The sequence below is a fragment of the Ovis canadensis genome, chromosome 6 (assembly GCF_042477335.2).
Source record: "Ovis canadensis isolate MfBH-ARS-UI-01 breed Bighorn chromosome 6, ARS-UI_OviCan_v2, whole genome shotgun sequence".
Classification (NCBI taxonomy): domain Eukaryota; kingdom Metazoa; phylum Chordata; class Mammalia; order Artiodactyla; family Bovidae; genus Ovis; species Ovis canadensis.
In genome coordinates, this window is record NC_091250.1 from 23,447,289 (window position 1) to 23,519,377 (window position 72,089).

Consider the following 72,089-nt stretch of genomic DNA (forward strand, 5'->3'; position numbering starts at 1 on the left):
AAACATTCAGATGGCCATCAGGTACATGAAAAGATGCTCAACATTACTAGTCATCAGCTCAGTTCAGTTCAGTTCAGTTTCTCAGTCATGTCCTACTCTGCAACCCCATGAATCACAGTGTGTCAGGCCTCACTGTCTATCACTGATTCCCAGAGTCTACCCAAACCCATGTCCATCGAGTCGGTGATACCATCCAGCCATCTCATCCTCAATCATTCCCTTCTTCTCCTGCTCCCAATCCCAGCATTAGGGTCTTTTCTAATGAGTCAACTCTTCACATGAGGTGGCCAAAGTACTGGAGTTTCAGCTTCAACATCAGTCCTTCCAATGATCACCAGGACTCATCTCCTTTAGGATTAGGATAGACTCGTTGGATCTTCTTTCAGTCCAAGGGGCTTCTCCAACACCGCAGTTCAAAAGCATCAATTCTTCGGTGCTCAGCTTTTTCTTCACAGTCCAATTCTTACATCCATACATGACTACTGGAAAAACCATAGCCTTGACTAGACGCACCTTTGTTGGCAAAGTAATGTCTCTAATTTTAAATATGCTATCTAGGTTGGTCATAACTTTCCTTCCAAGGAGTAAGCGTCTTTTAATTTCATGGCTGCAATCACCATCTGCAATGATGTTTGGAGCCCCCCAAAATAAAGTCTGACACTGTTTCCACTGTTTCCCCATCTATTTCCCATGAAGTGATGGGACTGGATGCCATGATCTTTGTTTTCTGAATGCTGAGCTTTAAACCAACATTTTCACTCTCCTTCTCTTTCATCAAGAGGCTTTTTAGTTCCTCTTCACTTTCTGCCATAAGGGTGGTGTCATCTGTATACCTGAGGTTTTTGATATTTCTCCTGGCAATCTTGATTCCAGCTTGTGTTTCATCCAGCCCAGTGTTTCTCATGATGTATTCTGCATATAAGTTAAATAAGCAAGGTGACAATATACAGCCTTGACGTACTCCTTTTCCTATTTGGAACCAGTCTCTTGTTCCATGCCCAGTTCTAACTGTTGCTTCCTGACCTGCATACAGGTTTCTGAAGAGACAGGTCATCATGGAAATGCAAATCAAAATCACAGTGAGGGATCAGTTCACTCCTGTCACAATGGTTATCATCAAAAAGATTACAAATAAATGTTTGTGTAGACTGTAGAAAAGGTAGCTGTCATACCTTCTTGGTGAGAATGTAAATTGGTGCAGCCACTGTGGAAAACAGTATCAGTGTTTCTCAAAAAACTAAAAGCAGCACTGACATAACACAACAGTTCCACTCCTGTGTCAGAAAACAAGAATAACACTAACTCTAAAAGATACATGCACCCCAGTGTTCATACCATTTTTGTTTTTGCTAAGATATAGAGGCGGCCTAACTGTCCAACAGATGAGTGGCTAAAGATGTGGAGTGTGTGTGTGTGTGTGCGCGCGCGCGCACGCATATGTATAGTGAAATACTACTCAGCCATAACAGAGAAAAAAATGTTCCTGTTTGTAGGAACATGGATGGATTTGGAGGGCATTAGGCTAAATGAAATTAGTCAGACAGAGAAACACAAATACTGTACATTGTCACTCATATGTGAAATCTAAAAAATAAATGAATGGTTATGAAAATAAAGTGAGACAGATAAAGTCTACGTAGAAAGAAGAACAGTGTTTTGATATTATGTAAAAACACTCTGACCATAATATTTTTTATTTACCATGATGATAACCATGTAAAGCATACATATAAAATGCTATAAGAGAATATGTAAAAATGAAAAATAGTTGTAATGGTGGGATATGAGATTCTTGCTTCTATTTTCTAGACTTTAAAAAAGTTGCTTTACTCCTCTTATAAATGAAAAGTAAATTTATTAAAATTAGGAAAGCCAAGATATAGAATATATCAGAAAATTATTTGCTAAGAGAATTATTTGCCAAGATATAGAATACATCAGAAAATTATTTGCTAAGAGAATTATTTGCTAAGAAAATTATTTGCTAAGAGAATTATTTGCTAAGAATATATGTGCTCAAACCACAGAAAAGAATATATGTGCTTTTATCTGTACTCACATTTACAATTTACATATTCATAAACAATTTCAGTGAAAATAATTATATTGTTCATAGAAAATTGTAATTTCTATGATCATAAATAATAATAATAAAATGACAATGTACTGTAAGCTTAAGATATTAGGAATTCAATTAAATTTCTTTTGAGCTGCAAAACAACTTTAGGAATATTTTGGTATAATGCTAAGATATGGTTAATGGGGAGATGGTGGATAGAGTTAGTTCAATATAACTTATTAGAGAATTTTAAAACGATGAGAAAACTCCATATTACTTCCAGGCAAAATTTTGAAGATGGTAAAGATCTTTGCAGTTTCCCAGTTCTTACATCCACTCACTGCTCCCCCCTACCCCTTTTGGTATATATTTTAAAAGACATTATTTTCTTTTCTTTTATCTGGGTAATTGTCCCAGTCCTCAGTTCCTCTGGAATGACCCTTTCTATTTTAAGCAGAGATACAGTCTTCCCAGGCAATGATACAGTAAATGAGAATTCAATTTCAGTTCACCCCTTCTAACTCACTTACCTGGACATTAAGACAACCGCTTACCTATCATTCAAAGTTTATCATCATCTTCAGCTTCCTGTTCATTGAAATCACATGTGCTGTTGACTGAGCAAAAATCACATTTTTGGCAATTGACTATGTGCTAGGCTCAGGGCTATCAGCTTTACCAATTGTGTTTCTCAAGACTCTTTCAAATGTAAGCTTAATATTTAACTTAGGCAAAAAATGGAGGAAGTTTATTGGCTTACTAAAGTGCAAAGTCTGTGTATGAATTCAGATAGAGCTGGAGTCAGGAGCTCATACAGTGATACTGGTTCCACTTCTTAATTTTCACTCTATCTTTGTTTTAGTTTCATTTTACAGAAAATCTCCTCTACGATTAGGAAAATGGATGCCTACAGCCACAGATACATATTTTCCCAGTGGCTACCGGTAAATATATAAATAAATAAACACACAAATATTTGTACAAATATATAAATATACATAAATGGGCTTCCCAGGTGGCGCTAGTGGTAAAAAAACCCACCTGGCAATGCAGGAGATCTGAGAGATGTGGGTGTATAACATATGCCTTAATTCATTTGATACTCATAACAACCGTTAAGAGGCAGATGCTACTTTTTTCTCTTCTCTTAGAAGCTTTTTTTTTTTTAGTTTTTAATTTTTTTAATTTTAAAACCTTTAATTCTTACATGCGTTCCCAAATATGAACCCCCTCCCACCTCCCTCCCCATAACATCTCTATGGGTCATCCCCATGCACCAGCCCCAAGCATGCTGTATCCTGCGTCAGACATAGACTGGCGATTCAATTCTTACATGATAGTATACATGTTAGAATGCCATTCTCCCAAATCATCCCACCCTCTCCCTCTCCCTCTGAGTCCAAAAGTCCATTATAAACATCTGTGTCTTTTTTGCTATCTTGCATACAGGGTCGTCATTGCCATCTTTCTAAATTCCATATATATGTGTTAGTATACTGTATTGGTGTTTTTCTTTCTGGCTTACTTCACTTTGTATAATTGGCTCCAGTTTCCTCCATCTCATCAGAACTGATTCAAATGAATTCTTTTTAACGGCTGAGTAATACACCATTGTGTATATGTACCACAGCTTTCTTATCCATTCATCTGCTGATGGACATCTAGGTTGTTTCCATGTCCTGGCTATTATAAACAGTGCTGCAATGAACATTGGGGTACATGTGTCTCTTTCAATTCTGGTTTCCTCGGTGTGTATGCCCAGAAGTGGGATTGCTGGGTCATAAGGTAGCTCTATTTGCAATTTTTTAAGGAATCTCCACACTGTTCTCCATAGTGGCTGTACTAGTTTGCATTCCCACCAACAGTGTAGGAGGGTTCCCTTTTCTCCACACCCTCTCCAGCATTTATTGCTTGCAGATTTTTGGATCGCAGCCATTCTGACTGGTGTGAAGTGGTACCTCATTGTGGTTTTGATTTGCATTTCTCTAATAATGAGTGATGTTGAGCATCTTTTCATGTGTTTGTTAGCCATCCATATGTCTTCTTTGGAGAAATGTCTATTTAGTTCTTTGGCCCATTTTTTGATTGGGTCGTTTATTTTTCTGGAATTGAGCTGCATAAGTTGCTTGTATATTTTTGAGATTAGTTGTTTGTCAGTTGCTTCATTTGCTATTATTTTCTCCCATTCAGAAGGCTGTCTTTTCACCTTGCTTGTATTTTCCTTTGTTGTGCAGAAGCTTTTAATTTTAATTAGATCCCATTTGTTTATTTTTGCTTTTATTTCCAGAATTCTGGGAGGTGGATCATAGAGGATCCTGCTGTGATTTATGTCGGAGAGTGTTTTGCCTATGTTCTCCTGTAGGAGTTTTATAGTTTCTGGTCTTACATTTAGATCTTTAATCCATTTTGAGTTTATTTTTGTGTGGGGTGTTAGAAAGTGATCTAGTTTCATTCTTTTACAAGTGGTTGACCAGTTTTCCCAGCGCCACTTGTTAAAGAGATTGTCTTTACTCCATTGTATATTCTTGCCTCCTTTGTCAAAGATAAGGTGTCCATAGGTGTGTGGATTTATCTCTGGGCTTTCTATTTTGTTCCATTGATCTATATGTCTGTCTTTGTGCCAGTACCATACTGTTTTGATGACTGTGGCTTTGTAGTAGAGCCTGAAGTCAGGCAAGTTGATTCCTCCAGTTCCATTCTTCTTTCTCAAGATTGCTTTGGCAATTCGAGGGTTTTTGTATTTCCATACAAATCTTGAAATTATTTGTTCTAGTTCTGTGAAAAATATGGCTGGTAGCTTGATAGGGATTGCATTGAATTTGTAAATTGCTTTGGGTAGTATACTCATCTTCACTATATTGATTCTTCTGATCCATGAACATGGTATATTTCTCCATCTATTAGTGTCCTCTTTGATTTCTTTCATCAGTGTTTTATAGTTTTCTATATATAGGTCTTTAGTTTCTTTAGGTAGATATATTCCTAAGTATTTTATTCTTTTCGTTGCAATGGTGAATGGAATTGTTTCCTTAATTTCTTTTTCTACTTTCTCATTGTTCGTGTATAGGAATGCAAGGGATTTCTGTGTGTTGATTTTATATCCTGCAACTTTACTATATTCATTGATGAGCTCTAGTAATTTTCTGGTGGAGTCTTTAGGGTTTTCCATGTAGAGGATCATGTCATCTGCAAACAGTGAGAGTTTTACTTCTTCTTTTCCAAATTGGATTCCTTTTATTTCTTTTTCTGTTCTGATTGCTGTGGCCAAAACTTCCAGAACTATGTTGAATAGTAGCGGTGAAAGTGGACACCCTTGTCTTGTTCCTGACTTTAGGGGAAATGCTTTCAATTTTTCACCATTGAGGATAATGTTTGCTGTGGGTTTGTCATATATAGCTTTTATTATGTTGAGGTCTGTTCCTTCTATTCCTGCTTTCTGGAGAGTTTTTATCATAAATGGATGTTGAATTTTGTCAAAGGCCTTCTCTGCATCTATTGAGATAATCATATGGTTTTTATTTTTCAATTTGTTAATGTGGTGAATTACATTGATTGATTTGTGGATATTGAAGAATCCTTGCATCCCTGGGATAAAGCCCACTTGTCATGGTGTATGATCTTTTTAATGTGTTGTTGGATTCTGATTGCTAGAATTTTGTTGAGGATTTTTGCATCTATGTTCATCAGTGATATTGGCCTGTAGTTTTCTTTTTTCATGACATCTTTGTCAGGTTTTGGTATTAGGGTGATGGTGGCCTCATAGAATGAGTTTGGAAGTTTACCTTCCTCTGCAATTTTCTGGAAGAGTTTGAGGAGGATAGGTGTTAGCTCTTCTTGAAATTTTTGGTAGAATTCAGCTGTGAAGCCGTCTGGACCTGGGCTTTTGTTTGCTGGAAGGTTTCTGATTACCGTTTCAATTTCCGTGCTTGTGATGGGTCTGTTAAGATTTTCTATTTCTTCCTGGTTCAGTTTTGGAAAATTGTACTTTTCTAAGAATTTGTCCATTTCTTCCACGTTGTCCATTTTATTGGCATACAACTGCTGATAGTAGTCTCTTATGATCCTTTGTATTTCTGTGTTGTCTGTTGTGATCTCTCCATTTTCATTTCTAATTTTATTGATTTGATTTTTCTCTCTTTGCTTCTTGATGAGTCTGGCTAATGGTTTGTCAATTTTATTTATCCTTTCAAAGAACCAGCTTTTGGCTTTGTTGATTTTTGCTATGGTCTCTTTTGTTTCTTTTGCATTTATTTCTGCCCTAATTTTTAAGATTTCTTTCCTTCTACTAACTCTGGGGTTCTCCAACTCTTCCTTTTCTATTGCTTTAGTTGTAGAGTTAGGTTATTTATTTGACTTTTTTCTTGTTTCTTGAGGTATGCCTGTATTGCTATGAACTTTCCTCTTAGCACTGCTTTTATAGTGTCCCACAGGTTTTGGGTTGTTGTGTTTTCATTTTCATTAGTTTCTATGCATATTTTGATTTCTTTTTTGATTTCTTCTGTGATTTGTTGGTTATTTAGAAGTGTGTTGTTCAACCTCCATATGTTGGAATTTTTAATAGTTTTTCTCCTGTAATTGAGATCTAATCTTAATGCATTATGGTCAGAAAAGATGCTTGGAATGATTTCGATTTTTTTGAATTTATCAAGTTTAGATTTATGGCCCAGGATGTGATCTATCCTGGAGAAGGTTCCATGAGCACTTGAAAAAAAGGTGAAATTCATTGTTTTGGGGTGAAATGTCCTATAGATATCGATTAGGTCTAACTGATCTAATGTATCATTTAAAGTTTGCGTTTCTTTGTTAATTTTCTGTTTAGTTGATCTGTCCATAGGTGTGAGTGGGGTATTAAAGTCTCCCACTATTATTGTGTTATTGTTGATTTCCCCTTTCATACTTGTTAGCCTTTGTCTTACATATTGCGGTGCTCCTATATTGGGTGCATATATATTTGTAATTGTTATATCTTCTTCTTGGATTGTTCCTTTGATCATTATGTAGTGGCCTTCTTTGTCTCTTTTCACAGCCTTTGTTTTAAAGTCTATTTTATCGGATATGAGTATTGCCACTCCTGCTTTCTTTTGGTCTCTATTTGCGTGGTATATCTTTTTCCAGCCCTTCACTTTCAGTCTGCATGTGTCCCTTGTTTTGAGGTGGGTCTCTTGCAAGCAGCATATAGAGGGGTCTTGTTTTTGTATCCATTCGGCCAGTCTTTGCCTTTTGGTTGGGGCGTTCAACCCATTTACATTTAAGGTAATTATTGATAAGTATGATCCCGTTACCATTTACTTGATTGTTTTGGGTTCGGGTTTATACACCCTTTTCGTGTTTCCTGTCTAAAGAATATCCTTTAGAATTTGTTGGAGAGCTGGTTTGGTGGTGTTGAATTCTCTCAGCTTTTGCTTGTCTGTAAAGCTTTTGATTTCTCCTTCGTATTTGAATGAGATCCTTGCTGGGTACAGTAATCTGGGCTGTAGGTTATTGTCTTTCATCACTTTAAGTATGTCTTGCCATTCCCTCCTGGCCTGAAGAGTTTCTATTGAAAGATCAGCTGTTATCCTTATGGGAATCCCCTTGTGTGTTATTTGTTGTTTTTCCCTTGCTGCTTTTAATATTTGTTCTTTGTGTTTGATCTTTGTTAATCTGATTAATATGTGTCTTGGGGTGTTTCACCTTGGGTTTATCCTATTTGGAACTCTCTGTGTTTCTTGGACTTGGGTGATTATTTCCTTCCCCATTTTAGGGAAGTTTTCAACTATTATCTCCTCAAGGATTTTCTCATGATCTTTCTTTTTGTCTTCTTCTTCTGGGACTCCTATAATTCGAATGTTGGAGCATTTCATATTGTCCTGGAGGTCTCTGAGATTGTCCTCATTTCTTTTAATTCGTTTTTCTTGTTTCCTCTCTGATTCATTTATTTCTACCATTCTATCTTCTATTTCACTAATCCTATCTTCTGCCTCCGTTATTCTACTATTTGTTGCCTCCAGAGTGTTTCTGATCTCATTTATTGCATTATTCATTATATTTTGACTCTTTTTTATTTCTTCTAGGTCCTTGTTAAACCTTTCTTGCATGTTCTCAATCCTTGTCTCTAGGCTATTTATCTGTGATTCCATTTTGATTTCAAGATTTTGGATCATTTTCACTATCAATATTCGGAATTCTTCTCAGGTAGATTCCCTACTTCTTCCTCTTTTGTTTGGTTTGGTGGGCAACTCTCCTGTTCCTTTACCTGCTGAGTATTCCTCTGTCTCTTCATCTTGGTTATATTGCTGCGTTTGGGGTGGCCTTTTTATATTCTGGTAATTTGTGGAGTTCTCTTTATTATGGAGCTTCCTCACTGTGGGTGGGGTTGTATCAGTGGCTTGTCAAGGTTTCCTGGTTAGGGAGGCTTGTGTTGGAGTTCTGGTGGGTGGAGCTGGGTTTCTTCTCTCTGGAGTGCAGTGGAATGACCAGTAATGGGTTATGAGACATCAAAGGTTTTGGAATAATTTTGAGCTGCCTGTATATTGAAGCTCAGGGGAGAATTCCTGTGTTGCTGGAGAATTTGAGTGGTATGTCTTGTTTTGGAACTTGTTGGCCCTTGGGTGGAGCTTGGTTTTGGTGTAGGTATGAAGGCATTTGATGAGCTCCTATTGCTTAATGTTCCCTGAATTCAAGAGTTCTCTAATGTTTTCAGGCTTTGGATTTAAGCCTCCTGCTTCTGGTTTTCAGTTTTATTTTTACAGTAGCCTCTAGACTTCTCCATCTATACAGCACTGATGATAAAACATCTAGGTTAAAGATGAAAAGTTTCTCCACATTGAGGGACACTCAGAGAGGTTCACTGAGTTACAAGGAGAAGGTAAGATGGAGGGGGTAGTTAGAGGTAACTGGAGTGAGATGCGGTGAGATCAAAAGAGGAGAGAGCAAGCTAGCCAGTAGTCACTTCCTTATGTGCACTCTATAGTCTGGACCGCTCAGAGGTATTTACGGAGTTATATGGGGAAGAGGAGAGGGAGGAAGTAGACAGAGGTGGCCAGGAGGATAAGAGAGGAATGAGAAGGAGAGAGACAAATCCTGCCAGTAACCAGTTCCTTAGGTATTCTCCACCGTCTGGAACACACAGAGATTCACAGAGTCGGATAGAGAAGAGATGGGGGAGAAAAGAGACAGAGGCCACCTGGTGGAGAAAAAGGAGAGTCCAGAGGAGGAGAGAGTGGTCAAGCCAGTAATCTCGCTCTCAGGTAAACTTGGGTAGTGAAGTTTGGGTTTTTAAATGTACAAAATTGACAACAAAAACCTAAGAGAAAAGATTAAAAATCTAGAGTAGAGGTTGGATTTTCAAAAATACAATATTAAAGAAAAGAAGCAGAAGGAAAAAGGAAGAAAGAAAAAAAAACAAGAATTATTATAAAAAAAAAAATGACAACAAAAAAAAAACCAAACAAAAAACCACCAACAACCATCCAAAGACTATATATGGTTTTTACCTTTAAAAAAAAAAGTCTTTTTTTTAAAAATAGTAATAATAGGTTATAGAAATAAAAATTCGAGGAGAAATAGAAGACTTAATAATTTAAAAAAAGTTAGAAAAAAAAAGAAAAAAGAAAAAAACAAAAAACAAACAAAACAAAACAAAAATAAAAGGAATGATTTTAAAAATAGTAAAAATATAACTGGCCCTTCTCTGATGTTGTGGGCCATGTGGGATCACTTCCAAGGCGGTTCCCTCTGTTTAACTTCTTCTGTTTGCTGGTTTTTTAGGATTACTAGTTCAGTTGCGCTGTGGGGAGGGGGGATGCTGCAAACAAATAGCACTGTCGCGTGCACACAGTGTCTCAGCCCCGCTTGACCTGTCCCTTCTCGCGGCGCACAAACCGCTCCGGCTCTAGGATGCTCAGCCGGGAACCGTCTGGGGCCGGCCCTAGGCTGCGTGCACTTCCCTGGTCCAAGCCGCTCAGGTTCGGCGCTCAGGCAGCCCTCAGAGGCACAGATTCAGCTGGGACTGTGCTTTGTGCCCTTCCCAGGTCCAAGTAGTTCAGGAGTTTGGCGAGCATGATCACCGCGGCTTGTCACCTTTTCTGCCGCTGCTGCTCAGCTTTCTGGGTGGACTGCTGGCGCCCCCCGTGAGGCAGATTGTGACTGTCCAGCACCCCCAGAAGTCTTAGCATAGAAGCCTGCTTGCAGTTAGGTAAGTAGAGTCTCTCCAGGTCTGCAATTGCCCCTTTTGAGTCCTTATGGCTCTGGCTGCCTGTCCCAGGCGGGGGATGGTCTGCAGCCGGCTTTTTCCGTTCCGTCCCTTGTTCTGTGCTCTGTCCTGGAGGTGTCTTATGATCGAGCTTTTCGCGTGGTAGCTATCCCACAGTCTGGTTTGCTAGCCCAAGTTAGATCGTTCTGGTTGTGCGTGGGGCATTCCTGCCCGATTCAAGCCCTGCAGCCCGCGCCTCCCGCGCGTCCCTGCCCTGCCCCCACTTCCCAATGGCGGATGCAGGCATCTGTGCTGCTTTTCCGCTGGGGGAGTTACTGGTGGGCTTGTAATCTCTTGGTTTTAAAATTATTTATCTATTTTTCCCTTCCTGTTATGTTGCCCTCTGTGTTTCCAAGGCTCGCCACAGACTCGGCAGGGAGAGTGTTTCCTGGTGTTTGGAAACCTCTCTTCTTAAATCTCCCTCCCCACCTCCTTTGTCTCCTTTTTCGTCTTTTATATTTTTTCCTACCTGTTTTTGAAGACAATGGTCTGCTTTTCTGGTTGCCTGATGTCCTCTGCCAGCCTACAGAAGTTGTTTTGTGGAGTTTGCTCAGCGTTGAAATGTTCTTTTGAGGAATTTGTGAGGGAGAAAGTGGTCTTCCCGTCCTATTCCTCCACCATCTTTTCAGCAGTCTCAGAAGCTATTTTTTAAATCTCCATTTTGTATGTGAGGGAACTGGAACAGAGAGAAGTTTAAGTAACTTTCTCAAGGTCACATGGCTCCATAGTGGTGGGCCCAGTTTCCCAATGCAAAAAGTCTGATGTTAGTAATCCTGCTCTTCACTACTCCACTGTACTATCTGCCCAGGGTCTAAATAGAAGTACAGAGAAGGTATGTGTTGGCCCGGCATTACTAAGCTGGAATAGATCACTGTATGATTAGATCGTAAAATCATGCCAAGCCAAGCGAAAGACACAAGTAAATAAAGTTTATGGTGGTGATTTTGAAAGAATTTATATTAGTCACATTTATCAAAGTTTAATATTTGAATGTTTATAGTTTACTGTATATGAATTATGCCTCAGTACATTTGTTGAAAAAAAATAAATATGTGTGAGAAAACAGCTGCATTACAAGCAATAGAAAATTAGGAAGAATAACAGTGATAGAAAAAGAATAAACGGTAAAAAAAAAAAGAGAGAGAGAGCAAGAAAACTACCTTGTTCTGATCAGCCATCAAAAAAAGAAGAAAAAAATTGGAAATGAAAAACAGTTCACTTAATATATAGTATAGATCTGTAGAATTTATATAGGATTTTCCATTGTCAATAATTTACAGGCATCTTTTTCTTCTACATTAGCTTAGATATTAATTTGCTTTTTTTTGATAAAAGAATAAAACAACCTGAAAAATTTCTAACTTACTGTTCAAGGCACCAGCATGGGAATGGGTTACTGGAGTTAGTTTATAATAGATGGTTGTGTTCTCTTAGCCTTGTGTAATCATTCACTGGTTCATATTGAGAGGAGTAAATCATAACATAGATAAGACCATGAATCTGGCAGAGAACACAGTAGATCCAGCTCATAAATTTGTGCACATATAAGACAGTATTATAGTTGTAAAATATGTATAGTGGATCCACCTTTTCTCAGATCATGACATATTTACAAATTGTAATTTCCTCTAGAGATGTACTGTAACTAAATTATCATCTGTTTTTGCTCCAGTGCCTCAAGGAAAAAAAAATGCATCTAATTCATCTTGGTTTTGATTGTAGTGAAATATATAAGCCGAGATCTTTCCCTGTGAATTTCATTCCCTGTAAACATCAAAACAAATATGGGAAATTGATTTTTACCAGTATAGTATGCATAATCTGCAAACTTGGAAATGATATTAAATCCAAAACTGAATATTTTATGGAAATCTTTGTGGTGAGGTCACATTTTTCATACACAGGCAAACAAGATTTATACAAATTCCTGTAAACTGGTAAGTTTTGAAATTTCTATAACAGGAAATCAGGAACATACAGCTGTGACTAGCTTCTCATCTTCTGAGGCCTCTGCTGGCTTGCAAATTTATCTACTCAATTAATTGCACACTAGACAGATTAGACACATATGGGGTGTGAATTTATGGAAAATGAACATATCTGGTTTGGAAGAGAACTTCCATATGACTCTCTGCAAAACATCGATTCACAGGATTTTACAAAAGAACTCAGGAGTTTTCTTGTTCACATTCCTCACCCTCCTCTCATTTGCTGCATTTCTGGAATATCTTCTGCAACATGACAAATATATCAATTTATTATCTGAATTAACATTTCCCATGTTGGAGAGCTAATGCAGCTATTTGAATATCTTCCATGTGCCAGATAGGAGTAGATTTTTATGTTCATTAACACTGATAGAGCTTTTACATCAAAGCACTTTATAACTTTGTAATTCATTTACACCTCCAAATACCCATAAAGTTGGTGGTTTTAACACCATTTCAAAAATGATGAAATAGCTACTAATTGTTGGGCACAGATCACAAATGAGATAATCTGTGTCCACTGTCTCTGTTTTTCTTCTGTCCACTATACTGTCTAATATTGTGCTATGTGATTTTACATATATAATTTAATTCATATAATAATATCACACTAACTAGAGACTATTTCATCTAATGTACAGTTGTTCAGTTGCTAAGTCATGTCTGATTCTTTGTGACCCCATGGACTGTAGCACGCCAGGCTCCTCTGCCTCCCCTGTCTCCTGGAGTTTGTTCAAATTCATGTCCATTTAGTTGGTTATGCCATCCAACCATCTCATCTCTGCCTCCCCTTTCTCCTTTTGCCTTCAGTCTTCACCAGAATTGGGGCCTTTTCAATGTACAGACAGCTTATTGTAGTATTATTATTTGAGACATAAGTTTCCTACTTGCTATATGATCTTATACAAATTATTTAATCTCTTTTAGCTTGGTTTTCTTACCTGTCGTATGGGAACAATCACTGCTTTGTCTTTCTTTAAGGGAAGCTGTAAAGATTAAAGAAAACACTTGGTGTTAAACATGATGAGCTTTTGTTTGTTCATTATGAATGTACTAATGTAATGTACTAGTTATAGTGTACTGTACTAGGGTAATATAGCTATACTTATTTCCTACAAGGTAGCCCATGTGAATGATTCTAATTATTCAATTTATTTTTTCTGAACAGAAACTTTCCCCCGGGGGGCCCCATTGAAACTTTATTATTTTATTTGTTAAGGTTTAGGAGCTTTGAAGCCATCACAATTTTGCACTAAAGGTTTCATCCTCTCATTTATATTCTCTGGTTCAAGAAAGATGTCCAGCCTTAAGTGCAATGCTTCAGATAAGGCATGACCAGTACAGAGTATATCAATTTGTTCAATTATCATTTTGTATCAATTATCATATACATATCCGTTGTGCTGGGTCGCATTTCTATTAGTAATTAAACTCCCAGATTTTAAACTTCTTGGCAGTCTCATCTGAAGGACAATGGGTTTTGAACTTGTTGCCAATGGAAAAATAAGATTTCTTTCATATAAACTACTGATGTTGAGGTAAAAGTGAAAATGTTAGTCACTCAGTCGTGTCTGACTCTTTGTGACCCCATGGACTGTAGCCCGCCAGGCTCCTCTGTCCATGGGATTCTCCAGGAAAGAATACTGGAGTGGGTTGCCATGCCCTTCTCCAGGGGATCTTCCCGACCCAGGGATGAACCCGCGTCTCCTGCATTGCAGGCAGATTCTTTGCTTTCTGAGTCACCAGGGAAGCCACCAGGGATGTTAAGCGAGGCATGGTTTTATTCCCCTTACAGATAATGGTTTGGGTGGTAGGACAGTGTAATATGCAGGTGTATCTATGTAAACTCTCAATTTTATTCTGCATAGTTTTTTCTTATTTTTCGGCCATAGGCCCAAATTTAGTCTCAGCATTGTAAATTGTAGAAATCAAAATAGCACCAAATATTCTTTGCATAAACAGTAAGTGGAATAACTGCTTCTTGTCTAGGTTTTCTCCTAATAATGACAGTGGTATTTATATACAGCATCTTCTGCTCTGTTCCAACCAGCAAACCACGAACAGCAGTAAAACACCCTAATTTTATAGCCTGTCCGTTGTGAATTCTTCCATGTATAATGCTTGAACTAGAGTCAAGGGACTAAAAGAGGAAATGCATTCCATTTCTTACAAGGACAGCAGTAAAATTCTTAACGACCATTTAAAAGGCCTGCCTGTGAAGACTGTGCTTAGTGATATACCATTTCACTTTCTTTTCCCCTACTTCTGAAATAATAAACTGCGTTGTCTTTTACAGTTTATTCTTTGCAGGCCTCATGGGGAAATGTTCATTATACTATCATGTGTTTGTGTTGGAAAAAAAAAAATCTTCAGATCTTGCGCTTCATATTTTGGTAAGGTTTGTAAGAATCACTACCCAGTGTATAGAATGACTGACTCAACTAAGTTGAATATTTGGTGAGATTTTAATAATTCACAATAACATTTGACTTTTTGATTTATGCCATTGAAAACATGGCTCATGTGACAGGAAGAGGATATCTGAAGTGGAACCTACGTGTGTGATTTGGCTGCAAGTGAAAGGGAAGGAGTCGGACACCACTGAGCAACACACACACACAGAAAAGGAAAAGTCTTGACTGAGTTATTAAAGGGTGTTTCTCTCGAGAAAGGTAATGATTTACCAAAAATGATAAACTATTGTATTTATAGACATTTGCTGAAGGGACACCCCTGACTGTTCAGTGGTTGAGTCTCTGTGCTCTCATTGGTGGGACTGAGGGTGTGAACTCTGGTCAGGGAACTGAGACTATGCATGCTGGTTAAAGGAAAAATACAAAAGAACACAACCAGTGACAAATAAAAATAAGCTGTTATAAACACTTAATGAAAATGGTGTATACAAAAAGTTTAGAACATTTTAAAAGTCATATATCAGTTCAAAATAGCTATTAGCTCTATTATCAACTGGATGATAACATCAATCATAATTAACTGAAATGATCAGAAAGAAATAGAATTACCTTTGGAGAAAATATGGTCAATCAAAATAAGATGGAAAGTAAAATATGACCATGTATTTAACAGTATAATTCAAAGAAACTAAAGCCTTTTTTTTTTGAAGCTATGATGTGCTGGTAAAACTTAAAGTGAAATTCACTTTTGTGTATGTGGTAGGCAGAATAATGACTCTATGCCACAGTCCCTGAAACTCGGGAAGATGTTACCTTATATGGTGAAAGCACTCTGCAGATGTGATTAAGTTAAATATCTGGGGATGGGCTTCCCTCATAGCTCAGTCAGTAAAGAATCTGCCTGCAATGCAGGAGACTTGGATTTGATTCCTGGGTTGGGAAGATCCCCTGGAGAAGGGAATGGCAATACATTCCAGTATTCTTGCCTGGAGAATCCCCATGGACAGAGGAGCCTGGCAGGCTATTGTCCATAGAGTCACAAGAGTCAGACATGACTTAGCAACTAAACCACTACCACCAGGTTATCCTGGATTATCTGAGTGGGCCCAAGGTGTTCACAAGGATCCTTCTAGGGGAAAGAGGAAGCCAGGATTATCAGAGAAGTTGTGGAAGCAGAGGCTGGAGTGACGGAATTACTGGTTTTGAAAAGGGGGTTCTAGGGGCCAAGGCAGCTAGAAAGGATGGAGCAGATTGTCCCCGAGAAGCTCAGGAAGGAGCCAGCCCTGCACACACCACGTTGGCTGCCCTCTCAGACTCACTGTGAATTTCTGCCTCCAAAACTGTGTGCGAATACATTTGTGTGGTGTTAAGACACAACGTTAGTTAGAGCAACAACAGGGAACTAATATAATGCAACATGTATTTTAGCTCTAGACTATAAATTCTTTGAATACTGAAACAACCTCAGTATTAATTCTTCCACAGTCTTGAATATAATAACTTTAAGTATTTATAAAAGCAAATACTTGGGTATGAGCTATAAGTTTTAGATCCCTTGGAATGTTGAAATTATTCAGTTGAAATTGTTAATTACTAAATTAGATATTAGTTTTGTATATGAGAGCCTCTAACTCAATTTCTTAATAACAGTGGTCTAAATCAGCTTTTTGGATGAGCTAAAACAACTGTGTCAACAATTCTATAGTCAGGAATTTGTAGTCATAATGCAATGTCAGGTATTCTATATGTGTAAATTGCTTCTGCTTAATTTTTTTTTTTTACATTAAACTCTGGTCAAAAGCCATAAAAGACCAGATATCATAGCAATGAGTTAAAATTATTAGAAATTTTAAATTACATGTCTAACCCTGTGAGATTTTACCATAATTTGAAATATTTTACTTTGTATAGACTCATTTAAACATTTTGAACCTATTATTATATCCCATTGCTACTGAGAAGCTTATTAGATATTTAATAAATATCTTGAAGTCCAGTTAACAAGCACATTTCAATGAAGCTATTTCCAGAGAAATGGAATGTAATAGAATTGATTGTACTGCTGAATGTAAATAGCATTCTTGGTTGGAATTAAACCTTCCGTGAAAGATTAAAAACAAGCACCTTGTCAAACTTGGCTATTAGGGATCATATTTTAAAATGTGTTGTGCGTGATTTATTCTACAAGAAAGTGAGTGTTAGCATATTGTAGCAGTGTAAATGACATTTGTTTGTGTACAGAGTAAAAATCAAATCCTTGACTATAAAACTTCCTGGCTTATTAGTATGCATCTGAAACATGTTCTTGTCAATAAATTTTGACATGTAAAATGTTGGTATTAACAACATCTTGTTCATTGATTTATTTTTTAATTTTTACAAGAAACATGCCATACAAAATACCACAATCTTTGGTTGACCAGGTCTATATTTTTAAACAAAATTAGTAAGTAGAATTGCATATAGAATTTTTAGAACTAAATATAATTACAATATTCTTGCCTGGAGAATCGCATTGACAGAGAAACCTGGCAGGCTACCATTCACAGCATTGCAGAATCAGACATGACTGAGTGACTAATACATACACATAATTACATATGTGGTAGTTTTAGTAATAAAATTATTTACCAGTGCAGTGTCTTTAAAACAATTTTGTTTATTTTGTTTATCTGCCATGCTTGGATCTAAAAAGAGTAAGCAAATAGATGACACCTAACATATTACTGAATTTTTACTTAATTTACAAAGCTGGACCATGAACATTTTGAGAATTTAATTTCAGATCTCACAGGTTATTTTAAAATGTGTTTTTGATGAATTGAAAGAAAGCATTTAAAGCAATGTGAAAAGTGTCCTTTTTTTGCTATACATGTGAAAACCAATACCTCCATAGTTTCAGCTTCATTGTGGGTGAGGGGACTGACTTCAAAACCTTAGGAAAGAAGTATGTTTCTGCATCCAGTAATCTATTAGATACTGACATTTGGCTTCTCATTACATTTGGAAGTTCCACAATAGGGAAGAAAATTGGGCATTTCATTATGTGATGGATTTCTCAATAAATACCATTTCCATGATTTTTATTATAATCTCTTTACAGTTTCCAGGGATTGCAGCACAAATGCTACTTCTTGATAAAGTCAAAAGAAATACTAGAAGGAAAAATGTGAAATTATTAATATTTTAATCATGTTAGAAACATTGACCCTAAAGAGCATTGAGTCAAAAGTTAGCAAATCTAGAGAGCTTCTTAGATCACATAAGAACTTTGGTCATGATGTTAGCTGTATATATATAAAAAGTCTTGAAAATTTTCTGAGACATTCTTTTAAGTATTCCTTCAAAAACTAGTTATAGGTACTCTTTGAAGGATAGGAATAACAGTGAAGAGTACAAATGAGAATACCTGTATTTTAGGGGATTATATCCTAAGAAGATAGGATAAAATTTATTGTTTATAAATAAATAAAGTTTACAACATAAATAAGTAGATAGTTATGCTGGAATGTGATAGGTGATGCAGGAAAAAAAAAAAAAAAGAAAAACTGCTAGCTAATATCAGGCTCCTAAGTATGCCTGACTTTGATTGCCCAAACTAGTATTTTAGATTTTTTTTTTAGTGAGTTGGTAATTGTGAAAATAATTCTACAACAATATATAATTGAAAAAATAACTTAAAACATTTCTTTTTACTTATCGGAGCAAAGATATTCTAGAAGAAAAGAAACATCTCCATTAAACTGTGTTTACACTTAAAATTATGTTTTGTTTTTTTCAAAAACTAGGGGAAAACTCTGTCTTTCTTGGCAAATTTGCATGACTCCTCTACTTGTAAACACTGTAATCATGATATATCAAGATAATTTGCTTAAAAATTGGTATATATGCACCTATTTATATACCTTTTATACCAAGCAATAAACATGCTCTGTAGGCATAATAACAGCATTCAGTTAGCTGCATACTCCCAGGTGCCATTGACCGTGAATGGATGTTTGCAAGCTCAAGTTCTGCACAAGCCATTCTGACATGGCTGTTGCCTTGCTCAGTGCTATTTTTGTCTGATCATTTATCTCTGTTGGTGAGGTTTTCCCTGCTGGGGCAAGGGTGGAGGTGGGGTGGGATGTGGAATTTATTGCTAGTTCAGCTCAGTATCTTCTAGCTGGCATCCTTAGCCACCAAGAGAAACAATGGTCTTTATTAATGCCCTCAAAAGTGAATTGAAAGATAGAAAGTGTCTTTTCTCTCCTTATTAGTGATTATACCTCTTTCATTATAACCTTCAGCAAAACCAAAACAGATTCCCCCAAACTCCAAACCCAAACTAAAACAAACAGCAAAACAATAAAATGTCAGAACAGGGAAATTGCTTTAGAAATAAGAATGATATCAGGTCTCAAAGATTGGAGCATCATCTCATTTTGGAAGTTACCTGATTAAAAAAGTAAAAATCTATGATGGGTGAGTGCAAGTGCAAACTATGTGCATTTTAACTAAGAGAAAAAAAAATGTTTTAAGAATGTGATAGAATTTTTAAAGTGCCTGGTGAGAAAGTGAATCAGAAAAATTTCTGTCTCTTGATCATCACTAACAGATCAGTTGCCTCTCCAGGGTTACTAGAGATGTCACAGCTATTTGAAATGTGTCAGTCTGGGTTCTTATCATTTGTTCGAGGAAATAATTGGAGGTATATAGAGATCTCAATCTGAAGACATGTCTTTTGTATATGATCCTTTTATTGAAAGTTTCAATATTAATAAAAGTATTTCATTAGTTATATGAAATATTTTCTTCTAAATAATTGTATAGTTTTCTTTCCACAATTCTCTTAATTTTTTTCATGACAGTTTGTTGTCATGAATTTGATGTCCATAAGTTTGAGTATGCTAGAAACAAATTATTTTTAGTGTACGTCTCTTGCGTTGTGGATTTAAACCTTTAAAGGAATTTTTTTTTAGTTTTTTATTTTTTAAATTTTAAAATCTTTAATTCTTACATGCGTTCCCAAATATGAACCCCCTCCCACCTCTCTCCCCATAACATCTCTCTGGGTCATCCCCATGCACCAGCCCCAAGCATGCTGTATCCTGCGTCAGACATAGACTGGCGATTCAATTCTTACATGATAGTATACATGTTAGAATGCCATTCTCCCAAATCATCCCACCCTTTCCCTCTCCCTCTGAGTCCAAAGGTCCATTATACACATCTGTGTCTTTTTTGCTGTCTTGCATACAGGGTCTTCATTGCCATCTTCCTAAATTTCATATATATGTGTTAGTATACTGTATTGGTGTTTTTCTTTCTGGCTCACTTCACTCTGTATAATTGGCTCCAGTTTCATCCATCTCATCAGAACTGATTCAAATGAATTCTTTTTAACGGCTGAGTAATACTCCATTGTGTATATGTACCACAGCTTTCTTATCCATTCATCTGCTAATTTCTTTCTTATGTTTTCTATTAGGTTTAAAATTAATTTCATTACTTTTTCAGACTTGACAAATGGAAATTTCTGATGTACAACAAACTGAATTAGTCATATATCTCCCTCCTCTTGAGTCTCCCATCCCTCCCCTCACTCCACCCTCTAGGTCATCACGGAGCACTGGGCTAAGCTCCCTGTATTATATGCAGCAGCTTCCCGCTAGCTATATATTTCACACATGGTAGTGTCTATATGTCAATTCTACCGTCCCAGTTCATCTTACCCTTGAACGTATGATATTATCCTTTTTTCGCATCTGCTCAAGTTTTTGACTATGTTTAGAATTGAGTTGTCTCTGATTTACTTATTGAAATTCTTCTTTCTGTTCTGGATTTAAATCCTGATCAGTTCTATATATTGCAAATATTTTCTTCCAGCCGGATTCTTGCCTTTTTACTTTCTAGATAATATTTCTTGATCGGTGAAATATTTTAATTTTGAGATTTAAATGTATTATTTCAGTTGAGTTTTAGTGATCTTTTTGATTGTCGATAGGCAATCATTTAGCCATTATTTTCTCTAGTATTTTTGCCTCTTTTTTCTCTCATCTTTTGATGATGCCTGATTTTACAGCATACTAAATTATGTAATGTTGTCCACAAATCTCTCATATTCTGTTGATTTTATATTGTCATTTTTCTCCACGCTTCACTTGGTGTAAGTTTTACTGCTGCGTAGTTTCCCGATCCTTCCTTCTGCTGCGTCCAGTATGCTGCTAAACTCACCTGCCATATTCTAACTTACATTATTGTGTATGTTTTAGAATGAATTCCTACAGTATTGTAAATGTTCTCAAATATCCAAAATTTCATTCCTGTTTAAATGCTCCATTTCTTTCATGTTGCTAATGGTTAACTTAAGTACTCGTTCTTTAATCCGTACATCTGACTGTGTTTTGCGTCAGCTGACCCTTCTTTCCCTTATGTTCTCTTTGCATATCTTGAAATGTTTTGTGTGTGCTGCACACTGTGTGTAAACAAATCATAAAGCTCATGGAGGATGGCATTTTCTCCTAGAAGGAGCAAGCGTTTCTCTACCAGGAAGCTAGGATGAAGGCCAGATCACTTCAAGCAGGAACTGATTTGAACTGAGACTTAGTTGTAACTTTAACTTAATTGGGTTGACTTTGGGTTTCTAATAACTTGATGTCAAGATTTGTTTTTTTCCTTGGTTCTTTTAAGAACCATGATTGCAACATTGGTCCTGACTGGTTTGCAACATGCAAGGCTTTGGGAGCTAAACACTGAGAGGGTAATATCTGTCTGCTTTTCCATCACACACTGGCACACGCTCAGCCAAAGACCATGGTAGAGAATCAGAGGGCAGGGAGAAAATGTTTTGAGGTTTGGATCTCCAAATCCCTGTTTACCACATCTGACTAGGTGGCCATTCAGTCCCTGCTCGGTTCCATTTACCTCTCAAGAGTTCCTCTACCTACAACAGGACAATTTCCCAGCTATGCTCAGAAACTACCCTGTGGTGGTGAGCAGCTTCCAGTTTCTGCTAGCTTTCTGAGCAACAGGTAGTTTAAAATCATTTTCATGGAAAACTCTCATGTGGCTTTAAAAATTTGATTTGTTTTAATGTATCTTTTCTAGTCTTTTTTGCAGTGAAGTAGTGGCTGCCATGTGTTATATATCCAAACCAGAATCTGAATTCCTAGTATGTATTTTTAATTATTATTCAAATTATTTTTTTTTCAACTTCCTTGTTACATTTGGTATGTAAATTTCATCTCTTTCTAATTTGGAAAAATATAGTCCTATTCCTTACCACAATTATTATAAGCAATAAAACTGAGTTAGGACAAAAATATAATTAATGTGTTTTTGATTAGAAGGAAATCTTTGAAGAGAAGAAAAAAATGCTCTAATCATAAATTACAATGATACCAAGTTGAATATTAATTCAATCTGGATTCAGTTTAAAATCATTCCTTCTGGATCTGCCATTTTATCTCATAGCAGTGCTAATAATTAAAGAGAATATAGAAAAATTAATGTCATATTAGCTTCTTTTCTGTCCAAGCAATATTTATTTACAAACAAAACAGAAGAAGCAACCTTAGTCCACAGCTCTGTGGCAGTGACCAAATCAAACAGACCTGAAACAATTGATTCAGTGTTTTTTCTGCATCAAGGCACCCAGGAGGTGTGCACATGCCCTGCTAAATGAATTTCTGGGCTACAGGGAGATCAAAACCTTTAGGCCCAAACTGGTTTTTGCTGTGATAACATAGATCTGGTTAAGAATAAGAAAGGGCTATTTGGCTTTAGGGTTGATTTTCAGACTGTTAATCACTGAATTGTTTTCTCTTTAGAGCTGTCATATTTATCATCTCTGCACTCAACAGTTATCATTGGGCTGTATCTCTGTGTTGATGAGTTTCTTATTTCTTAGGGGAAGTGATTGATTCAGAAAAATCGTAACCAGCATGCTACTGGCAAAAATACATTTTGTTATTTGCAGAACATTTATGGAGTACCAGTTTCCTGAGGCACAGCCTGTGACATGGGGTAGATACAGCATAATTTAAAAATGTGTTTATTGATTCTTTAGGACCATATTAGCATGCAGTTATTGAAGTGGTGTGGAAATGTCAGAAAGCAACAAATTTGGGACTTGTGGCAATTTATTACAAAGGGAAGATCTGAAAATAAAACGGTTATCTTCATGTTTGATGATGAGTTGTTTAGGAAAGAAGAATTGAGTCCTAAACTTGGTTTTGTTGGAAGCATTTGAGCATGTATAACAGTGAGGTAGAGTTGAGGATGACCACAATTATCAAAATATGCATAACAGTGACATTTTCATAAAGACTGGATCCATCTTAAACACCGAAGTGTTATAAAAGTAGATACTAAACAGATGAAGACCAGTTAAGTAACCCCTAATACTATATTAAAATAATAAATACTATAAACCAAACTATATTCTATTTTTCCCTCTAATCTAGAAGTTTTATAGAAAGGAATTAAGTAGTTAGTTAATAATTATATCCTGTACAATCAATTTTACAGCTAATGGTGCAGATTTCAAGTTGAATGATTATTTATAATCACATAATTTTTAAAATATTTGTACTTTGAAAGGATAAATAATACTGACTGGAAAATACATTGGGAAATAATGAACAGATTAGGAAAAAATGATCAACCAAAGAATGTTCTTAAGAAACTCTGGAGAAGCCCCCATTTTAATATCCTATTACAAACTAATTGAAATATCACAGCCTACCTACTTGATGTCAACAGTTAAACTAATTTCATTTAGTGAGACTCCTCTGTCCATGGAATTCTCCAGGCAAGAATACAGGAGTGGGTTGCCATTCCCTTCTCCAGGGGGTCTTCCTGACCCAGGGATTGAACCTGGGTCTCCTGCGTTACAGGCAGATTCTGTACCATTTGAGCCACCAGGGAGGTCCTTGTAATGCTGCAGAGACTCATTTTTGCAGCCATCAGCATGCTGAGGCCAGCATCTCTGTCGGGATAGAACATAGCCATCTTTCCCTAACTTATCTAATTATACATGTTCCTAAATTCAAACAAAAAACAGCAACCAAGGAAATCTTTTTAAGGAGATGTTTTGGTTCATAAACCAGTTGTGACCTATAGACCAAGTTTTTAAAAAATATAAATTTATTTATATTATATTTTAATATAATTTATTTATTTATTTAAATTAATTTATTAATCTAACTTAATAAATGTATTTAAATTAATATACATTTATTTATTTATATTAAATTTATTTATTTTTAATATAAATTTATTTATTTTAATTGGAGGCTAATTAATATTGTAGTGGTTTTTGCATACAATGACATGGATCCGCCATGGGGGTACATGTGTTCCCCATCCTGAACCCCCATACTTATAACTGCCCATACTTATACTGCTGTTACTATTGTTCCCTAAGTAACAATTTGTCTCTTTTGGATAGTAAATTAGAGACTTTCTGAGTCATTTTATATCTATTAGATATGCCACTGTCAATGTTTATTCCAAATAGGGTCTATTTTATCATTGTGTAGTAACAAAGAGTAGCAGAGGATGTCCCACCAATACAAACACTAGGGTAGAAAAAGCAACTCTTTAGCATAGAATGGCGCTGCGCTTATGATGCGAGACTTATTCACGCAAGCATTCATGTTTACTCTTTTTTCCTATGTTGTTGTTCAGTCACTAAGTCGTGTCTGATGTCTATACCATTTATCAAACAAAATCCCTTTCAGCATTATTATCTTCCAATAGGAGTGTTCATTAATATTTCAACTTTCTCTTTCCTCTGTAGAGAAATAGCATAATCTTTTCCCCAGGGCTTCTGTACTCTTACACCCCATGCTGGTCCTCTTTATTGCTGTGAACCCCCCGAGTCAGGGCTGAGGACATGAGCAGGGAGAGGACGATGCAGCATGCCCAGAGTGCGGTCTTTCTGAGACAGGAGTCTGAACGGGCTATTTTAACGAGCTCAAGCACTGTAAGCCAAGCTCTTAGATCCAACTTCAACATTGTCTGACAGTTTTGACAATGAAGGAGTAACTTGACATTTCTTCTTAGATACATAAGTGCTGTCTCTCATCCCAGGAAGCTAGTGATTTCAAGAGTTGAAACGGAAGTGCTCTGTCTGTGGAACACATCATCAGGTGAGAAAACTAAAGATCAAATAGCGCCAAACAGAAATGGCATTCTTCTGTAAAAGTTTGGAAAAATAAGCAAAGCTATTCTGAACAGGAGTGTATAAGGATGAACTTTGTAAGAATAAACAGCTTTGGAATTTATAAAAATTCAGAAGTTTCAAAGAAATGATTCAAGGGATTCTCACATCTAGTGGGAATGAATAGAGGTTATCTGTAATTTAATTTGCATAACTTTGGATCATTTTTGAGACTGAAAACTTAAGCCTAGGGGCTGGAATTTAAGTCACATTCGAAAGCCTGTGTGTCCAAAATGAATACCCATTTCTAACTGCATGCACTTGTGGTGAGTTGGACAAAGTATTTGACCCCTTTGTATCCCAACTATAAAGTAATATCTGTAGATTAGGAGTGTTTATTATAAAATTACTTTCACAAAATCAATGACATTAGTTACATAAAGAGCTTAAAAAGTATCTGCTGTAAACATCCCATGCATGTTAGCTACTGGTTTTAATATTAACCAAAGCATATTTTGCAATAGCGTGCATGGTTTATATACTTTATACACATTTCAGATTTGCAAGTCAGTGATTGGCAGAAGCTCAGATATTGTGTTTATTTGTTTTAATTTTGAACTTTATGGTTATTTGGACAGAATTTGAGACCTAAGCTTCCCAAATTTCATAGATGCTACAGACTCATAATCATATGAAGTAAAATATACAAAATGCGGTCTGGCAATAATTCCTCCAGTCCCTTTCTATCTATATGTCATTCAAAACATTTTCTATCCTTATTTGGTTTTCAATATAAGATGCATTTTCAGGAATTCAAGAGGTATTAAAAGAAGACAAAATATATATTAGAGCTCAGCCATCTTGTTCTATTTCTAAGATGAAGGAGCACGTGAATGGAAATGGAAAGTTACAGGTAATTCTCAATCATAAATTCTATCATTTCAAAAGAGACACAAAACAAAATCAAAGTGTTCCAAAAGTAAAACAAATGCCTTGAGAAATTATCTTTGCTAAGAGAACACTTCTTTCTTGAACATGGTTACTAACGAGGAAGGTATTTATTAAGTCTTACAAGAACAGAGGCTAAAAGTTATTGATCTCTGCTGGGGTCATAAGGTAGTGTACCATAAATCAAAGATTTCTGATTTCTGATAACACAAATCATGCCTGAGTAAAAGATTCATTCAAGCATGGGGTAACAGTGGAGGATACAGAAGGTCCTTTGGGTGCCACTTGAGAAAGCAGCTGGGCTATATTCTGGTTCTCTCTGAAGTTTCCATTCAGGCAAGCACCAGATGGAATGCACATTAGATACATTTTTGTCTGGAACATTTCCTGATGTCATTGTCCAGAGGTTTTCTTAGGCATCTTTACTATAACACTCTTGAGCTGAAATTTGATAGGAATAGAGAAAAGAGCTTATATATATATATATATATATATATATATATATATATATATATATATATATATAATTTCTATACTGATGCTGGCAGCCCTGCCTTTCTTTTTTTTTTTTTTTAAATGATCTCTTTCATTTACTTTCTTGTGGGAATAGAATACAGAGTATTTAATAGATTGACATTGTGTTTAGAATTTAAATATAGATGGCACTAAAATAACAGCACCAGAAACAGCAGAATATTTATTGCTTGGAAAGTGATGGAGTCAAATGGCATTGATTTCTGGCATAAGATACTATGACCCTCATCCATCTGTTCAGCGCCTGATGCAGAAATCAATACAATCTCTGCCTGGGGAAGCCCAAGGCATTCTCTGCATTTAGACATAGGATTTCCAGATTGCTATGTAATTAAAAAATAATCAAGCCATTCTAGAAGTTTCACTTCCCATCATACTCTAAAAAGTTTTCCCCTAAAAAGAATTCTTTTGGATCAAATTGTGTTATTCAGTATTTCTTTCATTTTTTTTTTTCAATTCAATTATAGTGCAGTTACATTGATTTTATCTCCTGAACCTCCCAGTTGAGTTCAAGTAAAAGTGCATTTGTAGACTGGTTTAAAATCTACTACTAGTAAAATATGACTCCTCTCAAAGTATTAATAAATATTTATGGTAGAATATTTCAAGGTTGTTAGGAAAGTGTGTCTGATCTCAGTGTGGGGCAGCAGGAGGCATTTGTATTGCTTTAAAAATAGGCTAAAATCATACAGATTTTGTTATAAATGTATCAAAATTGCTGACTTTTCCCTTGGACTAAAGACAAAATTGTTAACTTACTAACATACCAAAACAGTATAAAAAGTTTTATTCTGCTAAAATAATTTTATGTTTGCTAGTGCAAAAGCCTGAGAATCTGAAATATGGCTTTTGTTCCAGCAGTTCAATGACAAAGGAAAACTTTTTCACAAATCTGAAAGGACTGTGTAGGCCTGATTCAGAAAAAGTGAAGTTTCATCGAAAGTGAAAGAAAGTGGGGCTTACTCCTTCATATGGTAAGATCATAACAGATTTTACTTTCCTTTCTGACCTAAGTGGATATCCAGTTCAGCTCAGTTCAGTTGCTCAGTCGTGTCCGACTCTTTGTGACACCGTGAACCGCAGCACGCCAGGCCTTCCTGTCCATCACCAACTCCCGGAGTCCACCCAAACCCATGTCCATTGAGTCAGTGATGCCATCCAAATATCTCATCCTCTGTCGTCCCCTTCTCCTCCTGCCCTCAGTATTTCCCAGCATCAAGGTCTTTTCCTATGAGTCAGCTCTTCACATCAGGTGGCCAAAGCATTGGAGTTACAGTTTCAACATCAGTCTTTCTGATGAACACCCAGGACTGATCTCCTTTAGGATGGACTGGTTGGATCTCCTTGTAGACCAAGGGACTCTCAAGAGTCTTCTCCAACACCACAGTTCAAAAGCATCAATTCTTCTGTGCTCAGCTTTCTTTATAGTCCAACACTCACATCCATACATGACCACTGGAAAACCATAGCCGTGATTACGTGGACATTTGTTGACAAAGTAATGTCTTTGCTTTTTAATATGCTGTCTAGGTTGGTCATAACTTTCCTTCAAGGAGTAAGCATCTTTTAATTTCATGGCTACAATCACCATCTGCTGTGATTTTGGAGCCCAGAAAAATAAACTCAGCCACTGTTTCCACTGTTTTTCCATCTATTTGCCATGAAGAGGTGGGACTGGATGTCATGATCTTAGTTTTCTGAATGTTGAGCTTTAAGCCAACTTTTTATTTCCCCTCTTTCACTTTCATCAAGAGGCTTTGGTGGTGTCACCTGCACATCTGAGGTTATTGATATTTCTCCTGGCAATCTTGATTCAGCTTGTGCTTCCTCCAGCCCAGCGTTTCTCATAATGTACTCTGCATATAAGTTAAATAAGTAGGGTGACAATATACAGCCTTGACATACACCTTTTCCTATTTTGAACCAATCGGTTATTCCATGTCCAGTTCTTTTTTTTTTTTAATTTTTATTTTTACTTTTTTTTTACTTTACAATACTGTGTTGGTTTTGCGATACATTGACATGAATCCACCACGGGTGTACATGAGTTCCCAAATATGAATCCCCCTCCCACCTCCCACCCCATATCATCTCTCTGGGTCATCCCCATGCACCAGCCCCAAGCAACCTGTATCCTGCATCGAACATAGACTGGTGATTCATTTCTTACATGATAGTATACATGTTTCAATGCCATTCTCCCAAATCATCCCACCCTCTCCCTCTCTCTCAGAGTCCAAAAGTCCAGTTCTAACTGTTGCTTCCTGACCTGCATGCTGATTTCTCAGGAGGCAGGTCAGGTGGTCTGGTATTCCCATCTCTTTCAGAATTTTCCACAGTTTATTGTGGTCCACACAGTCAAAGGCTTTGGCATAGTCAATAAAGCAGAAATAGATGTTTTTCTGGAACTCTCTTGCTTTTTCGATAATCCAGTGGATGTTGGCCATTTGATCTCTGGTTCCTCTGCCTTTTCTAAAACCAGCTTGAACATCTGGAAGTTCACGGTTCACATATTGCTGAAGCCTAGCTTGGCGAATTTTAAGCATTACTTTACTAGCATGTGAGATGAGGGCAATTGTGTGGTAGTTTGAGCATTCTTTGGAATTGCCTTTCTTTGGGATTGGAATGAAAACTGACCTTTTCCAGTCCTGTGGCCACTGCTGAGTTTTCCAAATTTGCTGGCATATTGAGTTGAGCATTTTCACAGCATCATCATTTAGGAGCTGAAATAGCTCAACTGGATTTCCATCACCTCCACTAGCTTTGTTTGTAATGATGCTTCCTAAGTCCCACTTGACTTCACATTCCAGAATGTCTGGCTCTAGGTGAGTGATCACACCATTGTGATTATCTGGGTCGTGAAAATCTTTTTTTGTACAATTCTTCTGTGTATTCTTGCGACCTCTTCTTAATATCTTCTGCTTCTGTTAGGTCCCTACCATGTTTATCCTTTATTGAGCCCATCTTTGCGTAAAATGTTCCATTGGTTTCTCTAATAAAGTGGATATTAAGAACATGATTTTGTGAATGCTGGAGACAGCAGTTTCTGACAGACAACAGCACTTTTCCTGTTTAGCTGTGTTTCAGGACATGTTCTGTTTGGTGTGGTTTTCGATCTTTATATCAGGGTTTCTAGAAAAGTCATTATGCAAATACATATATTTGAAATAATAAATTATAAACGTGGTCCACTGGAGAAAGGAATGGCAAACCACTTCAGTATTCTTGCCTTGAGAACCCCGTGAACAGTATGAAAAGGCAAAAAGATAGGACAATGAAAGAGGAACTCCCCAGGTTGGTAGGTGCCCAATATGCTACTGGAGATGAGTGGAGAAATAACTCCACAAAGAATCAAGAGACAGAGCCAAAGCAAAAACAACACTCAGTTGTGGATGTGACTGGTGATGGAAGTAAAGTCCGATGAATAGGAACCTGGAATGTTTAGGTTCATGAATCAAGGCAAATTGGAAGTGGTCAAACAGGAGATGGCAAGAGTGAATGTTGACATTTTAGGAATCAGCGAACTAAAATGGACTGGAATGGGTGAATTTAACTCAGATGACTATTATATCTACTACTGTGAGAAAGAATCCCTTAGAATAAATGGAGTAGCCCTAATGGTCGACAAAAGAGTCCAAACTGCAATACTCGGATGCAATCTTAAAAATGACAGAATGATCTCTGTTCATTTCCAAGGCAAACCACTCAAGATCATGGTAATCCAAGTCTATGCCCTGACGAGTAATGTTGAAGAAGCTGAAGCTGAACAGTTCTATGAAGACCTACATGACCTTCTAGAAGTAAAACCCCCAAAAGATGTCCTTTTCATTATAGGGGACTGGAATGCAAATGTAGAAATCAAGGAATACCTGGAATAACAGGCAAATTTGGCCTTGGAGTACAAAATGAAGCAGGGCAAAGGCCAAGAGGTTTGCCAAGAGAACACACTAGTCATAGCAAACACCCTCTTCCAACAACACAAGAGAAGACTCTACACATGGACATCACCAGAGGGTCAATGTCAAAATCAGATTGATGATATTCTTTGCAGCCAAAGATGGAGAAGCTCTATACAGTCAGAAAAAGCAAGACTAGCAGCTGACTATGGCTCAGATCATGAACTCCTTATTGCCAAATTCAGACTTAAATTGAAGAAAGTAGGGAAAACCACTAGATCATTCAAGTATGACTTAAATCAAATTCCTTATGATTATACAGTGGAAGTGACAAATAGATTCAAGGGATTAGGTCTGATAGACAGAGTGACTGATGAACTATGGATGGAGGTTTGAGACATTGTACAGGAGACAGGGATCAAGACCATCCCCAAGAAAAAGAAATGCAAAAAGGCAAGATGGCTGTCTGAGGAGGACTTACAAATAGCTGTGAAAAGAAGAGAAGTGAAAAGCAAAGGAGAAAAGGAAAGATATACCCCTTTGAATGCAGAGTTCCAAAGAATAGCAAGGAAAGATAAGATAGCCTTCCTCAGTGATCAATGCAAAGAAATAGAGGAAAACAACAGAATGGGAAAGACTAGAGATCTCTTCAAAAAATTTAGAGATACCAAGGGAACATTTCATGCAGAGATGGGCTCAATAAAGGACTGAAATGATATGGACCTAACAGAAGCAGAAGATAGTAAGAAGAGGTGGGAAGAATACACAGAACAACTATACAGAAAAGATCTTCATGACCCAGATAATCACCATGGTGTGATCACTAGCCTAGAGCCAGACAACCTGGAGTGTGAAGTCAAGTGGGACTTAAGAAGCATTACTACAAACAAAGCTAGTGGAGGTGATAGAAATCCAGTTGAGATATTTCAACTCTTAAAAGATGATGCTGTGAAAGTGCTGCACTCAATATGCTGGCACATTTGGAAAACTCAGCAGTGGTCACAGATCTGCAAAAGGTCAGTTTTCATCCCAATCCCAAAGAAAGGCAATTCCAAAGAATGTTCAAAGTACCACACAATTGTACTCATCTCACGTGATAGCAAAGTAATGCTCATAATTCTCCAAGCGAGGCTTCAACAGTACGTTAACCATGAACTTCCAGATGTTTAAGCTGGATTTAGAAAAGGCAGAGGAACCAGAGATTAAATGGCCAACATCTGCTGGATCATTGAAAAAGCAAGACAGTTACAGAAAAATATCTGCTTCTGCTTTATTGACTATGCCAAAGCCTTTGACAGTGTGGATCACCACAAACAGTGTAAAATTCTTAAGGAGATGGGAAAACCAGACTACCTGACCTGCCTTCTGAGAAATCAGTATGCGGGTCAGGAAGCAACAGTTAGAACGGGACATGGAACAATGGACTGCTTCCAAATCGGAAAGGAGTATGTCAGTGGTGTATATTGTTACCCTGCTTATTTAACTTATATGCAGAGTACATCATGAGAAATGATGGACTGGATGAAACACAAGCTGGAATCAAGTTTGCCAGAAGAAATATCAATAACCTCAGATAGGCAGAGGACACCACCATTATGGCAGAAAGCGAAGAGGAAGTAAAGAGCTTCTTGATGAAAGTAAAAGAGGAAAGGGAAAAACTGGCTGAAAACTCAACATTCAGAAGACTAAGATCATGGCATCTGGTCCCATCACTTCATGGGAAATAGATGGGGAAACAGTGGAAACAGTGTCAGCCTTTGTGTTTTGGGGCTCCCATATCACTGCAGATGGTGATTGTAGCCATGAAATTAAAAGATGCTTACTCCTTGAAGGAAAGTTATGATCAACCTAGACAGCATATTAAAAAGCAGAGACATTATTTTGCCAACAAAGGTCCCTCTAGTCAAGACTATGATTTTCCAGGAGTCATGTATGGATGTGAGAGTTGGACTATAAAGAAAGCTGAGAGCCAAAGAATTAATGCTTTTGAACTGTGGTGTTGGAGAAGATACTTGAGAGTCTTTGGACTGCAAGGAGATTGATGCAGTCCATCCTAAAGGAGATCAGTCCTGGGTGTTCATTGGAAGGACAGATGCTGAAGGTGAAACTCCATTATTTGGTCCCTGATATGAAGAACTGACCTATTGAAAAAACCCTGATGCTGGGAAAGATTGAAGGCAGGAGGAGAAGGGGATGACAGAGCATGAGATGGTTGGATGGCATCACCGACTCAGTGGTTATGAGTTTGAGTAAACTCTGGGAGTTTGTGATGTACAGAGAGCACTGGCATTCTGAAGTCCATGGGGTCACAAAAAGTGGAACACAACTGAGCAACTGAACTGAACTGAGGAAATAATAATTGATGGAAGTGTCAAATTCTTCATGAATGCATTCACCATAATCTTTGTAAAGTATTTATTGTAGAAACATTTCTTTGAAAAAATGTGGTTATTTAATATTTTACAAATAAATATTTCCTTTCAAAGAAATGAAAACTCAAAAAAATATGCAGAATTGTCCATGATCCAGATGTCTCTGTCTTATATAGATCACTTGTTTGAATCAGCATCCATCTCACTTTACTGTGCATCAACATCACTGTAACTCATTGCATTAAAATGTTTAGGATGTACTTAGATATGATGCCAGTAGTCTGAAAATAGGTGCCATACATTCTCATCACTTGTAGTAGGTAAACTTTATAAAATCACTCTGAACTCTGAATTAATCAATATTGAATTAATTAATTAAGCTCCTGGGCTTCTCTGGTAGCTCAGTGGTAAAGAATCTGCCTGCCAATGCAGGAGACTCCGGTTTGATCCCTGGGGCAAGAAGATCCCCTGGAGGAGGGCATGGCAACCCACTCCAGTATTCTTGCCTAGAGAATTCCATGGACAAAGGAGCCTGGTGGGCTGCAGTCCACGGGGTTGCAAAGAGTCACATACAAGGGAGTGACTAGCACATATGCACACAGGAATTATTGCTCCTAGAAGAAATACAGGGTTTCTTTCCTGCAGCCTCTGCTCACACGATGTTAACCAGCTGATCAATGCATAACCTTGCTTTGTGCATATAAACACTTTATATATATGTGTGTATATATATATGTATATTATTGATTCCCTAACACTGAACTCACAGCCAGCAGCACTATAATTTGTGCCTTATGAAACTTATCCCACACGTGGTCTCTCCCTAATGCAGATCACAGCCTTCCTGAGTTTAGGAACACTAGAGAGTACCTCAGCACTACACCTGGGGGCCAAATGGTGATTTTTTAAATAGAAAAATCATCAATGAAGTCCTCAAAAATGTGAGAAACATGACTTTACATAGACAACGAAAGGATACTTATTTACAATAGAAGAGTTGAAATGCCTGGGCAGACCATTGCCTTGTTTGACCTCAGCCGGGCATGTATGAGTCAGGTGACTTATTTTGTTTTCTGCTCTGTGTGTGTCCAAAAATGATCTGAAAACACCTTGAGTATTAATTTGAGGGTTACAAATACATTTTAGCAAGTAGGTGAATTCCTAATACAGAATTCGACAGTAATGAGGATTGACTGTAATAGGATAAATCTCAATAGTTTTCATCCTCATTATATATTTAAGTCGTTCACAGAATGCTGTCTTTATAGTCGTAATCTGAATTTTACAAACAAAATTTTTTTTTCTAATGCAGCATTTTTCCATGGAAATAGAAAGCAGAGATAACAAAGATCCTTACTTTACCATATTGCATTTTGTTACGGTCCTATTGACAGACCGGAACCTGGGACAGGAGCCAACGAAAAGAAGGCGAAGAAAAGGATGTGGGGGACTCGAGACTCTTGTGGAACAAGGGGGCTTTATTCATGGCAGCGTGAGCTTATATATTGTTATACAAGAAAGCTTTAGGCAGAAAAATAAAGTAGAGCAAAAACACTGAAACCCAATGCATAATGACAGTAACTAGGGGAATAACAATCGTCACAGGGCCAGAAGACAATCCCTGTATTGGAAATAGGAACATGACTAAGTAGTTTCACAGAAAAGTAAAAGGTTACTAAAAGGAGTCCACGTATGCGTTCTGTCTCATGACCTCAGTCCTGAGAACTGCCTGCAGCTCTGCTTGTTCCTGTTTTCCAGGAACTGATAAGGAACAGAAGGTCCCTGAGAAACAGCAAACAACATATAGGATTCCTTAAAATTAAACGTTCCCTGACAGCATTTAGTGATGATACATGATTGAACTCTAGGCAAGTTGTCTACTAAGCTGTTAGAGAAAATTACTTTCTTGCAAAAATTATTTAAATTCATCCATGCTTTCAGATTACTACTCAAAAGTTTTAGTTTTCATTAGGGTAAATATACATTCAAGTCAATGAAAATCTCAGTGGAACATGATATGCTTGTTGAAGTGAAAATTGCCAGATCTATGTAGCTTTCACTAAAAAAAAAAGAAAAATAGTGAATTAACGCACATGAAGCTCAGATGGTAAAGAATCTGCTGCAATGTGGGATACTCAGGTTTGATCCCTAGGTGGAAAGATACCCTGGAGAAGGGCATGACAATCCAATCCAGTACTCTTGCCTGGAGAACTCCATGGACAGAGGAACCTGGTGGGCTATAGTCCATGGGGTCACAAACACTCAGACACGACTAAGTGACTGAAACTTTCACTTTCAATGCACATAAAGAACAAATAACATAGGGGGCTTTAAGACAGAGGTTTTTCACAGTTAAGTTGTTACTGCAAATCTGATTAAATTGGTAATAACTAAAAATTGTTCCCATCTGTTTAGTTAGTTCAGTCCCTCAGTCGTGTCCGACTCTTTGCGAACCCATGAATCGCAGCATGCCAGGCCTCCCTGTCCATCACCAACTCCCGGAGTTTAATCAGACTCACGTCCATCGAGTCGGTGATGCCATCCAGCCATCTCATCCTTTGTCATCCCCTTCTCCTCCTGCCCCCAATCCCTCCCAGCATCAAAGTCTTTTCCAATGAGTCAACTCTTCCCATGAGGTGGCCAAAGTACTGGAGTTTCAGCTTTAGCATCATTCCTCCCAAAGAAATCCCAGGGTTGATCTCTTTCAGAATGGACTGGTTGGATCTCCTTGCAGTCCAAGGGACTCTCAAGAGTCTTCTCCAACGCCACAGTTCAAAAGCATCAATTCTTCAGCACTCAGCCTTCTTCACCGTCCAACTCTCACATCCATACATGACCACTGGGAAAACCATAGCCTTGACTAGACGGACCTTAGTTGGCAAAGTAATGTCTCTGCTTTTGAATATGCTATCTAGGTTGCTCATAACTTTTCTTCCAAGGAGTAAGTGTCTTTTAATTTCATGGCTGCAGTCACCATCTGCAGTGATTTTGGAGCCCCCCCAAAACTGTCAGCTGCTCTTTCCACTGTTTCCCCATCTATTTCCCATGAAGTGATGGGACCAGATGCCATGATCTTAGTTTTTTGAATGTTGAGCTTTAAGCCAACTTTTTCACTCTCCTCTTTCACTTTCATCAAGAGGCTTTTTAGTTCCTCTTCACTTTCTGCCATAACGGTGGTATCATCTGCATATCTGAGGTTATTGATATTTCTCTCAGCAATCTTGTTTCCAGCTTGTGCTTCTTCCAGCCCAGTGTTTCTCATGATGTACTCTTCATATAAGTTTAGTAGCTGATAATTAAGCTGCTGCTGGTATAAAGTCTCTTCCTAGTGGACAGGTGGCAGGGAGTTAAAAGGCTATTTGTGAATAGACCTCCATTGATGCTCACTGCCAGCCTTTAAGTAGCCAAGAGTTGAACAAGAAAAAGATTGATGTTAATTTTTTCAGAGCAAGATGAAAACCTATTGGTGAGCAGGATCTGAATTATTTTCAATCTTCTTACAAATATTATTCATTAGACTAAAATTTTGAGAATGACTTAGAAATATAAATTGTTGACTGTGGACTCAGGCACTGTGCATTGCAAACCTCACTTACTTTTACTAAGCCAAGTATTGTTTATAAACAATCCTCTGAAAAAAAAAAATATAAACAATCCTCTGCTTTGTGGTTGGGGTGAGGAGTGGAGTTTCTATTTAATAATAAATACTTAACAGATTTAGTTAATATGGTTTAAATTGATGATTGCACTGTATAGTCATAATTTGAGTTTCAAAGTTTTGAATGCAAAATTAATATAATAAAAATTACAATACAAACTTACATTTTAAAACAAAAGTATGTAGCAATTGCTTCTATATCTTGCAGTAATTTTCAGGTACAAGAATCAATTTTTATGGATCTTGATTTTACCAGTTAATTAGTTAAAAAATTTCAGTTTTCCAGAGTAATGAATAATTTAAATATGGTTTAGACATGCTATATATAGTAAACATATATAAAGGCTCATCTAAGCTATACTATAAGGAAGAATTCTAGTTTATAAATGCTTTAATAGCAAAACACAAGTAACATATAACAAAAAATAAAATATCAAAAATCTATGACATTGGGGAAGATTAAAAATTAAATTACATAACTCTTTCTTTTCCAGTGGGATAGGATTGGTAATGAAAGTGAAAGTGAAAGTTGCTCAGTTGTGTCTGACTTTTTGCAAACCTGTGGACTATACAGTCTGTGGCATTCTCCAGGCCAGAATACTGTCATGGGTAGCCTTTCCCTTCTTCAGAGGATCTTCCCAACCCAGGATCGAACCCAGATCTCCTGCACTGAAGGCGGATTCTTTACCAGCTGAGCCACCAGGGAAGCAGGATTGGCAATAGCAGTCTGTGTTTGAAGGTCAACTTTCCATTAAGTTTAATTCTGGTGAGATCAGTCATCACAAGTAACCTGACTTAGAATGTCATCCTTGTCACCTGCTACAGATCAGAGCATTTGTCTGTTTATTCCTAGACTGATATCGCTATTTCTGATTGTGAAAGTTAAATCTGAAGGCAACAAGAACTGCTTTCAACATCCCAGTGACACTAAGGTCATGACCAACAAAGTTCCTATTAGTTCTCATTTGGAAAATTACACTAGAACTTCATATCTTCCTCAGTAAAACTCCAGGATTTGGTGAATCAGTGTTTTGCATTTAGCCATTTCATGCCTCACTGAACTAACTAGGGAAATTAAAGATAAAACCTTCTGCATAATTTCTAACTTATCTGCATAGTTTGATCAAATTGAACACTTAAGAAAAAAAGACTTAGAAAAGAAGAAAGACGGAGGGACACAAACCAAAACGAAATGTTTGAGACTTCTAGTTCATTTCTTTGTTCTGACATGAAAAGAAGAAAAAGTAGGGAAAACTGAAAGTCAGGTGTTTTTTGGACCCATCAGAGATCTGATCTTTGGAAAAATGCTCACCCTAAACTCTGGAGAGTCAGACGCAGGAAGAGACAGATAGCTCCTGAGGTTGGCTTACCTGGAGCAGAAACCTTTGGAATTTAAATGATGGTAGGAAAAATTTAGTGGGTATTTTGAAGAATTGCTGGGCCTGAATGTGGGCTAACATCAGAGTGAAAAAAATCCCAGTTGCTGCAGTCAGTAGGTGGGTCTTGCACTTCATCAGTCTTTTGCTGCAGGAACCCACCAAGTTCTCCCAGTGAGCCTTCGAGAAACGTCTCCTCCCGGCCCTGGTTGGAGGAAGGGTATAATAACCATTCTGAAAACTCACTCGGGCTTGTCTCCCTACAAAACCTGGACCCCAGGGGAAATGAATTTGCCAGAGAGCAAATTCTGAAAACTTATCACAGCTCAGGGTAGCAAAGTCACCCAGATTCAACTTTCCTATCTCATCTAGGGAAAAAATAACAGACAAACATAACAACAAAAAATTATTCAAAACAAAATAAAAAATCAAACTAGACATGGAAGAGGGTTTTAAGGAAATATATTGAGAATACTCTAGCAGGGAAGAATATAAGTAAAGAAGGAAACAAATTATATGTCTGGAGGAGGGATAGACATACTTGTGAAGACTACACCCTCAAGACACTGGCTCACTAAAAGACTGAGTCTTAGTTGGAATGTTATTGAATGTGTCCTCTTCCCCATGAGTCATCATCACACCCACAGACCTCTAGTATATGAAGAGTAGATTATAGCTGGAAGAGTTGCAGATGCAGACTGTCTTTGAGCAATAATAAGAAGCCCCGAATCCCAAGTCAGAAAGCAAAAACAACAGTAGAAAAATTTGAAGTCTTTGGTACCTATAGCTGTAACAAACCTTACACACAACTCAGCTCCTAACCATATTAACGTAAATCTTTATACTGAAGTCCTATTTATTTGAGTATCTATTACCTGATACAACATGTTCATCTTTCACCAAAATTTCCAAGGTAAGCTAAAAGGCAATAAACACACATTTTGAGGACCAAAGCAAGCCTCAGGACTACACCAGAAAGGACACAGATGTTGGGACTATCAGACAAAGAATTTAGCATAGCTATGATTATTATATAAATAACCCTAATGGAAAAATTCAATAACATGTGAGACCAGATGGATAATGTCAGCAGAGAGATGGAAACTCTAAGAAAGAACCGAAAGGAAATGCAAGAAAAAAAGAATAGCACAAAAGCCTTTGACGGGTTTATTAGATTTCTCACAGCTGAGGAAATAAGAGTGAATTTGAAGGAAGCTCAGTAGAAACTTCCTAAACTGAAACACAAAGAGGAAACAAAAATAAAAGCAAGATGGATATATCCAGAATGTGTGGGACAGCAATAAAAGGTATACAAAATTGAAATACCAGAAGGAGAAAAAAGAGAGAGAACAAGGCAAAATAAATATTTGAATAATTATAGACTGAGAAGTTTACAAAATTAGTTAGGGATACCAAACTACAGATCCAGGAAGCTCAGGGAACATCAAATAAGATAAGCAGGAAGGAAAGAATGTTGTGATATCAAAACCCTGTTCTATCACTTTTCTCAAAATATGGTAAACACTTTTTTTTTCTTGTGGTACAAATACTTTTTAAAATGAATAATCTTCTAATGGCCCATCTTGGAATTTGATCTGCTATTAGCTGTTTTATCTGTGTGTGTTGTTGCTGTTCTGTCACTAAGTTGTGCCAGACTCTTCGCTACTCCATGGGCTGCAGCATGGCATGGCTTTCCCGTCCTACTCCGTCCCCCAGTGTGCCTGGGGAGTCACCTCAGTCGTGTCGACTCTCTGCGACCCCATGGCCTGTAGCCAGCCAGGCTCCTCAGCCAGGCTACTCTGTCCATGGGATTCTCTAGGCAAGAATCCTGGAGTACGGTGCCATGCCCTCCTCCAGGGGATCTTCCCAACCCAGGGATCAAACCTGTAGCTCTGATGTCTCCTGCATTGGCCAGCATATTCCTTACCACTAGCGCCCCCTGAGAAATCTGCTGTCTCCTGGAGTTTACTCAGATTCACGCTCCTTGATTGGTGATGCTCTCTAATCAACTCATCTTCCGCTGCCCTTCTGCCTTGCCCTGTTTTGTTGAGCTTTGCAGAGAGCATGCTATTTACAAATCGAGGTGTGTGGCAACCGTGTATGGAGCAGGGTGATAGGTGCCGTTTTTCCAAGAGCATTCGCTCACCTGGTTTCTCCGTGTCACATTCTGGTAATTCTCAATGTTTCAAACCCTCCACCAAAAAACACGGCAGCTCCCTGAAGGCTCAGATTATGGTTTATACTACTTTCAAGCAATGAAATATTTTTAATTAAGGTATGTACATTTTTTTTAGACACTGCCATTACACACTTAATAGATTATACTGTAAACATAACTTTAATATGCACTGAGAAACCAAAAATTTTGTGTGACTTGCTTTATAGCAATGCTCACTTTATTGTTGTGATCTGAAACCAAATCCACATTATCTCCAAAGTATTTCTGTATGGGCTCTGAAGGTACCATCTGTACAAACAGGATATATATCACAGTAGTCTCTCTGTTCATTTAAGTAGTACCAATTCTCCAAGCCAGGCTTCAGCAATACGTGAACCGTGAACTTCCAGATGTTCAAGCTGGTTTTAGAAAAGGCAGAGGAACCAGAGATTAAATTGGCAACATCCGCTGGATCATCAAAAAAGCAAGAGAGTTCCAGAAAAACATCTATTTCTGCTTTATTGACCATGCCAAAGCCTTTGATATGTGGATCACAATAAACTGTGGAAAATTCTGAAAGAGATGGGAATACCAGACCACCTGACCTGTCTCTTGAGAAACGTGTATGCAGGTCAGGAAGCAACAGTTAGAACTGGACATAGAACAACAGACTGGATCCAATAGGTAAAGGAGTATGTCAAGGCTGTATATTGTCACCGTGCTGATTTAACTTATATGCAGAGTGCATCATGAGAAATGCTGGGCTAGAAGAAGCACAACCTGGAATCAAGATTGCCAGGAGAAATATCAATAACCTCAGATATGCAGATGACACCACCTTTGTGACAGACAGTGAAGAAGAACTAAAGAGTCTCTTGATGAAAGTGAAAGAGGAGATTGAAAAAGTTGGCTTAAATCTCAACATTCAAAAAATGAAGATCATGGCATTTGGTCCCATCACTTCATGGTATATAGATGGGGAAACAGAGGAAACAGTGGCTGACAATTTTTTGGGGGCTCCAAAATCACTGCAGATGGTGACTGCAGCTATGAAATTAAAAGATGCTTACTCCTCGGAAGGAAAGTTATGACCAGCCTAGACAGCATAGTAAAAAGCACAGACATTACTTTGTCAACAAAGGTCCGTCTAGTCAAGGCTACGGTTTTTCCAGTGGTCATGTATGGATGTGAGAGTTAGACTATAAGGAAAGCTGAGTACTGAAGAACTGATGCTTTTGAACTGTGGTGTTGGAGAAGACTCTTGAGAGTCCCTTGGACTACAAGGAGATCCAACCAGTCCATCCTAAAGGAGATCAGTCCTGGGTGTTCATGGAAGGACTGATGTTGAAGCTGAAACCCCAATACTTTGGCCACCTGATATGAAGAGCTGACTCATTTGAAAAGACCCTGATGCTAGAAAGATTTAGGGCAGGAGGAGAAGGAGATGAAAGAGGATGAGATGATTGAATGGCATCACTGACTTGATGGACATGGGTTTGGTGGACTCCAGGAGTTGGTGATGGACAAGGAGGCCTGGCGTGCTGCAGTCCATTGGGTCACCAAGAGTCGGACATGACTGAGTGACTGAACTGAAAACTGTTGCAGGTTGATTTCTTTCCTTCAAGATTTATTCAAAGACTGCTTAACTTTGACTGGTTTTTACCTCCGAAATCCAACTTATTTTAAAAATCCACTTGGGGAAGTTGGGTTACCATATCACCATAGTCTCAGCTGCATTGTCTCCTCTATGGACAAGAAACTTAACAATAAAAAGGGATTAAAGTACTCTGCGACCAAATCTTATTTAGCAATACAAATGATCTCTGATACTATAAATTAAAATACTATACTATAAATATACTATACTATATACTATACTATATACTATACTATATACTATAAATATACTATACTATAAATTAAAATACTATAAAATACTATTAAAATACTATATCTGTAACTAACACTGTATAAGTATGACCTCATATTATTTTTCAAGGTGAGATTATCATAAACCGTATTAGCACATCTAGTACAGAAGCATATTTATTCTCCTTATATTATTTGCCAAATGCCTTCCTTTCATTCCCACCCAAATGGGATAATTACAAGAAAACTTAAGAAAATTATTAGAACATGCCTGGTATATGTGGGTTTCACATTTTCATACTGTTACATGGTAAAAAGCCATGCTTCTTATTAGAAAGAATTTATAACTATCTTTTTTACCAAAGTGTGAATTGTCAAGAAGAGGTTCTATGTATACATATTCCCCCAAGAGCTTGAATATTTGGAGAATATTTTTTTTAACAGTAATTTTGGGGAATTTTATTTCTAAATGAATGATGATGCCTTCAAAGTAGTTATTTTGAGTTGTATAATTTTAATTTATTCAGGCAATATAAGAAAACCTCATTCTAAAGGTTTGATAGCTTTGTGTAGTAGTTTGCAAGAAACTTTTCTATTCTTTACCTCTAGTTCTACTTTCTAGCAGAAAAAAATGATACTGTAGTAGGTGTCTCTTAATCAGTTCATGGAATCATCAGTCTCAGTGTTGATAGAGACTATAGAAGCAACTTTACGCAGCCTTCTCATTCCTCCATTTAATTGATGAAAAATTGAGGTTCAAAGTAAGGAATTGGCTTCACCAAGTTCAAGAAAATTTTGATATTAGCTAATTAAAACATAATTAATTTGAAATAGAATTTATTTCTGAATTGTTACAAGTAGCAAATCAAGGAAAAAATTTAAAAGAATTTGATGGCCATAAAAATCAGAATTTTATGTGCTTTTTATATTTTATTGGTATATTCTCAGAGTAATACCTTATAGTTCTAAGGAACTATTCTGAGATCTATTTAAAACAACTCATTTATTTTACAAATTAAGATAAATTAAAAAAAAACACACATAGAAGTGATTTAAAACCAAAACTGAATGAGTCATATTTGGAAATATGTAGGGTTTTGTTTTTCTCACAGGTAAATGTTGTTTCTTTTCAACTGAACATGGAGGATGTTTTTAAATAGAATTTTCATCTTATTCCTCACTAATAATTTTAATACTATTCTCAACACTGAAAAAACTTTAAGAAAATACTAACTTTAAAATTCTTCTGACCCCAATATAAAATAAAAATTAAATTAAAAAAAATACAGTTCTTCTGGAGTTAATCCTGAATGAACAATCAGAATGGCACAGGGAGCTCTTAGAAGTTAAAATCAGAATTTCAGAATTTAGAGTTAGGATTTGTATTGTCTATGCAGATATATTCTAAAGGCACATATTATAAACAAATGCTTTATTTGAAGTCAGGCATCAGCTGGATTATCTTACTCCAAAGCTCCCTTGACCTTGAGAGTGTCTCTGCTTTTAGAATTGAGATAAATTAACAGAGCTTGGCAGTTTGTTCCAAAGGAATCCCTCTGTTTGAATTTCCTATCTGACATGTAATCTTACAAGTGTCACAATAAAACAGCTACAAATGTAGCGAACGAAACATTACCAGCAATATCCTACCTTTCTTTCAGTATGTATTTAAATACCCAATGCGAATAATTAAAAGAGAAACTGCTCTAAGATAAAGAACTATTTCAACAAACATGTCTGTAATTATTTCTTCTAGTAGTACAGGAAAAAAAAAAAGCCTCCTAGGTCTTTCCTCCCTTTCTTTCTGTTTTAAAAATAATTAGGTATATTGGATTTGTATAACTTTTTTTTTCTAAAATTCATTTGTACAATGCCTCCTAATTTCTACCCATTTTTACACATTATAAATGAGCTCCACAAAGGAACATTTGAAGAGGAGCACTTCTGTTGTGGCTTTTAGCAGGCAGTGTGAATGAAAATTACAAGAGTAATGTCACTAGATGGTAATCATTTTCTTTTTAAAAATGTGCTCTATCAGAGTGGAGGGTTTGGAGATTATTGTTAGTTTGTCAATAGAGAATATTCTGTCTTCCTGAAAAACACCCTTTTCTGCAATTTAAGAAATAATTTTTTTTTCTTTTATGAAAAGGAATTCAATAAGGAGAACAATTCACTGGTCTTTATAATAGAATTACAGAATAGCAGCTATGGCTGGAGAGACAAGCTGACTACTGTAGTGATTGCTGAAGCTATTTTAGGAATAGCCTCTGTTAACTCCTGTTAAATCTTCGGTGCTGAATGGCAGTACAAGTCTTCTGTCTGACATAGCACTGACTTAAAGGGACCACCGACTGCAAGAACATTGTAAGTTGACCTTTCTGGTTGGTGCATCAACCGGGGTGCTTCTGGCTCTAAATAACAAAATGCCAACACAAACTGACTTAAACAGTAAGGAAATATCAAAAGTTCAAAAGTTGTGTGGGTTCACATTTGGTAGATTCAGCAGCTCAGTTATATCGTTAAGGACTCAGATTTCCTCCATCTCTCCAGTCTACATTGTAGAACGCTCATTTCTTCCCAAGCTCTTTCCCCTGGGATAAAATGACCATGTATTGTCCTAGTCTTAGCCTAAGGAAAACCAGCTTTACCAGTGCTTATAGTTCTTACTGAGGTTGCAAGACACCCTCAGCAGTAACCAGCAGGAAACTGTGGGGGGATAAAAAGAGAAAGGTTTATTACCTACGGGTCCTGGAAATTACATTGCACACCTGAGGCCTAACAGAGAGGTGAAAGGGAAAAGAGAGAGAGAGGGCGCATGCCTGGGGTTCTGCTTTTATTGGGGTCGGGGGTGGAGGCCTAGGATGTCTCAGGCTCCCTCTGTATTGGTGAATAAAACCTAATAAGCAGGAATTTAGAGCATGAGAAAAGAAAAAGCAAGAGCCCAGATGGCCAGTTACCGAAATTAACCAAGAGATGTAAAACAAAGGCTCCTGGGGTGAGAGCGAAGGCAACCTGGCTCTTTCTTTAGTCCTGCAGCTGCAGTGTGGTCATCGGAGAGAGACAGCCATTTTTGAAGGGGATGCTTCTGCAAGCAAAGATTATTTCAGGCACTTGCTTTGCAAAAAGGAAAAATCAGCTGTCAGGGCACAAACTACAGACTGCTGTCAGTCAGTGGACTTCTGTGTCCATATCTCCCGTCTCACATCTATAGAATACATGCACCCATATCTATATATGGAATGTTCTTTTTTTATGTAAAGTTGAAAGATGTTTAAAATTATCTGTTTATTTATCTTTGGCTGTGCTGGGCCTTGGTTGCCACCAGGGCTTACTTGTGTTGCAGAGAGCAGGGGTTTCCCTCTAGTCGTGGTGGGCGGGCTTCTCATTGCTGCGGCTTTCCTTGTGGGGTAGCAGGGCCTCGGGGCACACGGGCTTCAGTCACTGCAGCACGGGGCTCACTAGTTGCCGTTCTAGAACCCTAGAGCACAGGCTCCGTAGTTACGGTGGACCACCTTAGTTGCCCCTCAGCATGTGGGATCTTCCCAGATCAGGGATCGAACCCCTGTCTTCTACATTGACAGGCAGATTCTCTACCTCTTTGCCACCAGAGAAATCTTTCCCCTAATATTTTAATTTAGCACAAGTCACTGGCCTCTTCCTGAGGAAAAACGCTGCCGTGATTGTTCTGGGCTCCTCAACCAGTTACTGGTAATGGAAGTGGGTATTGTGACTGGTTTTACTAATGAGAACCATTCCTGGATCTGGAATCACCTCCCCAAACTGTGTGATTTTATCAGTGAAGAAAGGTTAGAATGAATATTGGAGACTCAAATACAGTTGGAGCATTTACCCTGTTTAACAGTCTCCTCTTATAGATGAACATAAACAAAAGAATTTAAGAAGAGCTATAAAAAGGATAAGCACAGGGCTCTAAACTTCTTTTATTTTTAATAAAAGATATCATTTTGCACATAAACCCCCCTTTTCCCTAATGGGAGACAAACAATAATGATTAAATATGTCATTAAATTCCAGTTTAGAATTTTTTTCCTCAGTCTAAATGAGTGCCTTTTACGTAGTTTATTCAATAAATTCAAAGTTTAACTCCTCATTGCATCTGCCTCTCCAGCCTCCTGGGGTCCTGCCTATTTTCCCCCTCTTCCGAATATTATTTGCATTCAGGGGGAAAGAAATATTTCCTCAAGTTGTGGGCAGGAGGCCTTGTTCGCACAACTTAGTCATGACTGTTACCACTGGGCCCTGGGTTAGAATCTGTTCTCACTGCCTCAGAGCTGGAGATTTTGGTCCGCTCTCTAAGAACACTTGCTCCCAAAAGCTGGGCCGTTGCTCTTTGTTGACCAGGAACCACTCAAGCGCTGGATGAGGCAGATTCTATGCTATCTGGCTGTAACTTTTATTCGGTCCTTGGCTCTGGTGGTTTCTCTTATATCTTCAAATGTTGCATCCCATGGCTCCTTGCTGTTGGGACACTCCTGGTATTTGAACCAGGACTTGCTTGGCATTGTGAATCTTTGGTTAGCCACCAAAGGTCATTTAGGGAGTTCAGAAGACCTTTGGAGCTTTTTGTGGAGGTCTTATGGCCTTAGCATGGGGCTGGATGAGCAAGAGCCAATTTTCTTGGATGAGCTCTTTTAGGACATTAACTCTGGCATGGACCTGGGGGGATTAGCCTAATCCCTGAGAGGGTGACTCATAGAAGCCTGGAGAAAGCGATAGCCCATACTGAGTAACACGAAGTGCTTGAGTTACTGTGGAAGATGGTAAGGATGGGATTAAAGGGCTCAGAGAGACAGGACTGTTGCTTTGCACATATTATGTGAAGCCACAGGATCCACAAGAGTATCTTTAAGAGACGATCCAGAAGAGATATTATTCCTGAAGCACATCAGGAATGTTGCCTGAGAAAGCCATCACCGTCACTAGGAAATCCTGGGGTGGCTTTCTCCACAGGCTAGGACCAGCACTATTGATAGGAAGGGTGATTTCAGGGCTTGCTAAGGGGATGATGAGGCCCTGTAGAGACAGAGGCCAGACCTGGCACTTCACCAGATGCCAGGCATTACAGCTGTTGTAACAAGTTTGGCAACATTGATTTTTTCAAGTCACTGAAATCTTTATGCATGTTGGTTTTAGCACTAGGATTCCCCTAACACAGGAATTTGAGCCTTAAAGGGGCTGCCATAATAGAAAGCTAATACATATTTTGTATTAACTGAGACAGTGGATGCCAGATGGTGAGGAAATGTGAGAACTCTCATTTAGTTAGTAATTCATTTTGGGAAATCAGATTTTTTGTGCAAGAGAGCTAATTAAGATCCTAAATCTTATTTTGTTTAAAGGAAGAACTGAGAAAGAATTATTAAGCCTAATAGAAACACTAAATTAATATTAACCCTAAAACCCCTATCAATTTACTTAAACATAACAAACTTAGTAAAATGCATGTATAGAAATAAAAATTATCTTGCTTAGATGAAAAAGCTTAAAATTATTACTTACTGATAACTAACTGTTTTGCATGTTAAAATGTGTTTAGTTTATGTTCCATTGTTATACAAAATGATCTTCAATATGCTTACATAGAATCCTGACGTTCTATCAGTTATGTTTAAGATGTATCTTGAGATTTACCTGCATTATTTGGATTGTTGTTTAAAATGTTATATTGAGTTTAGGAAACAAAAGTATATATTTTTTCCATTAAAAATATAGGAGGAAAAATGATTTGCTGAGAGATATACCTATTAAGAATGTGTACTGAAAACAAGATGTTTTCTACTGGGGAAACATTTAACTGGAAGATATTTTTCAGGTTATGCCTGTACATTGCACAGGAGGAAAGCTGGAGATACTAGTTATGTATGAAAAGGTGATGAGATCAATCCGATCAGTCAGTTTGGAAAATTTTCAGTCAGGATACAGGACAGAGTAACCTAGAATTGTAAGAGGAAGTGGTCAGAAATGTTTAAACTTGAAAGGATCTCGGTATCACACATTTTCAAACCTGATGGAAACCAATACCAGGTAGTTACTAGTCAAATGAAACGTTTTTTCTGTCCTATAATCACTTTTCACTCACCTTTCTCCAACACTGAAGGCGTCAGCATTCATAAAGGAGGAGTGGATGGAAGCGGGGTGAGAGAGACCATGGCAAGCTCCCAGTCTTCTTTGTTCCAAGCTAGAAAAGTAGAGAAGGTTTAACTGAATAACTTTCCCACATATTCAGAAGTAATTACTTGACACCTTGTCATGCTTTTGTGATTTTTTTTGAACTGTAGTTGATTTACAATACTGTGTTAGTTTCAGGTGTTTAGCAAAGTGATTCCATTCTTTTTTTTTCTGATTGTGTTCCATTTAGGTTATTACAGGATATTGAATGTAGTTCCCTGTGCTATACAGTAAGTCCCTGTTGCTTATCTGTTTTGTGTGTAGTAGTGTGTATCTATTAATTCCGTAATCCTAATTTGTCCCTCCCTCCCTCTCCCCTTTGTTAACCATAAGCTTACTTTCTAAGTCTCTGAGCCTGTTTCTGTTTTGTATAATCATTCATTTGTATTATTTTTAGATCCCACATATAATTGATATCAGGGCCTTTCCTGGTGGCTCAGTGGTAAAGGATCTGCAAATTAGCCTGCAATGCAGGAACCATCGGAGGTGCTGGTTCATTCCCTGGGTTGGGAAAATCTCCTGGAGGAGGGCATGGCAACCCACTCAATACTCCTGCCTGGAGAATCCCCATGGACAGAGGAGCCTGGTGGGCTATAGTTCATAGGGTTGCATAGAGACATGACTGAAGTGGCCTAACACACACAAATGGTATCATGTGAGATTTGCCTTTCTCTGTCTGACTGCAGTCAGTGTAATATCCTCTGGAAGCTCCTCTTCCCTTCCTGTCTGTGCACCCCTCTCCTGCGACTCTGCACATAAGGATGCTGTCAGGTGTCTGGCCTGGAATGGTGCTGCTGTTAGCGCAGGTGCCCGGCAGCTCAGCCCACCCCTGCCCCTCTTGGTTTCCAGTGCCCTCCAGGATGCCTTCGCGCAGGAAACAAGGACGTTTTACCCTTTTTTTTCCTCTTGTTCTTTTTCCTTATTTGCTCAAGATGTTATCGATCTTCCACCCCACCCATCCCCCTCACCTGCCCCATGGAGGCTTTTTCTTAGCCTCTCCATTTATTCCATACTTTCTTTCCCTTTCCTAGTTCTTTTCAGACACATATGACCAAAATATAAGATGCCAATATTTTTCCCACTGAGAAGCAGTATTTCTGCCCTCCATGATGCCGTCATTCACCTCACAGTCCCTTAACCCAGTGTGTTGGGAGCTTCCAAATACATTTATTTCTTTCCTTGCCTTCTTCTCCCCTACCTCCCTCTCCCTGAGGGAAAATTTGGAAAGGTTTATCTCTACCACCTCTTGCCCCAACTCTTAGATTTTAGAACATGCAGAGTACTTATGAGGGTTTCTCTTACAGTAAGTCTTCTTTTGTGCCAGGGTTTTATATTGTTTTCCCAGACTATTCACCCATTAAAATATGACTTAATTTAGACAGATGCACATATTCTGTGTTTGTATGTACATATATTCATTTCCTGATATGGCTCTTTCCATTTTTTATCATCCTCATCAAGTCTGAGTTTAGTTTCTTTTGTTATCTGGATGGTATTTCTTTTTCTTCCAGAGACAATGGGAAGTTTATTACTCACAGCAATAGCAGTGGCCAGAGTTTCATCATTTTTCTTGTAATGTTATCCTCAGACCCCAGGGTGACACAAAGAGGGTGAAGTGTTACACGCATATGTGGGGATGCACTGCAGGGAAGGAACTCTGAACTTAGGGAATACAAATCTTTTAAATGGACAATAAGCCTGCCTGGTCTTTACCATAAGGGGAGGCATTATTTTTATTATAATGGCCAATAAACCCTCTGCCCTTTATTATTTTTATTTTCTAAAGCTATTTGCTATACAAAAATTCTGGAAAAGATGGCCTAGAGCAAAGATAGTCTCCCTAGGAGGCATATTAATTCAAGAGACCTTGGAGGTTGTCTCCAAAGTCCTCCTATGCAATTTTAGGAGTGTTTTCCCCAAACACTCCTCTGTGAAGCTTATACCATCTGATAACCCTTTCTTGTTGCAGTCATCTACAAACCTTAGGTTACTCCCTCTCATTTTCTGAGGATTTCTGGAGAAATATGTGTGTTGATTATTCTTTAAGACCATGGCCTTTTAGTTCCATGACTTCTTCTCCTTCATGATCTTTACCTCTACTATATTTTCTGGCCATTCGTGAAACTAAGTATCATTTAAAATGTTTGCTATCTGATGGATAGTTTTCTCTTTCAGATGCTTTGGATATCCTTCTCTTAATGTTATGTGTATATATACTTGTGGGCTATAATCTAAACTACTAAACTCTTTTACATAGCTATTTTTATTTCTAAACTCTGATTTTGGCTCACATCTGGTTACTAGAGTATTCTTCTAAGGATCCGATAGGAGGTGAAAGGCAAAGAAAGCTTGGCTTTATGGTTAGACATGTAAAGAAATGATCAAGATGTTCTAATGTTCCCCTCAGCTTGACGCACCTTTAGACAGACTACCTCTTAACTATGAACCTCTGCTTTCCCTTTTCTTAAAGCAGTTACTTTAGGCAACTTGTAAATTCTTTTGATGCTTCCATATATGTATGTACATATATATATATATATATATATAAGCTATGTATATAAGCTTATGTGTATATATATACACATAAGCTTATCAGATGATAGAGTGGTAGAGAATAGCCTGCTGATGCAGGAGATGCAAGAGATGTGGGTTTGATCCCAGGGTCAGGAAGATCCCCTGGAGGAGGAAATGGCAATCCATTCTAGTATTCTTGCCTAGGAAATCCCACAGACAGAGGAGCGTGGCAGGCCACAGTCCATGGGGTCTCAAAGAGTCAGACATGACTGAGCACACGCACATGCACACACACACATACACGTGTGTATACATATATTCACTTATTTATATTAAGATATAGTTGATTTACAACAGTATATTAGTTTCAGGTATACAATATAATGATTCAATATTTGTGTATATCATTAAATGATCCTTATTCCCTGACAGGTATACACAATATTCTAAATTCTAAATTGATGTCTGATATCCACTTTCTTTTCTTTTTAAATGATTTATTCTTTCTGTCAAAGAATGTGATATATATATATATATATATATATATATATATATATATATATATATTTATCCTTTAGGTTCAGAATTTTGACATGCTATGACTTAAGCATGTGTAATTTTTCATCAATCACCTGAAAAATAGATGAGCCTTTCTTGTCTGTACACTAATATATTTTTTCACTAAAGTATAATTGATTTGCAATATTTGTTAATTTCTGCTGTACAGCAAAGTGATTCAGTTATAGATGAAAGGTTGTTGCTGAACCATGAAAGATGCCAGGATTCTTGGCCTCTGGAGGAGAAAAATTCAATCTCTGGGGCCAGAGATAAGGCTTGATCACTCAGAGCTTTTGTGTAATAAAGTTTTATTAAAGTATAAAAGAGATAGAGAAAGCTTCTGACATAGACATCAGAAAGGGGCAAAGAGTGCCCCCTTGCTAGTGTTAGCAATGACGTTATATATGTTTTAATTAGTTATTACAATGAATCAAAAGAATGTCTCAAGTTTGCAAAAATTTTACCAGACTCACTCCCACAATTTACATTTTAGTATAATGAGATGAGAATTTAACAATAGAAGGATCCTTCAGACCCACTCCCATAATATACATTCTAAAATATCAAGATTAGTCAGAAGGGTTTCAGGAAGGAGAACCTGTCTTCCAGTCGGATACATTGTTGTTGTATAATCCCTAGTACCAAGCTAAAACTGAGTTGTGTGATCGACTAAGACTAAGGAATGTAGAGGAAACAAAAAAAAAAAGTTTGTCCTTTTCTCCTTGAGAATTCCAGCCGCCCAATCTCCACTTCGAGAGCCCCAGACCCCTTGCTCCTCCTGGGGGACCCTAGCCTTCCTATCAATCTGCCTAGGAGTTGGCTCTCTCATGTATACATTGTTTTTTATATTCTCTTCCATTTTGGTGTATTATAGTATGTTGTGTATTGTTCCCTGTGCTGTATTGCAGGGCCTTGTTATGTATCCACTCTATGTGTAATACTTTCCATCAGCTAGCCCCAGACTCGCCCTCTATCCCTCCCTCCCCGCTCCTCCATTGCAGCCACGTTCATGTTCATTCCCCTTTGTGAGTCTGTTTCTCACATTTTTCTTTTACTTAGGAAGTTTTAGTATTACTATTTGTTTAATTATTGCCACTCTTCCACACCTTCATTTCCCACTCATTTGGACCTGTTGTATTAGCTCTCCTGTTTCTTAGCTTCTCTCATAAACTTTCCATCTTTGTAGGTGTTTGTACAGTGAGATTTTTTAAACCCATATTTTCAGATCAATGAAATGAATCTTAAAGGTAGCAGGCCTTCCTTAAAACGTTTATTGATTTCTTTAGTTTGCGAAGATAAATTTGACTCTAGACAATCTTGTTTTTATGTGATGCATTGACTCTTTTAAAGTGATTTATTATTTGGTAACTTATATATTTGTGGAACTCATACTTTAAGCAATTCAATATCTTTGAATTTTGTGTTCTGAAATTTCTACCTCACCTGTCTCTCTGACTACTTAACTCCTTTACATAGTTATTTTAATCTCTAAACTCTCATTTTGGCTCACATTTTGGCTCACATCTGGTTACTATAGTATTTTTCTAAGGATCCAATAGGAGTGAAAGGCAAAGAAACCTTGGCTTTATGGATAGACATGTAAAGAAATGATCAAGATGGTCTAGTGTTCCCCTCAGCTTAATTCACCTTTAGACAGACTTCCTCTTAACCATGAACCTCTGCTTTCCCTTTTCTTAAAGCATTTACCTTAGGCAACTTGTAAATTCTTTTGATGCTTCTTTCTAAAAGTTTCTTGCCATTTTTATAGCCCAGGGATGTCTCTCTCCAAGTCCTAGGAGCTATTCTTTGAAATGTAACCATCAAGGATGATGGCATCCCTGTCTTTCAGTCTGTGGTGGCCTACATTCAGTCAGTGCCACTCAGCAAACAGATGGCTTAATCACAGAGAAAAAAATTTCAGAACTGCAAGTTAAGAAAACTCCATGTGCTTAACACATCTAATTGATGAACTAGCCCTTATTCTCCAATACTTTCCCACCAGCTCATTTTAGCACTTAAAAGCTCTCCCGGCTTTCTTTTAGCAGAGTGGAGTTCAGTTTCTCTCCTCTACTGCAATAGTCTCAAAAATAAAGTCTTCATTGTCTGTATAAGTTTTTCTTAAACAATTTTCACTTTGATAGAACATAGGAATCTTTCTGATCTGCATTTCTGTCTCCATGGCCAGAAAGACTCAGCTCACCAGTCAATCTCCCTTTGGGCTCTAGAGAGTCAAGGACATTCATTCGCTGGGTAAGGTGTCTCTCTCCCATCATGCGGACCTGAATATCAAGCTTGTTCCTAGATCTGCTGCTTTCCAGTAATCTCCCTAGACTCTGATGCATGTGTTTAGACCATGACCAAACTTATTTGTGCATTAGGCCAAATTACTTCTTGTTCATACCAGCCATATAATCTTTAAATTGTATAAATTGCTAAATGCCTATAAATATTCTAAGTAGTGTATGTATATATATATATATATATCTACTAAGAGAAACTGAAATTTTGTACTCTATGTTTCCTTTGCCCCAGTATGGCTTTGTTCTAAAAATGCAGACTTTTGATTTATTTTGTTTTGTACAAATGTTAGCCATATTTTCCTGTATCTTGTTGTTCTTGTGCCTTGATGTATCTGGATATATTTAATTTCTAAAATCTTTTAATACTGGTACTTTTGAGGTCCTTGCATACCACAGAACCACATTAAATCTTCATAATTTAAAAGCACATATAAAGTTAGGATACATTGCATACATAGTGATTGAATTTCCTGAAGGCAATGGAACTCAGAGACAAGGAAGAAATGTACTTTCCTGGAAGACTATGAATATTCACTTTGAACAAAGATTTCCCTCTTAGGGACTTTGAAATTCCAGTGGTAACACCAGAAAGTATGGAACAATTCTATTAAACTATAGGTGAGTTGGTTTAAAATTGATTGATTTGACAAATTGATCATAATAACAAATTGCTCAATAGAACAAATTGGTAAAAATAAATGAATATTTCTAGACATTGGTTTCAAATTATTGGTGATTTTCTGTACTGTGGAGATGCTTTTGCAATTTTTATGCATCTTTAAATATTTTCATCTTTTTATCAAAAGTTAGGGGGAGGAGCAGTATTTTTTGTGAACTCTGGGAGGGTTTAAAAAATTTGTACATGTTTCTTAGCATTTTGATTCAATTTTCTTCTCTAAACATGTCACTGAATGTTGATTGAGATTACACACATTTCTTTCTATAGCTACAATCTTGAAAGAAGAAATTGTTTGAAATTACAGCAATGTAATGGCATGGAAGGGTAAAAATTATGCTTAAAAATGTTGCTGCAAAACCCTGCATTAGAGTAAAATATATATGCAGTGGGGAAAGAGGACAACATAATAAAAATAACTGAGATAAATTCATTAATAGACTATTATTAGTTTTGAAACACAAAAACTTTATAAAATAGAAAACATTATACAAATGATGTTCAAAGTTATGAAATTTGCCTTTAGACTAATCATCTGGAGCTAGAGATAAAAATTAATGAATACAAACAAAAAAGCATTATGGTAAAAGAGAATAAAAAAAAGGAACAGAAATACAAAAATACATGAATGATGAACATCTCTATGTGCACAAAATTAAAACCTGTGAAAGTAAATGATTAGCATCTGGAAATACATTTGTCATTTCAATGAAATCATTTATTACTTCATCAACTACCTCAAATATTTTGGTATAATTCACTTAGTAATTAGAATGCATGATACCTAACTGTCCACAGTAACCTTAAGTATATTTTCTGTTTTTGTGGAAGTAACAAGATCTCTATAATCCATTAAATAAGGGGGTGTATTAATTCAAATCCCCATAGGAGACATGTTGCTGCCATTTGATATATGATTTGAAAGTGATTAAATATATTTTGTTTGTGGCTTGTGGGTTGAACTTTATCTTCAGGGAAAAAGTTACATAGCCAATAAAAGGAATTAAGTTACATTTTCAGACACTAAAATGAACAGATTTAACTCACATGTACTCTTTGTTTCTTGTCAAGTAATAGCAGAAGCTCTCATTATCTGTCTTTGTGCTCTTGTTTCCTTTCAGCATCTGGAACTGGCAGGGCATCAGAGAGCAGGCACAAGACTAACAGTGGAACCATTCTGGGCATCATTGTCTTAAGAGACACACTACAAATTCCAAAGAATGCCTCTCTTTGAAACAAGGGGGAAAAAACCTGTTTAACTTGAGGGAATGTGAATGGATTCCCTTAAACTGAAAGAAAAATTGTCTTTCCTTAAAAAACCAACTATTTTGAGAAGTCTTTGAATATTTAAATGAGATTCAATTTCTAAAAGGTCATCAGTGAGATGAGAAATGTTTCCTTTCTAAAAAACGTTTTGCTTCCAACAAGCCAGATATAACATAAAATGATGATTGCTGTCATATGAATTATATACTTTTAAATATCTAACATATTTAAACTTGTCCACTCAGTGCGAATAAAATATATCAATAGAAAAGCAGGGCTCTCTTTATGTTGGTCCTTTTGCTTTAGTGCAGTAAGCTGAAATGGCAAAGAAAGCTTTTCATTCTCTAATAAACAAACAGTAACCTAGGAAAACTTTAAGGAATAATGGAACATAGTTCACCAGTGGATCTTGGAATAGTTTCTGTACAATATTGATTATGCCAAAGACTTTGACTGTGTAGATCACAACAGACTGTGGAAAATTCTTCAAGAGATGGGAATACCAAACCACCTTACCTGCCTCCTGAGAAATCTGTATGCAGGTCAAAAAGCAACAGTTAGAACTGGACATGGAAAAACAGACAGGTTCCAAGTTGGAAAAGGAGTACATCAAGGCTGTATATTGTCACCTTGTTTATTTAACTTATATGCAGAGTACATCATGCAAAATGCCACCTGGATGAACCACAAGCTGGAATCAAGATTGCAGGGAGAAATATCAATAACCTCAGCTATGTAGATGACACCACCCTTATGGCAAAAAGTGAAGAGGAACTGAAGAGCCTCTTGATGAAAGTAAAAGAGGGAAATGAAAAAGCTGGCTTAAAACTCAACATTCAAAAAACTAAGATCATGGCATCCGGTCCCGTCACTTCATGGCAAATACATGGGGAAACAGTGGTTGACTTTATTTTCTTGGTCTCCAAAATCACTGCAGGTGGTGACTGCAAACATGAAATTAAAGGATGCTTACTTCTTGGAAGAAAAGCTATGACTAACTTAGACAGCATATCAAAAAGCAGACCTTACTTTGCCAACAAAGGTCCATCTAGTGAAAGCTATGGTTTTTCCAGTAGCCATGTATGAGCGTGAGAGTTGGACTATAAAGAAAGCTGAGTGCTGAAGAATTGATGCTTTTGAACTGTGATGCTGGAGAAGACCCTTGAGAGTCCCTTGGACTGCAAAGAGATCCAACCAGTCCATCCTAAAGGAAATCAGTTCTGGAAGGGCTGATGTTGAAGCTGAAACTCCAATACTTTGCCCACCTGATGTGAAGAACTGACTCATTGGAAAAGACCCTGATGCTGGGAAATATTGAAAGCAGGAGGAGAAGGGGACGACAGAGGATGAGATGGTTGGATGGCATCACCAACTCAATGGACATGAGTTTGAGCAAGCTCTGGGAGTTGGTGATGGACAGGGAAGGCTGGTGTGCTGCAGTCCATGGGGTCTCAAAGAGTTGGACCCGACTAAACTGAACTGATATACTGTCTAAGAATGTAGCTTGTTCCCATTTTCATCTTATTACTATACTCAATTCTGTGGTTCTTATATATCCTCACTCTATTGTAGAAACCATTATAGTTCATCAGTTTGACTTTCTTGAGGAATCAAATAGGAAAGGTTTAATATAGAATAGTCTCTCTCTAAATAAAAAGAAAATGGACAAATTGCAAGAATATTAAAAAAAATGGCCATCTCTGGATTAATCTCAGTTATCTTTGGAGGGTTACTGGTTTGAAAATTTTCTCTGGGCAATAATATCAGCTTGAGAAAAATGAATTATTTTAATTAAAAGAGGAGAGAAAATAAATTAGATTGACATTTAATAACTCTTCATTTAGATTTATTTTTGTGTGTATAATCTGTTATAGGTAGAATGATACATATAATGCTCTCTAACTCCGTAGGGCCTGAAATCTGTTTTGTTTTTTGAAAATGAGAAAATAAAAAGACCTGGGATAATAATAGCTTTTGCCTATTTTAGCAACTTCTCAGGATTATGTAATAGATAACATTAACTTGAATAGCTGCACTGAAAAGCTATATAAGACCAGAACCTAATTTTCCTCACAGGTTTGTTCAGTTTATTAAGTCCATTTGTAAATCTTCAGAAATTTTGCTAGCCTGAACTAGACCCAAATACAAACCCTATTTGAACTCTGGTTTAAATGGGACTCTTCAGTCTGGTTATCATTGTAGAAAGCCATTAGTACACCACTCAAATGAAAGCCTCAATGTGCCTGTTTAAACAATTAATTTACTAGAGTTGTTTATGCACTACCAAAAGTCATTTCTTTAATGTTCAAAATTTGGAACATCCTGGAATACCTTATAATATTAGATTTGATAGTCAATAGTTGGACAGAGGAGCCTAGAGGGTTACAGTCCATGGGGTCACCAAGAGTCAGACATGACTTAGTGACTTAACAATAACAACAAAAGTCAGTAGTACCAAATGATAAATTAATATTTTAAAATAAACACATGACAGGTAAAACTTCTAACTCTATGCTTTTAAAAATTCTAGGAAATATCCCCACCCATATTTTTATTTTCTCTAAGATATCTGTAGTCATTTCAGTGGGGGTTCTAACAAACTCATTGTTGGGTGGAAATATCAACAGACTATTTATAACATAGCTTTGGGAGATGCTAAGGGTGGAAGTAAGTCCTCATCCTGGAAGGCTCACTGGGGTCAGGTCTTTAAATGGGAAGAAAGATCTTAAGCCTGTGTTCTAGCCTGGAGTAAACAAAATAGAGGGCTATGAACAGAGAACGTGTGCTGTATTCTGGACTCTATTTGGGACGCAAACTTATATTCCAATGTGATCCTTCACAGAGAACTAATAAAACTGGAAATCCTATGTACATATTTTCAAAGAACATCAAAAACAAGTTTCATAAATAGACTCAATAGCTTGGTTTGAAGAATTGCTGCTATTTATGATGCCACTTGTTCTTCCTTAAAAGTGTGATTTTTGAAATTTTCTAAATTATGTAGTGTAGTTGTAATGTGACATTTTAGAATAGTTACTAATAATATTCCTCGGTGGTACAACTTCTCCTGAAGAAAGAAATCTTACTTCTATAGCAATCCTTGAAAAGCCCCCAGGTACCGAATTGCAGAAACTGGAGGAGCAACTTCTAACATGACTGCATTCTGTAGATCATTTGGAAAACTTTTTGCTCAAAGGATAGAGAAAACACTGGAAAAACACATTCCAGGATGTACAAAGATTAGAGCAGCCTCTTCTTGATCTGAGGAAGATAACACACCGCACAGTTTTAAGCTTAAAGAATTGCTAATCCTGACATATAAAATGTCACCTTGAGTAACTGCGAAATTTCAAATGAAACAGGATGAAGCCCCCAAATAGCTTAACACTTCACATGATACAGTATCAGATGCTGGCTCAATTTTTGATTTTTACAGGATTGGATGAACAGTGACAAACAGGATGCCACAAGGTAAGTTACCACGTTCGATTTTAATGTAAGAGGGAGAAGATCATGGGTAGGCAGATACTCACATACATTTATGCTTACCTCTGCATAAAAGGTAAGCTGAGATGCGCTGTGGTGTCTTTTGTTGAGTGATCACAGGGTGGAGATGTCTGCACACATGAAGGAAGGCCAGAGGAAGGCTAGAGGCAAAGGTTGAATTTTTATACCAGAAGTCACCATATCGTTAGCTGTGTTTGTCTGCTGGCTGCAGAGTCTGTGGCTTCTGTTTCATAATAACTGATTCGGGAAATCCATAGCGAAGATGGCAGAGGAATAGGATGGGGAGACCACTTTCTCCCCCACAAATTCACTGAAAGAACATTTGAACGCTGAGTAAATTCCACAAAACAACTTCTGAATGCTGGCAGAGGACATCAGGCACCCAGAAAGGCAGCCCATTGTCTTTGAAAGGAGGTAAGAAAAAAGATAAAAAGAGAGACAAAAGAGGTAGGGATGGAGATCCATCCTGGGAAGGGAGTCTTAAAAAAGAGAGAAGTTTCCAAACACCAGGAAACACTCTCACTGGCGAGTCTGTGATGAACCTTGGAATCTCAGAGGGCGACATAACCGGGAGGAAAAATAAATAATTAATACCCACAGATTACATGCCTAACAGCAACTCCCAATGGAGAAGCAGCGCAGACGCTCGCATCTGCCACTAGCAAGCGGGGGCTGGACAGGGAGGTGTGGGCTCCATTGCATAGGGTAAGGACCAGGCCTGAATGCCTCGAGGGCAATCCGAGGGAACTAACTAGAGATAGCAACCCAGACTGTGGAATAGCTACCCCACAAAAAGCCCTAACCTAAGACACTGCCAGGCCCGCTCACAGAACAAAGGACTGAGCAGAGCTGGCCAGCTGCGGACTGGCCCATCCCCCATCAGAGACAGGCAGGCGAGGGCAGCCAGAGCTGGAAGGGGGCAATCGTAGCCCCAGAGAGGCATCCTCTACCAAACTGCAAGCAGGCTTCATTGCTAACCAAGACTTCTTGGGATTCTGGATGGCTGACATCCTCCTGGAGGATCGCAGCCAGAGATCAGCTTCCCAGAAGAGACACACGGCACGCCTGAGAAGGCGTGCAGGTTGTACACCCAGAAAACGGAGCAGCAGGGACAGGGGAGGCGACAAGTCGCAGCTCGCCAAGCACCTGGTCACCTGAGCTGCTCGGACCGGGGAAGGGCACAAAACACAGGCCCAACCAAGTCTGCGCCTTTGTGGAGTACCTGAGTCACTGAACCTGAGCGGCTTAGACCTGGGAAGTGCCTACAACTCAGGGCCCGCCTCAGATAGCTCCTGGCAGAACAACCTAGAACCTGAGCAATGTAGACTGGGAAAGCACATATGCCATGAGCGGGGGCAAACAGAGTGTGGCCGAGACTGTGAGCATTCCCCACAGATGCCAGCTATATCTGTTTGTAGTGTTCCTCCCTCCCTGCAGCCTGACTGAGCAAGTGAGCCCAAAAAAGTGATCACCACCGCCCCCTTGTGTCAGGGCGAAAATTAGACACTGAAGAGACCAGCAAAGAGAAGAAGCTAAAAGAAACAGAGAAGTGACCGGTGCAATAGATTAAAACCCTGTAGTTAGCACCAACTACATAAGAAGGGGCCTATAGATCTTGAGAAGCATAAGACTAATCAAGGAACTAACTGAAAATGAACTGACTCAACACTGTCCACAACAGCTCCAGAGAAAGTCTTAGATATATTTTTACTATTATCATTTTTTAAGTTTTCAAAAAAAATTATACGTCCTCTATTACTCCTTTAATTTTCATTTTTATGACCTACTATTACTTTGCAAAAAATATCCTATTTTTAAAGCAAACTTCATATATATATATGTATATATAATAAGTTTTCTAACTTTGTTTTTTTCTTTAATATTGTATTTTTGAGAATCTAACCTCTACCCTAGATTATTAATCTCTGCTTTTTGGTATTTGTTATCAATTTTGTACCTTTAAGAACCCAACCTTCAGTACCCATTTTTACTTGGGAGCGAGATAACTGGCTTGACTGCTCTCTCCCCCTTTGGACTCTCCTTTTTCTTTACCAGGTCACCTCTATCTCCTCCCACAACCTTCTCTTCTCTACCCAACTCTGTGAATCTCTTTGTGTGTTCTTCACTGTGGAGAACACTTAAGGAACTGATTAATGGCTAGATCTCTCTCTCTCTCTCTTTGATGCCCTCTTTTCTCCTCCTGGCCACCTCTATCTCCCTCCTCCCTCTTCTCTTCTCTGTGTAAATCCATGAACATCTCTGAGGGGTCCAGACTATGGAGAGCACATAAGGAAGTGATTACTGGCTAGCTGGCTCTCTCCTCTTTTGATTCCCCCCTTCTCCTCCTGGTCACCTATATCTCGCTCCTCCCTCTTCTCTTTTCCCTGTAACTCTGTGTACCTCTCTGAGTGTCCCTCACTGTGGAGAAACGTTTCATCTTTAACCTTGATGTTTTTTATCAATGGTGCTGTATAGAAGAAGACTTGAGACTACTGTAAGAATAAGACTGAAAACCAGAAGCAGGAGGCTTAAGTCCAAATCCTGAGAACACCAGAGGACTCCTGACTCCAGGGAACATTAATTGACAGGAGCTCATCAAATGCTTCCATACCTACACTGAAGGCAAGCACCGCCCAATGGCCAACAAGATCCAGAGCAAGGCATACCATGCAAATTCTCCAGCAACACAGGAACATAGCCCTGAGCTTCAATATACAGGCTGCACAAAGTCACACCAAACCCACTGACATCTCAAAACTATTACTGGATACTTCATTGCACTCCAGAGAGGAGAAATCCAGCTCCACCTGGCAGAACACCAACAGAAGCTTCCGTAACCAGGAAACCTTGACAAGCCACCTGCACAACCACATTCACAGTGAGGAACCTCCACAATAAAAAGTAACCACAGAATACAGAAAGACCACTCCAAACACAGCAGTATAAACACAAAGAAAAGGCAAAGAAATACCCAGCAGGTAAAGGGACACGGTAAATGCCTACCAAACCAAACAAAAGAGGAAGAGATAGGGAATCTACCTGATAAAGAATTCCAAATAATGATAGTGAAACTGATCCAAAATCTTGAAAACAAAATGGACTTACAGATATAACTCCATTGCCTGGAGACAGTGATTAAGAAGATACAAGAAAGGTTTAAGAAGGACATAGAAGAAATAAGAAAGAGTCAATATATAATGAATAATGCAATAAATGAGATAAAAAAACACTCTGGAGGGAACCAACAGTAGAATAACCGAGTCAGAAGATAGGATAAGTGAGGTAGAAGATAGAATGGTAGAAATAAATGAAACAGAGAAGAAAAAAGAAAAATGAATGAAAAGAAATGAGAACAACCTCAGAGACCTCTGGGACAATGCTAAACACCCCAACATTCAAATCATAGGAGTTCCAGAAAAAGAAGACAAAAAGAAAGACCATGAGAAAATACTTGAGGAGATAATAGTTGAAAATTTCCCTAAAATGGGGAAGGAAATAATCACCCAAGTCCAAGAAACACAGAGAGTCCAAAACAGGATAAACCCAAGGTGAAACACCCCAAGACACATATTAATCAAATTAACAAAGATCAAACACAAAGAGCAAATATTAAAAGCAGCAAGGGAACAACAACAAATAACACACAAGGGGATTCCCGTAAGGATAACAGCTGATCTTTCAATAGAAACTCTTCAGGCCAGGAGGGAATGGCAAGACATACTTAAAGTGATGAAAGAAAATAACCTACAGCCCAGATTACTGTACCCAGCAAGGATCTCCTTCAAATATGAAGGAGAAATCAAAAGCTTTACAGACAAGCAAAAGCTGAGAGAATTCAGCACCACCAAACCAGCTCTCCAACAAATGCTAAATGATCTTCTCGAGACAGGAAACACAGAAAGGGTGTATAAACTCAAACCCAAAACAATAAAGTAAATGGTAAAGGGATCATAGTTATCAATAATTACCTTAAACGTAAATGGGTTGAATCCCCCAACCAATAGACAAAGACTGGCTGAATGGATACAAAAACAAGACCCCTATATATATTTTGTTTAGGAGACCCACATGAAACAAGGGAAACATACAGACTGAAAGTGAAGGTCTGGAGAAAGATATTCCACCTATAGAGACCAAAAGAAAGCAGGAGCAGCAATACTCATATCAGGTAAAATAGACTTTAAAACAAAGAATGTGAAAAGAGACAAAAAAAGACATTACATAATAACCAAAGGATCAATCCAAGAAGAAGATATAACAATTATAAATATATATGCACCCAACATTGGAGAAGGCGATGGCACCCCAGTCGAGTACTCTTGCCTGGAAAATCCCATGGATGGAGGAACCTGGTAGGCTGCAGTCCATGGGGTTGCAAAGGATTGGACACAACCTAGCAACTTCACTTTCACTTTTCAATTTCATGCGTTGGAGAAGGAAATGGCAACCCACTCCAGTGTTCTTGCCTGGATAATCCCAGGGTTGGAGGAGCCCGGTGGGCTGCCATCTAAGGGGTCGCACAGAGTTGGACATGACTGAAGTGACTTAGCACCAGCAGCAGCAGCAGCACCCAACATAAGAGCACCACAATATGTAAGACAAATGCTAACAAGTATGAAAGGGGAAATTAACAATAACACAGTAATAGTGGAAGACTTTAATACCCCACTCACACCTATAGGTAGACCATCTAAACAGAAAATTAACAAGGAAACACAAACTTTAAATGATACAATAGACCAGTTAGACCTAATTGATATCTATAGGATATTTTACCCCAAAACAATGAATTTCACCTTTTTCTCAAGTGCACGTGGAAACTTCTCAAGGATAGATCACATCCTGGGCAATAAATCTAGCCTTGGTAAATTAAAAAAAAAAAGGAAAGAAATCATTCCAAGCATCTTTTCTGACCACAATACAGTAAGATTAGATCTCAATTACGGGAGAAAAACTGTTAAAAATTCCAACATTTGGAGGTTGAAAAACACACTGCTGAATAACCAACAAATCACAGAAGAAATAAAAAAAATAAATCAAAATATGCAGAGAAATGAATGAAAATGAAAACAAAACAACCCAAAACTTGTGGGACACTGTAAGAGCAATGCTAAGAGGGAAGGTTCATAGCAATACAGGCATACCTCAAGAAACAACAGATAAGTCAAATAAATAAGCTAACTCTACACCTAAAGCAACTGGAAAAGGAAGAAATGAAGAACACCAGGGTTAGTAGAAGTTTTAAGAAATCTTAAAAATTAGGGCAGAAATAAATGCAAATGAAACAAAAGGGACCATAGCAAAATCAACAAAGCTAAAAGCTGGTTCTTTGAGAAGATAAATAGAATTGACAAACCATTAGCCAGACTCATCAAGCAACAAAGGGAGAAAAATCAAATCAATAAAATTAGAAGTGAAAATGAAGAGATCACAACAGACAATAAAGAAATACAAAGGATCATAAGAGACTACTATCAGATACTATATGACTATAAAATGGACAACTTGGAAGAAATGGACAGATTCTTAGAAAAATACAACTTTCCAAAATTGAACCAGGAAGAAATAGAAAATTTTAAGAGACCCATCACAAGCATGGAAATTGAAACTGTAATCAGAAATCTTCCAGCAAACAAAAGCTCAGGACCAGACGGCTTCACAGCTGAAGTCTACCAAAAATTTAGAGAAGAGATAACACCTATCCTACTCAAACTCTTCCAGAAAATTGCAGAGGAAGGTAAACTTCCAAATTCATTCTATGAGTCACCATCACCCTAAAACCAAAACTTGACATAGATGCCACACAAAAAAAGAAAACTACAGGCCAATATCACTGATGAGCAGAGATGCAAAAATCCTTAACAAAATTCTACCAATCAGAATCCAACAACATATTAAAAAGATCATACACCATGACCAAGTGGGCTTTATCCCAGGGATGCAAGGATTCTTCAATATCCACAAATCAATCAATGTAATACACCACATTAACAAATTGAAAAATAAAAACCATATGATTATCTCAATAGATGCAGAGAAAGCCTTTGACAAAATTCAACATCTATTTATAAAATCCCTCAGAAAGCAGGAATAGAAGGAAGATACCTCAACATAATAAAAACTATATATGACAAACCCACAGCAAACATTATCCTCAATGGTGAAAAATTGAAAGCATTTCCCCTAAAGTCAGGAACAAGACAAGGGTGCCCACTCTCACCACTAGTATTCAACATAGTTTTGGAAGTTTTGGCCACAGCAATTAGAGCAGAAAAAGAAAAAAAAAAAGGAATCCAGATTAAAAGGAAGAAGTAAAACTCTCACTGTTTACAGATGACATGATACTCTACATAGAAAACCCTCAAGACTTCAACAGAAAATTACTAGAGCTAATCAATGAATATAGTAAAGTTGCAGGATATAAAATCAACACACAGAAATCCCTTGCATTCCTATACACTAAGAAAACAGAAAGAGAAATTAAGGAAACAATTCCATTCACCACTGCAACGAAAAGAATAAAATACTTAGGAACATATCTACCTAAAGAAACTAAAGACCTACAGATAGAAAACTATAAAACACTGGTGAAAGAAATCAAAGAGGACACTAATAGATGGAGAAATAAATCATGTCCATGAATCGGGAGAATCAATATAGTGAAAATGAGTATACTACCCAAAGCAATATGTAGATTCAACGCAATCCGTATCAAGCTAACAATGGTATTTTTTACAGAGCTAGAACAAATAATTTCACAATTTGTATGGAAATACAAAAAACCTCAAATAGCCAAAGCAATCTTGAGAAAAAAGAATGAAACTGGAGGAATCAACCTGCCTGACTTCAGGCTCTCCCTGCTACAAAGCCACAGTCATCGGACAGTATGGTACTGGCACAAAGACAGAAATATAATGGAACAAAATAGAAAGCCCAGAGATAAATCCACGCATTTATGGGCACCTTATCTTTGACAAAGGAGGCAAGAATATACAATAGAGAAAAGAGAATCTCTTTAACAAGTGGTGCTGAGAAAACTGGTCAACCACTGGTAAAAGAATGAAGCTAGAACACTTTCTAAACCCATGAGTTCAGTTCAGTTCAGTTCAGTTGCTCATTCGTGTGCGACTCTTTGTGACCCCATGAATTGCAGCATGCCAGGCGTCCCTGTCCATCACCAACTTCCGGAATTCACTCAGACTCACGTCCATTGAGTCCGTGATGCCATCCAGCCATCTCATCCTCTGTCGTCCCCACCTCCTCCTGCCCCCAATCCCTCCCAGCATCAGAGGTTTTTCCCGTGAGTCAACTCTTCACATGAGGTGGCCAAAGTACTGGAGTTTCAGCTTTAGCATCATTCCTTCCAAAGAAATCCCAGGGCTGATCTCCTTCAGAATGGACTGGTTGGATCTCCTTGCAGTCCAAGGAACTCTCACGAGTCTTCTCCAACACCACAGTTCAAAAGCATCAATTTTTCAGTGCTCAGCTTTCTTCACAGTCCAACTCTCACATCCATTCATAACCACTGGAAAAACCATACCCTTGACTGGACGGACTTTTGTTGACAAGTAATGTCTCTGCTTTTGAATATGCTATCTAGGTTGGTCATAACTTTTCTTCCAGGGAGTGTCTTTTAATTTCATGGCTGCAATCACCATCTGCACTGATTCTGGAGCCTCCCCAAAAATAAAGTCTGACACTGTTTCCACTGTTTCCCCATCTATTTCCCATGAAGTGATGGGACCAGATGCCATGATCTTTGTTTTCTGAATGTTGAGCTTTCAGCCAACTTTTTCACTCTCCTCTTTCACCTTCATCAAGAGGCTTTTTAATTCCTCTTCCCTTTCTGCCATAAGGGTGGTGTCTTAATATCTAAGATTATTGAAATTTCTCCAGGCAATCTTGTTTCCAGCTTGTGCTTCTTCCAGCCCAGCGTTTCTCATGATGTACACAGCATAGAAGCTAAATAAGCAGGGTGACAATATACAGCCTTGACGTATTCCTTTTCCTATTTGAAACCAGTCTGTTCTTCTATGTCCAACTCTAACTGTTGCTTCCTGACCTGCATATAGGTTTCTCAAGAGGCAGGTCATATGGTCTGGTATTCCCATCTCTTGAAGAATTTTCCACAGTTTATTGTGATCCACACAGTCAAAGGCTTTGGCAGAGTCAATAAAGCAGAAATAGATGTTTTTCTGGAACTCTCTTGCTTTCTTGATGATCCAGCGGATGTTGGAAATTTGATCTCTGGTTCCTCTGCCTTTTCTAAAACCAGCTTGAACATCTGGAAGTTCACAGTTCACGTATTGCTGAAGTCTGGCTTGGAGAATTTTCAGCATTACTTTACCAGCGTGTGAGATGAGTACAATTGTGTGGTAGTTTGAACATTCTTTGGCATTGCCTTTCTTTGGGATTAGAATGAGAATTGACCTTTTCCAGTCCTGTGGCTACTGCTGAGTGTTCCAAATTTGCTGGCATATTGAGTGTAGCACTTTCACAGCATCATCTTTCAGCATTTGACATAGCTCAAATCGAATTCCACCACCTCCACTAGCTTTGTTCATAGTGATGCTGTCTAAGGCCCACTTGACTTCACATTCCAGGATGTCTGACTCTAGGTGAGGGATCACACCATTGTGATCATCTTGGTCATGAAGATCTTTTTTTGTACAGTTCTTCTGTGTATTCTTGCCACCTCTTCTTAATATCTTCTGCTTCTGTTAGGTCCATACCATTTCTGTCCTTTATTGAGCCCATCTTTGCATGAAATGCTCCCTTGGTATGTCTAAATTCTTGAAGAGATCTCTATTTTTTTCCCATTCTGTTATTTACCTCTATTTCTTTGCATTGATTGCTGAGGAAGGCTTTCTTATCTCTTCTTGCTATTCTTTGGAACTCTGCATTCAGATGCTTGTATCTTTCCTTTTCTCCTTTGCTTTTCGCTTCTCCTTTTTTCACAGCTATTTGTAAGGCCTCCTCAAACAGCCATTTTGCTTTTTTGCATTTCTCTTCCATGGGGATGGTCTTGATCCTTGTCTCCTGTGCAATGTCACGAACCTCTGTCCATAGTTCATCAGGCACTCTGTCTATCAGATCTAGTCCCTTAATTCTATTTCTCACTTCCACTGTATAATCATAAGGAATTTGATTTAGGTCATACCTGAATGGTCCTGCGGTTCTCCCCACTTTCTTCAATTTCAGTCTGAGTTTGGCAATAAGGAGTTCATGATCTGAACCACAGTCAGCTCCCAGTCTTGTTTTTGATGACTGTATAGAGCTTCTCCATCTTTGGCTGCAAAGAATGTAATCTATCTGAATTCAGTGTTAACCATCTGCTGATGTCCATATGTACAGTCTTCTCTTGTGTTGTTGGAAGGTGTTTGCTATGACCAGTGTGTTCTCTTGACAAAACTCTATTACCTTTTGCCCTGCTTCATTCCATATTCCAAGGCCAAATTTGCCTGTTACTCCAGGTGTTTCTTGATGTCCTACTTTTGCATTCCAGTCCCCTATAATGAAAAGGACATCTTTTGGGGGTATTAGTTCTAATAGCTCTTGTAGGTCTTCATAGTACCATTGAACTTCCACTTCTTCAGTGTTACTGGTTGGGGCCTAGACTGGGATTACTGTGATATTGAATGGTTTGCCTTGGAAACGAACAGAGATCATTCTGTCGTTTTTGAGATGCATCCAAGTACTGCATTTCAGACTCTTGTTGACTATGATGGCTACTCCATTTCTTCTGAGGGATTCCTGCCTGCAGTGGTAGATATAATGGTCATCTGAGTTAAATTCACCCATTCCAGTCCAGGAATCAGTTCCCTGATTCCTAGAATGTCTCCGTTCACTCTTGCCATCTCTTGTTTGACAACTTCCAGTTTGCCTTGATTCATGGACCTGACATTCCAGGTTCCTATGCAATATTGCTCTTTACAGCATCGGACCTTACTTCTATCACCAGTCACATCCACAGCTGGGTATTGTTTTTGCTTTGGCTCCATCCCTTCATTCTTTCTGGAGTTATTTCTCCAGTAGCATATCGGGCACCTACTGACCTGGGGAGTTCCTCTTTCAGTGTCCTATCATTTTGCCTTTTCATACTGTTCATGGGGTTCTCAAGGCAAGAATACTGAAGTGTTTGCCATTCCCTTCTCCAGTGGACCACATTGTGTTAGACCTCTCCACCATGCCCGCCCATCTTGGGTAGCACCACAGGCATGGCTTAATTTCATTGAGTTAGACAAGGCTGTGGTCCTAGTGTGATTAGATTGACTAGTTTTCTGTGACTATGGTTTCAGTGTGTCTGCCCTCTGATGCCCTCTTGCAACACCTACCATCTTACTTGGGTTTCACTTACCTTAGACGTGGGGTATGTCTTCACAGCTGCTCCAGCTAAGTGCAGCTGCTGCTCCTTACCTTGGATGAGGGATATCTCCTCACCGCTGACCTTGAACATTGAATAGCTCCTCTAGGCCCTCTGGCACCCGCACAGCCACCGCTCCTTTAACATGGGGTTGCTCCTTCTGGCTGCCACCCCTAGCCTTGGGTAGGGGTAGCTCCTCGCAGCCGCTTCTGCGCTATTGCAGCCTGGCACTCTCGGCTGCCACCCCGACCTTGGACGTGGCACCATACACAAAAATAAACTCAGAATGGATTAAAGATCTGAACATAAGACCAGAAACTATAAAACGCCAAGCGGAAAATAGGCAAAACACTCTCTGACATAAATCACAGCAGGATCTTCTATGACCCACCTCCCAGAATACTGGAAATAAAAGCAAAAATAAACAAATGGGACCTAATTAAAATTAAAAGCTTCTGCACAACAAAGAAGATGATAAGCAAGGTGAAAAGACCACCTTCAGAATGGGAGAAAATAATAGCAAATGAAGCAACTGACAAAGAACTAATCTCAAAAATATACAAGCAACTCCTGCAGCTCAATTCCAGGAAAATAAATGACCCAATCAAAAAATAATATCATATAAGAAATGAATTGCCAGTCTAGGTTCAATACAGGATACAGGATGCTTGGGGCTGGTGCACTGGGATGACCCAGAGGGATGGTATGGGGAGGGAAGTGGGAGGGGGGTTCAGGATTGGGAACTCGTGTACACCCGTGGTGGATTTATGTTGAAGTATGGCAAAACCAATGCAATATTGTAAAGTTAATAATAACAATAACAATAATAACAATATTTAATTAAAAAAATGAGCCTAAGAACTAAACAGACATTTTTCCACAGAAGACATACAGAGGGCTAACAAACACATGAAAATATGCTCAACATCACTCATTATCAGAGAAATGCAAATCAAAACCACAATGAGGTACCATTTCACACCAGTCAGAAAGGCTGCCATCCAAAAGTCTACAGGCAATAAATCCTGGAGAGGATGTGGAGAAAAGGGAACCCTCTTACACTGTTGGTGGGAATGCAAACTAGTACAGCCACTATGGAGAACAGTGTGGAGATTCCTTAAAACACTGGAAATAGAACTGCCTTATGATCCAGCAGTCTCACCACTGGGAATACACACTGAGGAAACCAGAATTGAAAGAGACACATGTACTCCAATGTTCATCGCAGCACTGTTTATAATAGCCACGACATGGAAGCAGCCTAGATGTCCATCAGCAGATGAATGGATAAGAAAGCTGTGGTACATATACACAATGGAGTATTACTCAGCCATTAAAAAGAATCCATTTGAATCAGTTCTAATGAGGTGGATGAAACTGGAGCCTATTATACAGATTGAAGTAAGCCAGAAAGAAAAACACCAATACAGTATAAGAATGCATATATATGGAATTTAGAAAGATGGTAATGATAACCCTGTATGCGAGACAGTAAAAGAGACACAGATGTATAGAACAGTCTTATGGACTCTGTGGGAGAGGCGAGGGTGGGATGATTTGGGAGAATGGTATTAAAACATGTATAATATCATATGTGAAATGAATTGCCAGTCCAGGTTTGATGCATGATACAGGGTGCTTGAGGAATGGGATGGGGAGGGAGGTGGTAGGGGGGTTCAGGATGGGGAACACATGTACACTCATGGCAGATTCATGTGAATGTATGACAAAACCACTACAATATTGTAAGGTAATTAGCCTCCAATGAAAATAAATAAATTTATATTTAAAAAAAGAACGGATTAGGAAAATAAAAGATTTTGAAAAAACCTGTTCATCACATTTCAGTGTGTACACTTATAAATTTTTTAAAAATAGATATTCCTGCTAATTGCAAACAATTAATCATCAGTGTGTATTTCCAAGTAAACAAAATTTTAAAAATACGTCCTCAATTAATATGAAGTGCATAACAAACATGAATAGCCCGATAGTCTTGGAACTCTTCCTAAATTTTGCTTTAAATTTAAACTAGTAAAATGCTTGGGTAGAAACAGTATATTTGCATACCAGGTGTTGCAGAAGTGGTTAAGAGCCCACCTGCCAATGCAGAAGATGTAAAAGATGTGGGTTCAATCCCTGAGTTGGGAAGAATCCCTGGAGAAGGATAGGGCAACCCACTCCAGTATTCTTGCTTTGAGAATCTCATAGACAGAGAAGCTGGTGGCTACTGTGCATAGGATCACAAAGAGCTGGACACAACTGAAGCAACTTAGTGCACATAAATAAAGAAGACTCTGGAAATTCAGTTAAGCTGCTTTAAAAAAAATGTATATCTCTCTATATATTTCTATCTATCTATATTTCATGTTGCAAATACAGCAAAGTTCTGGTTAATATGGTAAGCTAGTTAATGTGTAAAGACAAGCCCACTCACTGAAAATATACACATATCATCATATACACACAAGATAGATATAACAGTTTCAAACTGTACAGTTAGTTTTTTAAATAAGGAAAGGAATGAACAATTTCTATAACTAAATGGTAACTAGAAGATAATTGGATCAATGTGTGACAAAGCAGGAAACGGAAGTATATACGAATCATGCTTCTTCGAGGTTGGGGTTTTAATGTTCAAATAGAGATGAGGAATAAAAATATAATGGTCATGCTTGTACAATGTAGGCAACAGGTATAACCCTGAGTAGGGATTCATTGACTCTCCCATCCAGGGACAAGAACCCGGGCAACTGTGTCAATGGGAATCTGGAAGCTGCATGTAGTCACCGTCTAAGAAGGGATATGAAAGGGTGAAAACTCATCAAGGAGATATCTGAACAGCATGCCTGACTCGTTACTATGGGGCCTGGTATAAATCAACCCCCATTGTTCTGGAAAGCTGAGCCAAGAAATCACCACTAAATTGATGCAGAACTGTTGAAACCCACAGGACTCAGGGAAAGGAAACCTGAAATCTGGCCTGCACAACCCAGGGTTCAGGAAGTGCTTATAGAAAGCAATGCAGTTCTCACTGAAAATACATTTATAATCAGAAGTTATA